We start from the raw sequence: 60,948 nt of genomic DNA on the forward strand, positions 1-60,948 counted from the left end.
ATGTAACCTAACGTTTATTGGCTGAGTAACGTAACTTTTATTTGCTGTGTAGTTAAATCAGTGAGGCTGTAAACTCACTGCTAGCGTTATAACCAAAGACATCTTATAAGGGCATGCAGCATCGAGCACTACTGCCTGTTGCCGCTGACGTGACGCGCGGCCGCCATCTTGGAGTGGTGATCCGCTCCACTCAGGGCAATTCATTTGGCAGGAGCAATTAACTGTCAGCACATTTAATTCATCTTACCTCACTGAATACCACTTATATTCACGCGCTTTTTTGTCATACGTGTAATTATGATAAAGGTCACATGTCTTGGCGTGTTCATAATTTGCTTAACAGTAATAGAATATTCTTATATGCTATAAGTGACCAGACGTCTGAGATCAAAACTGGGAATATAATCCCAGAGAAGGGGAAAAAAACAGTCAGCTATTTTGAAGTTGAAGAAACAATATGATTAGGTTATATATACATGCATATATCCTACATAAACAATGTATGAATACATTAGATATCTATATATCTTACGGACCTATAGACCAGTGGTTCTCAAATGGGGGTACTTCAGGGTATGCCAAAGGGTATATACATGATATTTTTTTTAAATATTCTAAAAATAGCAACAATTCAAAATCCTTTATAAATATATTTACTGAATAACACTTCAACAAAATATGAATGTAAGTTCATAAACTGTAAAAAGAAATGCAACAATGCAATATTCAGTGTTGACAGCTAGATTTTTTTGTAGACATGTTCCATAAATATTGATGTTAAAGATTTCTTTTTTGTGAAGAAATGTTTAGAATTAAGTTCATGAATCCAGATGGATCTCTATTACAATCCCCAAAGAGGGCACTTTAAGTTGATTACTTTTATGTGTAGAAATCTTTATTTAAAATTGAATCACTTGTTTATTTTTCAACAAGTTTTTAGTTATTTTTACATCTTTTTTTTTTCAAATAGTTCAAGAAAGACCACTACAATTGTGCAATATTTTGCACTGTTATACAATTTAATAAATCAGAAACTGATGACATAGTGCTGTATTTTACTCCTTTGTCTCTTTTTTTCAACCAAAAATGCTTTGCTCTGATCAATGGGTACTTGAATTAAAAAAATGTTCACAGGGGGTACATCACTGAAAAAAGGTTGACAACCACTGTTATAGACTTTATCTCTGTTGCTGCAACAGCAGAGAGTTTGTCCTGTCTTGACACTTTGTATTTATATTTTCTATTACATTCTTCCCTTAAATTATCATGTTTACAGTGATTGTTTTGTATGTATTTTTCATGTATGTTGCTTTGGATAAAAGTGTCTGCCAAATACTTAAACATATATAAACACCTGAAAGTCTTTATTTCAGCTAAAACCACCAATCTGTTGCACTGGATTCAGAATAAAACCAAATTCTGTCTTACCCAACAAAGTATATATATATATATATATATGCCCAAACTTTTCAACTCAGGGGCCGCATTGTGCTAAAAAAAATTTTGAAAGCACAAAAGCTAACATTATTATGTATGTATATATATATATTTCCATATGAGTTGGGAAATTGTGTTACCTTGGTGCAATGATTTGCAAATTCTTTTCAACCCAAATCCAATTGAATGCACTACAAAGACAAGATATTTGATGTTCAAACTCATAAACATTTTTTTTTTTTTTGCAAATAATAGTTAACTTAGAATTTCATGGCTGCAACACATGCCAAAGTAGTTGGGAAAGGGCATGTTCAACACTGTGTTACATCACCTTTTCTTTTAACAACACTCGATAAACGTTTAGGAACTGAGGAAACTAATTGTTGAAGCTTTGAAAGTGGAATTCTTTCCCATTCTGGTTTTATGTAGAGCTTCAGTCGTTCAACAGTCCGGGGTCTCCGCTGTCGTATTTTACGCTTCATAATACATCACACATTTTCGATGGGAGACAGGTCTGGACTGTAGGCGGGCCAGGAAAGCACCCGCACTCTTTTTTTACGAAGCCACGCTGTTGTAACACATGCTGAATGTGGCTTGGCATTGTTTTGCTGAAATTAGCAGGGGCGTCCATGAAAAAGATGGCGCTTAGATGGCAGCATTTGTTGTTCCAAAACCTGTATGTACCTTTCAGCATTAATGGTGCCTTCACAGATGTGTAAGTTACCCATGCCTTGGGCACTAATGCACCCCCATACCATCACAGATGCTGGCTTTTGAACTCTGCATCAGTAACAGTCTGGATGGTTGGCTTCCCTTTTGGTCCGGATGACACAATGTCAAATATTTCCAAAAACAATTGGAAATGTGGACTCATCAGACCAAAGAACACTTTTCCAATTTACATCAGTCCATCTTAGATGATCTTGGGGCCCAGAGAAGCCAGTGGAACTTCTGGATGTTGTTGGTAAATGGCTTTCGCTTTGCATAGTAGAGCTTTAACTTGCACTTACAGATGGAGTGACGAACTGTATTTAGTGACAGTGGTTTTCTGAAGTGTTTTTTGATACAGTGCCGTCTGAGGGATCGAAGGTCACGGTCATTCAATGTTGGTTTCCTGCCATGCCGCTTACGTGGAGTAATTTCTCCAAATTCCCTGAACCTTTTGATGATATTATGGACTGTAGATGTTAAAATCCCTAAATGTACTGCAATTGCACTTTTAGAACCGTTGTTCTTAAACTGTTTGACTATTTGCTCACGTAGTTGTGGACAAAGAGGTGTACCTCGCCCCATCCTTTCTAGTGAAAGACTGAGCATTTTTGGGGAAGCTGTTTTTATCCCCAATCATGGCACCCACCTGTTCCCAATTAGCCTGAACACCTGTGAGATGGTCCAATAAGTGTTTGATGAGCATTCCTCAACTTTATCAGTATTTATTGCTACCTTTCCCAACTTCTTTGTCACGTGTTGCTGGCTTCAAATTCTAAAGTTAATGATTGTTTGCAAAAAAAAAAAAAAAATGTTTATCAGTTTGAACATCAAATATGTTGTCTTTGTAACATATTCAACTGAATATGGGTTGAAAATGATTTGCAAATCATTGTATTCCGTTTATATTTACATTCAACACAATTTCTCAACTCATATGGAAACGGGCCTTGTAACTACATATACACACTATATATATATATTTATATAGTTGTGAAGTGTACTTATATAGATATTGATTATATGTGTAATGTATTTAAATAGGCATCTTCATACATTTGGGGTTTAACTCGGTGCACTAAGTTCAATTGTTTTTCTAATTATTATTTATATGATACTCCGGCTTCCTCCCACCTCCAAAGACATGCACCTGGGGCTAGGTTGATTGGCAACACTAAATTGGCCCTCGTGTGTCCAGGGTGTACGCCGCCTTCTGCCCGAATCCAGCTGAGATAGGCTCCAGCACCCCCCGCAATATCACCCAAACAGTATGTCCTCCATGGTTGGGGGTGCAGAAATTCTGGTGGCAAAGTTACGCACGATTATAGCTACTCAAACATGCAATTACACACCTACGCTTGATATATTGTTAGCATATAATTGAAGTTTATCATCATTTTGCGACTAAATGAAGTGCATTACTGAGTTTTGACTTCAAAAAGACTTTCAAGTAGTTCTAATTTCAAAACAGCACATCCTATACAAACTAATGCAATGTGAATTTACTTGTTTAAGGCTGAGATTAGTCTACAACATCATAAAACACGTATTACGTGCAGAGAAAGTGTAAAAAAATAAGTTAGTTGAATAACACAAAAATAAAGTAAAGCTACTCACTCTTTTGAAACACTTTAAACAAGATGGAGAAGGAACAGGAAGGTGTTTCCAGGGTGATGCTGAAATGTATTGTTTCACTTTCCAGGGTGATGCTGAAATGTATTGTTTTGGCTTTTGCGTATTTGCAGTGATAATTCATGTAGTTACAAACCCCGTTTCCATTTAAGCTGGGAAATTGTGTTAGATGTAATTATAGACGGAATACAATGATTTGCAAATCATTTTCAACCCATATTCAGTTGAATATGCTACAAAAAAAAAACATATTTGATGTTCAAACTGATAAACATTTTTTTTTTTTTGCAAATAATCATTAACTTTAGAATTTGATGCCAGCAACACGTGACAAAGAAGTTGGGAAAGGTGGCAATAAATACTGATAAAGTTGAGGAACATTCATCAAACACTTATTTGGAACATCCCACATGTGTGCAGGCTAATTGGGAACAGGTGGGTACCATGATTGGGGAAGAAAACAGCTTCCCAAAAAATGCTCAGTCTTTCACATTAAGGGATGGGGCGAGGTACACCCCTTTGTCCACAACTGCGTGAGCAAATTGTCAAACATTTTAAGAACAACTTTACTCAAATTTAGGGATTTCAACATCTACGGTCCATAATATCATCAAAAGGTTCAGAGAATTTGGAGAAATCACTCCACTTAAGCGGTATGGCCGGAAAACAACATTAAATGACCGTGACCTTCGATCCCTCACACGGCAATGTATCAAAAACCGACATCAATCTCTAAAGGATATCACCACGTGGGCTCAGAAACACTTCAGAAAACCACTGTCACTAAATACAGTGGGTCGCTACATCTGTAAGTGCAAGTTAAAGCTCTACTATGCGAAGCGAAAGCCATCCATCAACAACATCCAGAAACGCCGCCGGCTTCTCTGGGCCCGAGATCATCTAAGATGGACTGATGCAAAGTAGAAAAGTATTCTGTGGTCTGACGAGTCCACATTTCAAATTGTTTTTGGAAATATTCAACATCGTGTCATCCGGACCAAAGTGGAAGCGAACCATTCAGACTATTATCGACGCAAAGTTCAAAAGCCAGCATCTGTGATGGTATGGGGGTGCATTAGTGCCCAAGGCATGGGTAACTTACACATCTGTGAAGGCACCACTAATACTGAAAGGCACATACAGGTTTTGGAACAACATAGGCTGCCATATAAGCGCCGTCTTTTTCATGGACGCCCCTGCTTATTTCAGCAAAACAATGCCAAGCCACATTTAGCACGTGTTACAACAGCGTGGCTTCATAAAAAAAGAGTGCAGGTGCTTTCCTGGCCCGCCTGTAGTCCAGACCTGTCCTCTATCGAAAATGTGTGCCGCATTAAGAAGTGTAAAATACGACAGCGGAGACCCCGGACTGTTGAACGACTGAAGCTCTACATAAAACAAGAATGGGAAAGAATTCCACTTTCAAAGTTTCAACAATTAGTTTTCTCAGTTCCCAAATGTTTATTGAGTGTTGTTGAAGGAAAATGTGATGTAACACAGTGGTGACCATGCCCTTTTCCAACTACTTTGGCACGTGTTGCAGCCATGAAATTTAGGTTAATTATTATTTGCAAAAAATAAATAAAGTTTATGAGTTTGAACATCAAATATCTTGTCTTTGTAGTGCATTCAATTGAATATGGGTTGAAAGGGATTTGCAAATCATTGTATCCCGTTTATATTTACATCTAACACAATTTCCCAACTCATATGGAAACGGGGTTTGTATATTATGTAACTAATACCTTGCGGAGTGTATCGCTCATGGCTGATTAGCAACATACTTCCTTTCCTGTTCTATGGTTTACTGTTAATTTTGACAGCAGTTTTAAATTTAGTTTTGGTCACAGTCTTTTGACCAAAATGTGTTTTAGTTTTAATCATCTAAATTGATTCAGTTTTAGTAAAAAAAATAACATTTCAGTCAACTAAAATTGAAATATTAGTCGACTAAAATATAAACGATAATAGTTAAGGCCTCTTTAAAGCACCTTTATTTAGACTGCATGCAAAGCATTTGTTTAACACACAAGCAGCATCATCTTCTGATCAAGAATGATGAGGTTAATCAATTTTTGCCTACAGGTCTATGCATCCAGATATATATAAATATCTTTCAGGCACTTTTCCTTATTATTCTATGCTATGTCTCTGGCAAAGAAGGTATGCAGTGCAGGTGTGTTGGAAAACGGAGTTACGATGCTTTCTTTCATCATAATTTGTTTATGAGTGCTGGCGTCCCGGAAGCAGCAAATACACATACAGTAGGTGGCGATACAAATGTTATCAATCTCTTTTCTACCACTTGTCCCTCTTAGGGTGGCAGTGGGGCTGGAGCTTTTCTTTTGCAAAAGAATGTCCACCTAAAATAAATAAATAGATGAATAAATAGGAAAAGCGGCATCAATTTCCTCTAATTTTTGCGCACATTTGACGTAAGCATGTTGTATGACATTAAAAGTTGTCATGCCTTTAGATTTACTGTTAAATAAATGATTCCTTGAGGCAGACCAAATTACTTATTGTGAAGAAGTAATTATGGTAGAATTAGCCTACAGTTGTGTAGATGTCATGATGACTCGCCTGCTAAAGGCATCATGGCATCAAAAATGAAATGAGACCTCTTCATTTTCTCCCAGATGCACACATTTTACATTGTGGAATCCATACATTATTGTTTTGGGCGTGAGAAATCCAACTTCCTCATCTTGTCCAGAAACACAACTAATTGCCTCTACTTTGTCCCTCTTTCACATGTATGAAGAGCTGTGAGTGTATATATTCCTAACTTGTCCCACCCATCGACAAGACAAAATTAAATATGATTGGGTTTTGTTTCTGTCAATATTTTAGTCTCCTTTTTACTCAAGAAAATAATGTGAGCCAATAACCTGATTCAGAAATGGAAATTGAATAGTAAACTAAAATCCAACAGAAGGCAGGTTAAAATAATTAAATGCATGGAAGAATAGGGGTAAATAAAAAATATAAATATCGTAAAACTATCACAGAAATGTAATTAATATTGATTAAAAAAGGAGATATTAAATGTAAATAATTAAACATAGAATATTACACGAATATAATTGTATGATGTATATTATACAGGATTACATTTGATATTAATATTATATGTATAATAAAATATAAATACAACATGCTGGTGTAAAGAAAACAAATGCAGCAATAACTTACAAAATTACATCCTCCATCCATCCATCTTCTTCCGCTTATCCTAGCAGCAGACTAGATTAGATTAGATTATATTATATTAGATCGTACTTTATTGATTCCTTCAGGAAAATTAAAATTCCAGCAGCAGTGTACAGAGTTGAGATCAATTTAAATAAAAGTAAAAAGTAAATAATGGGGGTTTAAATGGAAACAAAATAGAGAAATATTACAATAAGAATAAAAACTAAAAAGCAACAATGGGAATAAAAATATAACAGTAAAATAAGAATATAAAAAGACAAAGTAGGCAGTAGTGACCATGTCATGAAAAAGTATTGCACTGTTATTGTTTTGCATCCCCTGTCATCCTAGTACCCCCCACCCCCCGCCCCAGAGAGGAGTTGTACAGTCTAATGGCATGTGGGACAAAGGAGTTTTTGAGTCTATTAGTCCTGCACTAGGGGTATCCCGAGGCATTCCTAGGCATTCCTAGGTCAGTTGGGAGACATGGTCCCCCCAACCTGTCCTGGGTCTTCCTCTTGGCCTCCTGCAAGTTGAACTTGCCCATAACACCTCCCCAGAGAAGCGTTAGGGGGGAATCTCGGCCAGATGCCCGAACTACCTAATCTGGCTCCTCTCGATTTGGAGGAGCAGTGGGTTTACTTTGAGCTTCTCCCTAATGACAGAGCTTCTCACCCTATCTTTAAGGGAAAGTCCGCCACCCGATGAAGGAAACTCATTTCGGCCACTTGTACCCATGATATTGTCGTTTCGGTCATAACCCAAAGCACATGACCACATATGAGGATAGGAACGTAGATCGACCGGTAAATCGAGAGCTTTGCCTTCCGGCTAAGCTCTTCTTCACCACAACGGATCGATTCAGGGTCCGCATTACTGCAGACGCTGCCTCGATTTGCCTGTCGACTTCACAATCCGCAATTCCCTCCGAGGTACCTTAATTCCTCCACTTGGGGCAAGATCTTCTCCCCAACCTGGAGATGGCACTACACCCTTTTCCGGGCGAGAAAAATGGACTCGAACATTTAGGTGCTGATTCTCATCCCAGTCGCTTTACACTCGGCTGCAAACTGATCCAGTGAGAGCTGAAGATCCTGGCCAATTGAAGCTAGCAGGACCATGTAATCTAAAAAAAAACATACACCTAATTCTGCAGCCACCATACCCGATCCCCTCAATGCTATGACTACGCCTAGAAATGTTTCTCCATGAAAGTTATGAACACAACCGGTGACAAAGGGCAGCCCTGGCGAAGTCCAACCTTCACTGGAAAAAGGGCCAACTTAATGGCGGCAATGCGGACCAAGCTCTGACGCAGATCATACAGGGAAACGGACCACCACAATCAGGCGATCAGATACCTCATACTCTCTGAGCACTCCCCCCAGGACGCCCAGAGGCACGGTCAAATGCCTTCTCCAAGTCCACAAATCACATGTAGACTGGTTGGGCAAACTCCTACGCACCCTTAAGGATCCTGTCGAGAGCATAGAGCTGGTTCACAGTTCCACAACCGAGACAAAACCCACACTGCTCCTCCTGAATCTGAGTTTCGACTATTTGGCATGACCTCCTCACCAGTATACCTGAATAGACCTTACCGGAAAAGCTGAGGAGTATGAGCCCACGATAGTTGGAACACACTCCCCCTTCTCCCCTTCTTGAAGAAAGGAACCACTACCTTGGTCTGACAATTAAGAGGCCCCCAATGTCCACGCAATGTTGCAGAGTCTTGTCAACCAAGAGAGCCCCACAGCATCCAGAGCCCTAATGAACTCTGGGCAGGTCTCATTGCCCCGCGGGGCCCTGCCACCGAGGAGCTTTTTAGCTACCTCGGCTACCTGATCCCCAGAAATAGGAGGGTCCACCACAGACACCCCAGGCACTGCTTCCTCAAAGGAAGACGTGTAAGTGGGATTGAGGAGGTCTTCAAAGTATTCTCCCCACCAATCCACAACATCCCGAGTCAAGGTCAGCAGCCTACACAATGTTTATCGTGCACTGCGTTCGGGCTTGCTAGGTCTGACCAGCATCTTCCCCCACCATCAAAGCCAGCTCACCAACTGGTGGTGATTGGTGCAAAGTTCTGCCCTTCTCTTCACCCGAGTGTCCAAAACATGAGACCACAAATCTGATGACACAATCACAAAGTCTACTGCGGCCTATACTGTATGTCCTGGTACAAAGTGCACATATAGACACCCGTATGCTTGACCATAATGGCCGTTATGGATAATCTGTGACGAGCGCAAAAGTCCAATAACAAAACACCACCCTGGGTTAGATCCGGGCGGCCATCCTCCCCAATCACACCTTTCAAGGTTTCACTTTTGTTGCCAATGTGAGCGTCGAAGTCCCCCAGCAAAACAAGGACATCACCTGTAGGAGCACTCTTCAGTACTCCCTCGAGTGAGTTCAAAAAGGACGGGTACTCAGAACTGCTGTTTGGTGCGTAAACAAAACTAGCAGTCAGTATCCATCCCCCTACCCGGAGGCAGAGGCAAGATAACTCTCTCACATATTGTTACCCCTGCCCATCGCCTTTCACTGCTTGCAATACCAATAGAGAAGAGCCCTCGCTGTGTGTCCAACCGGAACTTCATGCACCGGTTCAGCTCCTTCACCCCAGCGAGGTGACATTCCACGTTCCAAGAGTTAGTTTCTGTAGCCGAGGATCGGACTGCTAAGGGCTCAGTCTTTGGCTGCCACCAGGTCTTTAGAGGGGGGACCCCCGCTGCCTCTTCTTTGGGGACAGGCCTGTCTACCAGGCGGCGACCATCAGACCATTGGTGACCCGCGTCCGGGTGAGGGAAAGCTCAGTCCACGATAAAGTGGCAGCTCAATAACTTACAGTTGTTTTGTACTTGAGGGCTGGAAGGAGACAACACCACGAGAGACTTAAGGTTACCAGGTTTATTGTAACCTTTGATGATTGTTTGGGATGTGTATGCTACTCTAAGTGTTGGTTGCAGGATTAAGTGTAAAGTTAACCATGTGAATAATACAGGTGGGTGTTGCACATGTGTGATGGATGAAACCTTCGTCTGACCAAGGGGGTAGGCACAAGAGAGATCCGGGGACAGGCAGAAGGTCGAGGGCAAGCGGCAGGCAACAATGTCCGAGTCCAGGCGAGTGATCGAGGATCGAGGGAGGCAGTCCAATTTCCGGGTGGAGGTCGAGATCCAGCGCTCGAGCACACGAAACAGGGCGGGAACTGCAAGGAGGACAAGGAAAAAGTCAACGAAGCAAAAAAGGCACAAGACAAAAGAGGCAAGGACAACGAGAGGGAAGCCAGAGATGTAAATGCTTACTACAACAGTTAACGGCGTTCCGGCGCAGGATCCAAGGAGTGACTGGATATTATACTGTTCCTTTGATTGCTGCCAGGTGCTCTGATGACAGGCAGCCTGCAGCTGTGGCAAAGCATGGGTGTGGTGCGCTCAACGCGTGCGGGGGCGTGTACTAGCACGCTGCCAGAAGAAGTGTGGGAATCAGCTGCGGGAGAATCTTGGCTTGGAATTCGCGCCGTGACAACAGTATTGTTATAAAAACCAAAACAAGCCAAAGCTTGGTAATTGTGGTGTTTTCTTTTCAATGCTCACTGAAATTAAGTTTTACAAGATTGGCTGAGGTCTCATTTTATATTTTAAAGGTTTTTCTTTTATACTTCTAAATTGTTCCACTGTTACTTTATGGGTTTAAATGGCTTATGAGCAATTATGTAAGTAAGAATTTCTTATGGCACCAATAAACAATACAGTAGAATCTTAATCTGGGGCCAGGAAGAAAAAAACTTGATAGCCACAATAAGCACATACTACAAAGGTATATAGACACACAACTCACGGTTACAATTGGTTCTGTGACAGAGCGCTTAGGTAACTTAAAGCACTTGTAACACCTGCTCAGTGGCCTTGTGGTTAGAGTGTCCGCCCTAAGATCGGTAGGTCGTGAGTTCAATCCCCGGCCGAGTCATACCAAAGACTATAAAAATGTGACCCATTACCTCCCTGCTTGGCACTCAGCATCAAGGGTTGGAATTGGGGGTCGAATCATCAAAAATGATTCCCGGGCACGGCCACCGCTGCTGCCCACTGCTTTCCTCACCTCCCAGGGGTTGAACAAGGGGATGGGTCAAATGCAGAGGACAAATTTCACCACATTGAGTGTGTGTGTGACAATCACTTTTAATTTGAACTTGTAACTCAAAACAATGTCTCCGATTGAACTTATTAGTGTCTTTTAGGAATTATCTTAACATTTTTGGCTGACGTTAGACTCATTCTGCAGACTATTGTGCAGACTTGTAGTTATACCCTTTGTCTTGTTTTTTATGTATTGCTTTAATTCATTGAATATTATCTACTTCTTCCCAGCACTGTAGTTCACACTCGATTTATTTTTTTGTCACAGTTGGAAAACAAAGTTATGTCGATCTCCAGCAATAAGCTAATGCTCATGAATAAGACCAGATGTTTTGGGGGGATTTTATGTGGTTCACTGTGACATTTGCTATGCTAACTAATGGCGGGGATACCTGGAACTAAAATTTGTAGCAATAATTGGTAACACTTTAGTATGGGGAAAATATTCACCATTGCTTCTTAAAGTAACAAATACTTAATTTAGAGTTATTTGGACACTGGGGGAACATACAAGGGTAAGGGCTACAGTTAGGGTTACAAACAAACAATAATTCTGGCATTATTGAGCGAACACTCTTAGTTAATGGCTTACTGCTTGTATGATAAGGCCATGCAGAATTAGGCATTAATAACTACTTAATGATGACTAATTAGAAGCCAACACGTTACTAATTTATGGTGAATATGTTCCCCATACTAAAGTGTTACCCAACAATTATTTTTGCTGTGAGACAGCTCTAATTTTACAACGCTCTTTAAGTTGAAGTACCACAGAAGTAGAGATGTGACGTTTGCGAACGAGTTGAGTCTTCTGAACAGCTCTTTCAAGGAAATGATGAGAATCAATTCGTAGTTGTAATTTGATCTGTTTGAGAGCCGTTCTTTTATGCATATTTCCCACGTTTCCCTTTAAAATTCAGAATCAGATCTGCTTTATTGGCTTCACATATTGAAGGAGAAATGACATCACTGAGTTAGAGTCGTCTCAGAAAGCTCTATTCATGTGAAAGCGATAATGTGCAGGCCCTCATACAGGCAGTTAATTTAGGAGAAGAGTTTAATAAACACCTGAACCTACTCGAGCTTTTAAGCCGCTGTACTTGAAATTACAGAAATATATTAGCAACTGGAAAAGGAGACAAAAGGAACAAAAGGAAACATAGCACTTGGATGCCCTTCTGTGCAATCTGCGGTGGTGATGACATGCAAGGTCAAGCGGACATAGTGATGTCACTGTCAAAGAATGGGGAAATAGCACCATCTACTTGAATGTTTACAATCGAAATCCATCCATCCATTTCTACCGCTTGTCCCTATCGGTGTCGCGGGGGGTGCTCGAGCCTATCCCAGCTGCATTTGGGCGGAAGGCAGGGTACATCCTGGACAAGTCGCCACCTCATCGCAGGGCCAACACAGATAGACGGACAACATTCCCACTCAAATTCACACACTAGGGACCATTGACAATCAACCTATCCCCAGGTGCATGTCTTTGGAGGTGGGAGGAAGCCAGAGTACCCGGAGGGAACCCACGCAGTCACAGGGAGAACATGCAAACTCCACACAGAAAGACCCTGTAAAAGCCAAATTAGATTATTATCAATATCTTTTTTAAAAATCTCACATATAATGTCTATGTGACGGACTCCTGCCGTCGTCGTGCGGGTTCCACGGACCATCAAGGAAAGACATTGCTGAGCAGGTTTGACTCTTGTTTATTCTTTCAATAAAGCAAGCTTGTCTGCGGTCGTGTCGCTTTTCAGCTCCTTCTCTCCTGCTCCTCCTCGCTCGCCTCCAGTCGGCCGCATCTTCGTCGTCTGCGACTCGCTCTCTGTCGCTCTCGATCGTCGGGTACTGCTGCTGCTTCTCCTACTCTTTCTGCCACGATCTCTCCTCCTTCTCCCCTTTTATACAGCCAAAGGAGATAAGATGATTGTGTGCCGGTGTGCGAGCCACGCACCTGATCTCACTCTTAGCGTCGATCCAGGCACGCACCGCCTCTCCGCTCAGCCACATTCTCCGCCTCCTTGAGCAGAGCTCCAGCGTGCCCTGCCCCGCTGCTCTTTCGCCGGCTCCGCCTCTCTACAGTCTATTGGTGTAATGTCCATCCATTTTCTACTGCTTATTCCCTTTTTGGGGTCGCGGGGGGCGCTGGCGCCTATCACAGCTCCAATCGGGCGGAAGGCGGGGTACACCCTGGACAGGTCGCCACCTCATCGCAGGGCCAACACAGATAGACAGACATCATTTACACTCACATTCACACACTAGGGCCAATTTGGTGTTGCCAATCAACCTATCGGTGTAATGTAAACATTTTTAATTATAGACCAAACTTTAATCTTAATACTGGCATGAGTGATTGTTTTCTTGATGAAAAGAAGTTACTAAAAAATAATAATAATAAGAAGAACAACAACAACAAGCGAGTCTATTGAACAGCTCTTTTAACAGAATGCGGTTATGTATTGGGAGGAGTCGATGGCACAGACACAAGGGGCCGTAGTATTTAATTCAATGATTTATTATATATATATATATATATATATATATATATATATATGATATATCATATGTATCATATATATATATTGTGTCTGTGCCATCTACTTCAGTATATACAGTATATATATATATATATATATATATATATATATATATATATATATATATATATATATATATATATATATACATATATATATATATATTAACAAACAAAAATAATATAAACTAGAAAATGGTGTGTGACAAAAATCTAGGAGTGTGTATGTTGTGTGACTAAATATGGGGAATAATTGTTGTGTGTTACTGGGAGTGTTGAGTGAGAGGCGGAAGTCCCAGAGGGAAAAGGCAGGCTCGAATGTCTGTGAGACAAGCAAGAAGTCGGGGGGCTATAGTGGGGCGTAGGTGGTCCGTGTCCAGGCGAGAGGTCGAGATCAAAGGGGGCAGCCAGAGAACCAGAAAGGAATAATGGGGAAGACGAGCGCTCGTCACGTAGGAACGGGGATTTGCTGCAGGAACGACAAGACAGAGGACAACGCACAATGAAACACAGAGGGGAAAACATAGAGAGGGCAGGGTTGCTGTACAAGAACAGAAGATTACATTCTGGCGCGGGATAGCATGTTGAGCAGGCTTATAAAGGCATGTCTGATCATCAGCCCCAGGTGTGCTGATTGCTGATAGATTGCAGCCGGTGGCTGCCAGCGGAGTGACGTGTACAGGAGGTGAGCGGCCGTGGGCGTGTCCTGAGGTGCGGTCCGCGGGGTTTATAGATGAATGCGCATTGGCCGTGACTAATGCTTCCTTAAAATCTGGCTCCCCTCAAAGAGCCATAAACCCCATCTCTACACAGTACTATGATAGTTGTTTAGGGGATCAGTGACTACAAGTGTTGGACATGTACAATACAGGCGCAATAAAAGGAGATTCTTATAGAAAAGACGGGTGTCAGCAGCTGGTTGGCTAACAAAGTTGCCTCCACGGGAGGCTGCACTGTGCTGGACCTTTTCCAGCCTTCCTCCATCTCCATGCTTTACATCATATCACTGCAGGAAACGCTCACAATGAGGCAGTGGAGCAGATTTAATGAGGCACTAATGGGATTTTAACAACCAGACCTCTCCTTTAAAAAGCGAGATTCCAGGTGACAAATGTGTGCAAAAAGACTGAGGTGAGCAATGGAGTCAATAATAGCACAAAGATGCAGACAAAAGGGGGAAGTAAAATCATAATTTTCTGGCTTCCCTGCTGCCTCACCAGTCTGTGGGGACCGGGTGATTATGGAAATGTATAAATGGGTGAAAGAGGAAGAGGGAGGCGGGAGAGAGAGAGAGAGAGAGAGAGAGAGAGAGAGAGAAAGAGAGAGAGAGAGAGAGAGAGAGAGAGAGAGAGAGAGAGAGAGAGCAAATAAGAGACTGGGTGACGCTATTGGCTGACGCGTCCAATATCAAGCGTGATCAAAATATTCTCTTCCAGAGGGAGAGTAGAGTGAGGAAAGACCTGCTGCTGTGCCAGAGCCTGGACATAGACACAGGCATGTTGTAATTACTGCTTCCTTTACCAATTGAACCCTGAGAAAAAGATGCCAGGCGGACAGTTCTGCCATGTTGGCGACTCAAAATAAACCAAGACGGGGACAGAGCGGACTTTTTTGGGGCAGATGCAGGTATTCTCCATATTACTCATCCATCCTTGACTTATGTGTGATGCTGGCTCTGTATTCTTCAGACTTTTTCTAACCGGCGTGTGCTGGAGTGACTCGAGCAGACGCTTCGACGATGTCCTCGCCGGGAAGCAACAGTTGGACTGAAAGCCATAAGCACTAATAGTAATACACCATCTTTGACAATAATTCCGGTGCGGTGGCATGTGATTCCACTCCAAGACATTCATTCATGCACAAGTGCTTCCTGCGCACGAGTGCAGCCGTAGAAAGCTAGTACTTTCTATTATTGATTATAGCTGAGTGTTTGACTGGACCTGGATGACACAGAGTAACATCAAGGACGTCAACGTGCGGACGACAGACTAAAAGGAGGACAGTGAGGGAGTCCCAGCACCAGAGAGGTAAAGGGAGGAAGGGGTCTTCCCTTTCTCTCTCTCCACCCGTCTCGTCGCCAGGCTGGCAGGCCCCGCCATGGCATTCACCTTTGCGGCCTTCTGCTACATGCTCACCTTGGTGCTGTGCGCCGCCCTCATCTTCTTTGTCATCTGGCAGGTGAGTACAACACGTGTGTGATCATGTCATTGCCCATGCAATCAAGAGAGGTTCACAACGAGTGCACGAACATGTCGCTGCCTGGTGCTTAAAGACGTATCATGGGACACCACACTGTCTATTGGGAAGGGAAAGAGAAGACTGGAGTTTAAACTTGGGTGTGAGGGATCTCGCAGTCATTCAGCAGGAGTCTTATAAAAACACAATTTAGACATGGAATAAAAACGACATCTTTGTTATGATTTTAATATATTGTATAGCATCTATTCATAAATAATGAATTCATGCCAAATTTTGACTACGAATTAATATATTTCAGCTTCTACAAGTGGTAAAATTTTGACAAAATGTCCATGTCCTAGTACAGTGGTTCTCAACCTTTTTTCAGCGATGTACCCCCTGTGAATATTTTTTTAATTCAAGTACCCCCTAATCAGAGCAAAGCATTTTTGGTTGAAAAAAAGAAATAAAGGAGTAAAATACAGCACTATGTCATCAGTTACTGATTTATTAAATTGTATAACAGTGCAAAATATTGCTCATTTGTAGTGGTCTTTCTTGAACTATTTGGAAAAAAAAGATATAAAAATAACTAAAGACTTGTTGTAACATAAACAGGTGATTCAATTATAAATAAATATTTCTACACATAGAAGTAATCATCAACTTAAAGTGCCCTTTTTGGGGATTGTAATAGAGATCCATCTGGATTCATGAACTTAATTCTAAACATTTTTTCACAAAAAAAGAAATCTTTAACATCAATATTTATGGAACATTTCCACAAAAAAATCTAGCTGTCAACACTGAATATTGCATTGTTGCATTTCTTTTCACAGTTTATGAACTTAATTCATATTTTGTTGAAGTATAATTCAATAAATATATTTATAAATGATTTTTGAATTGTTGCTATTTTTCAATAAATATGTTTATAAAGGATTTTTGAATTGTTGCTATTTTTAGAATATTTAAAAAAAAATCTCACGTACCCCTTGGCATACCTTCAAGTACCCCCAGGGGTAGGCGTACCCCCATTTGAGAACCCCTGTCCTAGTACATGAATATATGTTACAATTGTATAGTCCGGTAAAATGCTGCACATTATGTCATTATGTCAAAAGCTACCAATATAATCTTTTATGTGAATAATACATTCAAAATGTAAAAACATGCAAAAAATATGTATCTTATGTAATAATAAACTTTATAGAATAAAATTAATAAACACCAAAAAAAGTAGTGTTGTAAAGAATATCGAGTTTAATGCTTGCTCAGATGGGAGGGCGGTCGTTCAGACACTTGAGGGTTCCTGGCACAAATTCACCTTCTGGCATCTGGTATTCACTGCCGTTGTGTCCTTGGGCAAGCCCTTTCACCCACCTTACTCTTAGTCCCACCCACCTGAATGTGTGTGGCAGGACTCCCGTGTCAAAGAGAGTCTTAATCCCAATGGGACATTCCCAGGTAAATAAAGGCAAAAAAAAATCCTCAGATTAATCATAAATATTAGCAGATTAATCGTACAATTTATTTTTGACCATACATGCTTCCTTACCAAAACTGCAGAGAGTTACCTGAGGGCCTAGTATATATATGTGTGTGTATATATGCATTACATATATATATATATATATATATATATATATATATGTGTATATATATTTATATACAAATATATATATATATATATATACACACACACATGTACATATGTGTATATGTATATAAACATACACACAAACATATGTACATGTATATACAGTATATACATACATACAGCATATGGAGAGATCACTGTTCTTCAACCTTTTTCAACACGCGCACACGTATACATTCATATTTACATATGCATACATATGTAGACATATATAAATCAACCAATCAATCAATGTTTATTTATATAGCCCTAAATCACAAGTGTCTCAAAGGGCTGCACAAACCACAACGACATCCTCGGTACAGAGCCCACATAAACATCAGTCGTTTACCAAGCAAAGGTAAGACGCAAGGACATTAACACATCCGACACGTACGTAGGATTAACCGAAGGAGCGTTTAAAACCAGATTAAATAATCACAAAGCCTCCTTTAGAAACCAGACTTTGCGGAATTCTACAGAACTCAGCAAACATATTTGGAACCTCAAAGACAATAATGTTGAATATGCAATAACATGGCAAATTCTTGCATCCAGCACACCTTACAGCAGTGGTAATAAAAGATGCAACCTATGCTATCATCCCTCAACAAGCGCAGTGAAATTATTTCAACATGCCGCCACAGACGGAAACACCTCCCAGGTAACACATGAGCCAATCACCTCACCCTACTCCTGCCTGTACCCACCCACTCTGTGCCCTATATAAACCATTGTATGTGAATGCTTCCATTAAATCTCCTGATGATTGAGGGAACCCCTCATGAAACAGTTCTGTAGAGATGAAGTAGTCTTGTGATTTTTCCCACACCTAGATATATATATATATATATATATATATATATATATATATATATATATATATATATATATATATATATATATATATATATAGATATATATATACATATATACATATGTATACATATACAAACCCCAAAACCACTGAAGTTGGCACGTTTTGTAAATCACAAATAAAAACAATACAATGATTTGGACTATAGGTTGGAAAGGATTTCAACCCATAGTCAATTGAATAGTCCCAAGTTAAAAAAAAAAAAGGCAAATCTTCAAAGACAACGGCCTACAGATCACGATTGAAGCCAACAAGTAAACCGTCAACTTAGTCGACGTCACTTTCAACCTGAGAAATAACAGCTACCAACCATTCACGAAACCCAACACAACACTCCAATACATGCACCATGACAGCAACCACCCACCCACCACCACGAAAAGAATACCTACCGGAATTAATAAAAGGCTATCGATGCTGTCATCTAGCAAAGCTGAATTCGACCAAGCAACCCCCCCGTACCAGAAAGCACTTGATGAAAGCGGATACAACTTCACCCTCACCTATGAACCCACGCCAGGAAACCAACCAAAAAAGAGCAGAAAACGAAACAACATCATCTGGTACAATCCACCATTCAGCAAGAACGTCTCAACCAATATCGGCCACAAGTTCCTCACTCTGATCGACAAACACTTCCCCAAAGGCAACACCCTAAGAAAAATATTCAACAAGAACAACATTAAATTGAGCTACAGCTGTATGAATAACATACAACAAATCATTTCAAACCACAACAAAGCAATTGCAAAAGGACTGCCTACCCCCAGACTAAACGACCAATAAGGAATGTAACTGTCGCAAGAAACCTGATTGCTCTCTCAACGGAGGGTGCTTACAAACATCAGTCGTTTACCAAGCAAAGGTAACACGCAAGGACATTAACACATCCGACACGTACGTAGGATTAACCGAAGGAGCGTTTAAAACCAGATGAAATAATCACAAAGCCTCCTTTAGAAACCAGACTTTGCGGAATTCTACAGAACTCAGCAAACATATTTGGAACCTCAAAGACAATAATGTTGAATATGCAATAACATGGCAAATTCTTGCATCCAGCACACCTTACAGCAGTGGTAATAAAAGATGCAACCTATGCTATCATCCCTCAACAAGCGCAGTGAAATTATTTCAACATGCCGCCACAGACGGAAACACCTCCCAGGTAACACATGAGCCAATCACCTCACCCTACGCCTGCCTGTACCCACCCACTCTGTTCCCTATATAAACCATTGTATGTGAATGCTTCCATTAAATCTCCTGATGATTGAGGGAACCCCTCATGAAACAGTTCTGTAGAGATGAAGTAATCTTGTGATTTTTCCCACACCTAGATATATGTATATATATATGTATATATATATATATATATATATATATATATATATATATATATATATATATATATATATACATATATATATATATATACATATATGTATATATACATACATATATATATACATATATATACATATATATGTATATATATATATATATATATATATATATAAATATATATATATATATATATATATATATTTTATTTATTTTATTTTTTTTGGGGGGGGATGTAACGGTACGTGTATTTGTATTGAACCGTTTCGTTTCGTTCCGTACAGGCGTTTCGGTTCGGCACGGGGGTGTACCGAACGAGTTTCTAATCTAAAGTCTTAAAAAGCTGCTTCGTTTCTTCTGCCTCTGTCTCAGCACCTAGCATTGTCCCACCCACACAACCATCTGATTGGTTACATATATGGCAGAAACAGCCAATCAGCAGTGCGTATTCAGAGCGGTAACAGCCAATCAGCAGTATGTATTCAGATCGCATGTAGTAAATGCTTCAGCGTCGAGCAGATAGGTGTTTAGCAGGTGAGCATAAGGCAGCGTACTCTCCCCAAATGATAATAAACACCTGCCAAGAAACTACTACTAACATCACTATGAGCCCGTAGACCGTCTAGAAACTTAAACTGCATCTCAGCTCGCGCGCAGTTCTGGCTTGAGGTGAAGGCTGATTAGCTTTTAGCGTAATGTTACCTCATTTTGCGGTGTGTGTGTGTGTGTGCGTCTGTGTGTGTGTCTGTGTGTGTGTGTGTGTGTGTGTGTGTGTGTGTGTGTGTGTGTGTGTGTGTGTGTGTGTTTGTGTGTGTGTGTGTGTTTGATTTTTACGGACAGAAAAGCTTTGAATGGCAGGGTCCCTGCTATCACATGTTGATTAAAATATAACATTTACATAATAACAATCAACTTCAGGCTTCCCAAATGCTGTGATGAATTAAGCATGATGAGTTGACTTGAAACAGTTTAATGTTGCAATTTTTAGTTGTAGAAGAAACGTTTTGTCATTTTATTTAATCTGAGCAACAATTTGAGGCAGTTTAATGTTGATTAACATGGGCAGAATTATTATAGTGTTCCCAATGTTAAAAGGATAAAGCCATTGTTTACAAACTTGGTAAATAAATAACCCAAAAATGTATATTTTGTTGGTTTTCTTACTGTACCGAAAATGAATCGAACCTTGACCTCTAAACCAAGGTACGTACTGAACCGACATTTTTATGTACCGTTACACCCTTAATATATATATATATATATATATATATATATATATATATATATATATATATATATATATATATATATATATATATATATATATATATATAGTGTTAAATGTAAATATAAACGCAATACTATGATTTGCAAATGATTTTCATTCCATATTTAGTTGAATATGCTACAAAGACAACATATTTGATGTTCAAACTGATAAAAAATTATTTTTTTTTTTTTTGCAAATAATCATTAACTATAGAATTGGATGCCAGCAACAGGTGACAAAGAACTTGGGAAAAGTGGCAATAAATACTGATAAAGTTGAGAAATGCTCATCAAACACTTATTTGGAACATCCCACAGGTGTGCAGGCTAATTGGGAACAGGTGGGTGCCAAGATTGGGTATAAAAGCAGCTTCAATGCAATGCTAAGTAATTCACAAACAAGGATGGGGCGAGGATCACCAATTCGTAAACAAATACAGTAGTCGAACAGTTTTAGAACAACATTTCTCAACGAGCTATTGCAAGGAATTTAGGGATTTTACCATCTACAGTCCGTAAAATCATCAAAAGTTTCAGAGAATCTGAAGAAATCACTGAACGTGAGCAATGATATTACGGACCTTTGATCCTTCAGGCGGTGCTGCATCAAAAACCGACATCGGTGTGTAAAAGATATCACCACATTGGCTCAGGAACATTTCATAAAGCCACTGTCAGTAACTACAGTTGGTTGCAAGTTAAACCTCTGCTATGCAAAGCAAAACCCATTTATCAACAACACCAAGGAACGCCACTGGCTTCGCTGGGCCCGAGCTCATCTAAGATGGACTGATGCAAAGTGGAAAAGTGTTCTGTGGTCTGACGAGTCCACATTTCAAATTATATTTGGAAACTGTGGACGTGGTGTCCTTCGGAATAAAGAGGAAAATAACCATCCAGATTGTTATAGGCGCAAAGTTGAAAAGCCAGCATCTGTGATGGTATGAGGGTGTATTAGTGCCCAAGGCATGGGTAACTTACACATCTGTAAAGGCACCATTAATGCTGAAAGGTCCATACAGGTTTTGGAGCAACTTATGTTGTCATCTAAGCAACGTTACCATGGACGCCCCTGCTTATTTCAGCAAGCCAATGGCAAGCCACGTGTTACAACAGCGTGGTTTCGTAGTAAAAGAGTGCGGGTACTTTCCTGGGCCGCCTGCAGTCCAGACCTGTCTCCCATCGAAAACGTGTGGCGCATTATGAAGCCTAAAATACGACAGCGGAGACCCCGGACCGTTGAACGACTAAAGCTCTGCATAAAACAAGAATGAGAAAGAATTCCACTTTCAAAGCTTCAACAATTACTTTCCTCAGTTCCCAAACATTTATTGAGTGTTGTTAAAAGAAAAGGTGATGTAACACAGTGGTGAATATGCCCTTTCCCAACTACTTTGGCACGTGTTGCAGCCATGAAATTCTAAGTTAAGTATTATTTGCAAAAAAAATAAAGTTTATGAGTTTGAACATCAAATATCTTGTCTTTGTAGTGCATTCAACTAAATATGGGTTGAAAAGGATTTGCAAATCATTGTATTCCGTTTATATTTACATTCAAAATAATTTCCCAACTCATATGGAAACAGGGTTTGTATATATATATATATATATATATATATATATATATATAAATATATATATATATATATATATATATATATCCATCCATTTGCTACCGCTTATTCCCTTTGGGGTCGCGGGGGGCTCTGGTGCCTATCTCAGCTACTATCGGGCGGAAGGCGGTGTACACCCTGGACAGGTCGCCACCTCATCGCAGTATATATATATATATATGTATATATATATATATATATACATATATATATATATATATATATATATATATATAGCCCGGACTCTGGACACATTTTTTTAACCCAATGCGGCCCCCGAGTCAAAAAGTTTGGGGACCCCTGCTGTTGACCCTAACACGAAAAGTATTGTTGAACAAATTGGAAAAATGTGTTTCCTTTGTTTCAGCACCAGAGAGAGAATGTTGACAATCACCCTGCTCATCAAACACAGTGCTCAGACCACACAAAACTGTACACAACTGAATGAGGCGGGCGGCTCAACTGCTGCGATTCTGCAGCATTTTTCTGTGAAATTTGCACACTATTCACCAGAGGCGCTTTTGCTGGAACTTGAAAAACAGTCTTCTCCTCGCCAGGACACAATAATATGAAAAACCCACAAATATTAGACTTGAAAGGGCTAACGTTACGACTGACTGAAGTTGGTGGGACCACATATGAGTCAGTCAGCGTGTCTGTGTGAGAAATGGTGGAGGACCGGGGGGGGTTGAGGATGTCTGGCTTGCCGTTCAACCATGTGATTGAACGGCTTATCAAACTATGATCCAGCCACAAAATCCCCCCGTCCCCTCCACTTCAATGTGCCTCCACCCACTGCTAGAGAGTCCCCATTCTCCTCGGTTGTCAGCCAATAAGATCCCTTGTTCACTGCTCTAGTAACCATGGTGCCCAGTGAGGGGTTTGCCATGTTGCTATGGGAACTGTATCTGTTTACAAGTGTGAAAAACGACGAGGAGAGTCATGTGGACTCGCAGGAAATAACCCCCGAGCGCGGTTAGAAGCGTCCACTTCACGTGTTGTGGCTCACCAGCGTATACTGTACCCACTCATCTCCACAAACCACCGTTTTTAATGATTTCCCGTGAGTCACAAAAGACAAACGTCAGCGCTTGAAAGCTGATGAAAAGCACGGCAGGAGACATTTGCTATAAAGATTGGTTCAGCAGAGTAATAGTTTGGAACAAAAGCTGTCACTCAAATAAAGAATCATGAGTGTTAATATTTTTCTTCTTAAAAAATACTGTAAAGAATTGTAATGAATTGATTAAAGGTAACTTCAAACCTCAATTAATTTATTTGGCATTATGTTTTTCAAAATTGATACAGTAACATCACACTGTCACTTATGATGAACAGAAATAACCTAATAAGTCAATCATTATTCATAAACACGTTTGCATATTCTCAGCCAGAAAATACTCCACATAGGGCATACCAGGCTTGTGCAAAATTCTCAATTTGGTATTTGATTCATCTGTAATTCAATTCATCTGAAGAATTTATTTTGAAGTGGGTCCACCCCGGAGGATGTTGGATTGAAATTAGAATTACGTTTATTGCATTACAAATATGTTCCATAAAACACGTTCCAAACAGTGTGCAAAGTAAAAATTGCATGTACTCTAAGTGTGCGTGTTGAATGTAATCTACTAAGACTGTCATTACCCGTCATGCAGGGTCCGACCATATTCTTGTGTTTCCTTAGTTTATTGTTGTTTCTTACATTCTGTTCCACCTTCTGCTAACTGTGGCAGTTTGGGCACAGATTTCAGACGTATTAAATAAAAACACAAAACAGTTTCAGCAGTGACGAATCACTTTGTGCGTGCTGAGTGATTATTTTTGCCTTTTTGCCTCCCAATATTTTGGGCATTTTGATGATCAGCATATATTTTGCATATTCATGAAGACAGACATGCTAAATGGACTTAGGTCCTTATTTTGCTCACTTAAGAGACGCAGTCCTCTGCTCATAAGCTTTGTAGATCAGGTTTCCGGTTGCTATCAAGTTTGCACATGTTTTAAGATACGCAAACCTTTAGAACACACATGGGCAAATTACAACCCACAGGTGTCTCCAAATTATTTTGTGTGCGTGTGTACTGTGTATACAAATATATGTGTATATACATGTATTTGTGTAAATGTACAGTATGTGTGTGTATTCTGTGTAAATATATATATACATATATAATTTTTTGTGTACTGTGTATACAAATATATGTGTATATACATGTATTTGTGTAAATGTACAGTATGTGTGTGTATTCTGTGTAAATATATATATACATATATAATTTTTTGTGTACTGTGTATACATACATACATGTATATATGTATAAACAGTATATACATATAGAAACACATGTACTGTATATACACACATATGTGTGTGTACATGCTGTGTACATATATATACATATATATATATATATATATATATATATATATATATATATATATATATATATATATATATATATATATATATATATATATAAATGTACCCCACCTTCCGCCCGAATGCAACTTAGATAGGCTAAAAGGGAGGACAAGCGGTTGAAAATGTATAGATGTGTGAACATATATATATATATATATATATATATACAGTATATATATATATATTTTTACAAGTGTATGTAATCCTTTGTCCGCGACCATATGTCGATCAGGCCTTTACAGTATGTCCCTTCATTTTTAATAAACGGATAAATTAAAGAATTCTATGAAGTATTTTTCCTCAGTATTTTCCAAAGTTTGAAAATCATCATACATAAAACTAAAAAAAAACATTTTCAGTAGAAATTGCTCACATTGCAATGGTTAACGTGTTAACAAATTAACGGCAAGTAACAATATCCCTTTTTATACCTACTGGCCAAAATGCTAACTAACTGTAGGCATCCTGTATGATTGTCAATGAAAAACCTTTACTGTTGTTAAAATAAAGTATAATGTGTACATTGGATTGTAACAAGAAACATAAAAAACAATTAAAAACAACAATTGTTAAACTTCAGACAGTGTTGCCTTTTAGAATTAAAATTATTGAAAAACTGTGATTGATTTATGCACTTTGATGACACACTGACCAACTAGTGCTAACTCACTTGTCGGCTTAAATGCTAACATGAATAGAAAATACATTAACGTCTTTCCCATTTGAAAAAACAACATACCGCAATCTAAATTTATATAAACATACTGCTGCATGAGCAATTCATTTGTGCAGATTGTTGTAGGTGTAGAGCAGGGGTCACCAACGTGGTGCCCGCGGGTAGCCTGTAATGACCAGATGAGTCGCCCGCTGGCCTGTTCTAAAAATAGCTCAAATAGCAGCACTTACCAGTGAGCTGCCTCTATTTCTTAAATTTTATTTATTTACTAGCAAGCTGGTCTCTCTTTACTCGACATTTTTAATTCTAAGAGAGACAAAACTCGAATAGAATTTGAAAATCCAAGAAAATATTTTAAAGACTTGGTCTTCACTCGTTTAAATAAATAAATTTATTTTTTTTACTTTGCTTCTTATAACTTTCAGAAAGACAATTTTAGAGAAAAAATACAACCTTAAAAATGATTTCAGGATTTTTAAACACCTTTTTACCTTTTAAATTCCTTCCTCTTCTTTCTTGACAATTTAAATCAATGTTCAAGTAAATTAATTTTTTTTATTGTAAAGAATAATAAATACATTTTAATTTAATTCTTCATTTTAGCTTCTGTTTTTTCAAAGAAGAATATTTGTGAAATATTTCTTCAAACTTATTATGATTAAAATTCCCAAAAAATATTCTGGTAAATCTAGAAAATCTTTAGAATCAAATTTAAATCTTATTTCAAAGTCTTTTGAATTTCTTTTTAAATTTTTGTTCTGGAAAATCTAGAAGAAATAAGGATTTGTCTTTGTTAGAAATCTAGTTTTGTCCAATTTGTTATATATTATTACAAAGTGCAGATTAGATTTTAATCTATTCAAAATATGTCATCAAAATTCTAAAAGTAATCTTAATCAGGAAAAATTACTAATGATGCTCCATAAATTCTTATTTAAATGTTTTCAAAAAGATTCGAATTACCTAGTTTTTCTCTTCTCTTTCGGTTGAATTTTGAATTTTAAACAGTCAAAGTTGAAGATAAACTATGTGTCAAAATTAAATTTTCATTTTTTTCCTGTTTTCTCCTCTTCTGTTCAATTAACTGTTTTTTCTATCATTTATTCTCTACAAAAAACCTTCCGTAAAAGAAAAAAAATGTACGACGGAATGACAGACAGAAATACCCATTTTTTTATATGTACAGATTTATTCATTAAAGGTTAATTGAGCAAATTGGCTATTTCTGGCAATTTATTTAAGTGTGTATCAAACTGGTAGCCCTTCGCATTAATCAATACCCAAGAAGTAGCTCTTGGTTTCAAAAAGGTTGGTGAGCCCTGGTGTAGAGTGATTGTTTTATACTCAGAATAATATATAACACAAACCACAAAGACTTTATATTTTAAAATGGAAGAAGATAGACATATTGCCTCAATTAAAAATATTGGGTTCCTAAAAAGTCAGAAAAATGTTTAATGTTTATTTTTCCAAAACATTATATTTTGTGTAATTTCTTTTTTTTATACACAATTGGGTTAACATATTTCAGTGCATGTATAAGTACTTTTTGAGCACATTCGACAACAATGCGATGATAATAATAATAACTGTGATAATTTAATAATAATGATTATAATGGATCGGATTTACGTATATAGCATTTTTTAGACACTCAAAGCGCTTTACACTGAGAACTGAGAAGCTAACTTTCCTTCACTCCATATTCAGACATTGATGTTGATGAGCGAACCTGTAAAGGACAAGCGGTAGAAAACGGATGGAGCTACATTTGTAGCCTAAGTTAACTAGTAGTAGACTGATAGACACATGTCTGCAACCGACCACCACGAAAAATGTATTCAAATTCATACACCAGCGTGAGCGGAACTGGGAGCAAGGTGGGTGAAGTCTCTTGCCCAAGGGCACAAAGGCACTGACTAGGATGGCGGAGGCTGGGTTTGTACCTCTAGTTTCTGGATGGTCGGTTTACCATCTGAGTCACAGTGCCCGTTTTTGGTCACAATAAACGTGATATGAATTGTTTACATCCTTACACCCCTGGGTGTACATATGGTTTATAGCAGTGATTCTCAATCTGGGGTACGCCAAAGAATCAAATATTCAAACAGTAAAAATATACTTGTTAAATATTACTTCTGTGTTGTTTTTAAAAAATGTTAGGGCCTACCATGCTACTGTATTTTAATGTTGGTCATAATGGTGGTACTTGCAGAGCCAAGTGTTTTGAGGTGATATTTGTTGAAAACATTTTGAGAACCGCTGGTTTATTGTAACAATGTGTTTAAGAAATATGTAAAACTAAGGAATATACTGTACACTAACGCAGTGTTTTTCTGAGCCAGGGCACATTCTTTTCATTGGAAAAATCCTGAGGCACACCACCAGCAGAAAAACATTTAAAACATTTAATTCAGCGGCTGTTATTGACAGTAAAAAGTTGTTCTCGCAATTGTTGGATATGAATTTAAACCATAACCAACCATGCACGACTGTAGCTCTTGTCTCAAAGTAGGTGTACTGTCACGACCTGTCAAATCATGCCCTGACTTATTTTGAGTTTTTTGCTGTCTTCCTGTGTGTTGTGTTTTAGTTCTTGTCTTGCGCTCCTATTTTGTTGTTAATTCTCATGTCATGTATGGATGTACTTTGTGGACGCCGTCTGTTCAACACACTGTAAGTCTTTGCTGTCTTCAAGCATTCTGTTTTTGTTTACTTTGTTGCCAGTTTAGTTTTAGTTTCGTTTTGCATAGCCATCCCTAAGCTTCAATGCCTTTTCTTAGCGGCACTCGCCTTTTGTTTATTTTTGGTTTAAGCATTAGATACCTTTTTACCTGCACACTGCTTCCCGCTGTTGTCTGCATATTGGGATCACGACAAAATATTGTTGTTCCAAACATCTACAAAGTAATTAGCTACCTGCTGCCACCTACTGATATGGAAGAGTATTACATGGTTACTCTGCCGATATCTAGACAGTACAGACACTCGACAACGGCACATTATTAGCGGATTATAATTACTGGTTTGCGTATAATATTTATAACCCAATTAGGTGAAATTACATCATCTCCCACGGCACACTAGACTGTATCTCACCGCACACAGTGGTTGAAAAACACTGCCCTAAAGCACTATTCTGGAATACATCAACATTATTCATTTGAATTGCAATTTTACTTCCTGATTACAACTGCAATTCAAATTCATGGAATTCAGTTTGGGAGACATTCTCAACTCAATTCAGACTTCTTTATGAACACAAACTGAATCACAGCAAATGTGATCAGTGATCACATTTCTGTCACGCCAGGGCATGGAATAGTTTTCAATCAATCAATCAATCAATGTTTATTTATATAGCCCTAAATCACAAATGTCTCAAAGGACTGTACAAACCATTACGACTACGACATCCTCGGAAGAACCCATAAAAGGGCAAGGAAAACTCACACCCAGTGGGCAGGGAGAATTCACATCCAGTGGGACGCCAGTGACAACGCTGACTATGAGAAACCTTGGAGAGGACCTCAGATGTGGTCAACCCCCCCCTCTAGGGGACCGAAAGCAATGGATGTCGAGCGGGTCTAACATGATACTGTGAACGTTCAATCCATAGTGGCTCCAACACAGCCGCGAGAGTTCAGTTCAAAGCGGATCCAAGACCGCAGCGAGAGTCCCGTCCACAGGAAACCATCCCAAGCGGAGGCGGAGCAGCAGCGTAGAGATGTCCCCAACCGATACACAGGCGAGCGACCATCCTGGGTCCCGACGAGCGGTCCATCCTGGGTCTCGACTCTGGACAGCCAGTATTTCATCCATGGTCATCGGACCGGACCCCCTCCACAAGGGAGGGGGGGACATAGGAGAAAAAAGAAAAGAAGCGGCAGATCAACGGGTCTAAAAAGGAGGTCTATTTAAAGGCTAGAGTATACAGATGAGTTTTAAGGTGAGACTTAAATGCTTCTACTGAGGTAGCATCTCAAACTGTTACAGGGAGGGCCTTCCAGAGTCCTGGAGCCCGAACGGAAAACGCTTTATAGCCCGCAGACTTTTTTGGGGCTTTAGGAATCACTAATAAGCCGGAGTCTTTTGAACGCAGATTTCTTGCCGGGACATATGGTACAATACAATCGACAAGATAGGATGGAGCTAGACCGTGTAGTATTTTATACGTAAGTAGTAAAACCTTAAAGTCACATCTTAAGTGCACAGGAAGCCAGTGCAGGTGAGCCAGTACAGGCGTAATATGATCAAACTTTCTTGTTCTTGTCAAAAGTCTAGCAGCCGTATTTTGTACCAACTGTAATCTTTTAATGCTAGACATGGGGAGACCCGAAAATAATACGTTACAGTAATCGAGGCGAGACGTAACAAACGGATGGATAATGATCTCGGCGTCTTTAGTGGACAAAATGGAGCGAATTTTAGCGATATTACGGAGATGAAAGAAGGCCGTTTTAGTAACGCTTTTAATGTGTGACTCAAAGGAGAGAGTTGGGTCGAAGATAATACCCAGATTTTTTACCGAGTCACCTTGTTTTATTATTTGGTTGTCAAATGTTAAAGTTGCATTATTAAATAGAGGTTGGTGTCTAGCAGGACCGATAATCAGCATTTCCGTTTTTTTTGGCGTTAAGTTGCAAAAAATTAGCGGACATCCATTGTTTAATTTCATTAAGACACGCCTCCAGCTGACTACAATCCGGCTTGTTGGTCAGCTTTAGGGGCATGTAGAGTTGGGTGTCATCAGCATAACAGTGAAAGCTAATACCGTATTTGCGTATGATGTCACCCAGCGGCAGCATGTAGATGCTGAAGAGTGCAGGGCCAAGGACCGAACCCTGGGGAACTCCACACGTTACCTTAACATAGTCCGAGGTCATACTGTTATGGGAGACGCACTGCACCCTGTCAGTAAGATAAGAGTTAAACCAAGACAGGGTTTAGTCTGACATACCAATTCGTGTTTTGATACGCTCTAATAAAATATTATGATCGACGGTATCGAAAGCAGCGCTAAGATCGAGGAGCAGCAACATAGATGACGCATCAGAATCCATCGTTAGCAATAGATCATTAGTCAATTTTGCGAGGGCTGTCTCAGTAGAGTGATTTGCCGTGAAACCGGATTGAAAGGTTTCACATAGATTGTTAAACGCTAAGTGCTCATTTAGCTGCTCTGCAACAATTTTTTCGAGGAATTTCAAAATAAAGGGAAGGTGAGACACCGGTCGGTAGTTTACCATGAGGTCAGGATCGAGGTTAGGTCTTTTAAGGAGAGGATGAATAACCGCTTTTTTTTAATGCTAGGGGAACAGTGCCCGAGGAAAGTGATAGGTTTATAATATTTAGCACTGATGGAACTAATAATACAAAAAGCTCCTTGATAAGTTTCCCAGGAAGTGGGTCAAGTAAACATGTTGTTAGTTTTATTCCATTTACACGTAACAATTCTTCTAATGTTATTTCATCAAAACGAAAGAAAATATTTTGGATATTTGCAGTATCCGCCGTATATACAGTCGTATCTGTGTTAATATAACCCAGTTGTAGCTGGGACGCATTGTCTTTAATCTCCTTTCTAATAAGTTCAATTTTCTTATTAAAGAACTTCATAAAGGCATCTGCTTCTTCGATGCAGATAGGATTTGGAACGAGTCAGGCGTGGATGTGAGTAGATGATTAAATTTATTTACACACTAAATAAAAAAACGCCAAACAAAAGGGCGCTCACAAGGAGGTATAATACTAGACTACAAAATACAAACAGGAAACAAAAACACTTGCTCAATGGCATGAATTAACTATAAACAAAAACAGCACGATGGCATGGCTATAAACAACTGAAACAAAACACTTACTGTGACCAAAAACAAGTGGCGTGAAAAGCAAGGGGCGTGGCAGGTGATCGAGGGCATGGAACATGAGCAGCATAAGTCGGTCGGCAAGTAGAGCAGAATGCAGGCTAAATGCAAAGTTCCCAGACCGATGGACAGAAAGTAAATGACTTAAATAGTAGCTGTGGTAATGAGAAACAGGTGAGGGACTGAGGGCAGGGACGTGACAAGGTGGGAACTAATGAGTAGCCATGGTGACAAAGAAAACAAAGAAGTGCAAACGCAAGAGCTGAATGTCCAAAAAACTAGACATAACATGATCTAACATAAGACCTGCTTCACAGGCATGACAATTTTCTGTGATTCATTGTGTCCTTCATACCGACAGCCATCAGACTGTATAACGCATATGTTCCTTCTTAGATGTAGAATATATGTAGAATATATTTATATTAATTATATATTATATATATAATATATGAGATAAATTGTATTATTTATTATCATTATTATTATTATTGTGAGCGAACTATGGTGCTGAATTTCCCCCAGGAATCAATAAAGTACTTTCTATTCTATTCTGTTCTATTCTATCAGAGGTATATTTTACAAGTCTGTGTGAATAAATACAATCTCTCTCACGTGTGATTTTTGCAGATTATTGCGTTTGATGAGCTGCGCACGGACTTCAAAAACCCCATCGATCAGAGCAATCCCACCAGAGCGGTAAGCGATGAGACACTTCCTGTGTTGCATGTCTACTTTTAAGAACATTTAGAGGTTACACAAACAAAACATACATAAACACACAGGAAAAATTGAGGCTTTAATGCTTGTGATTTTAAGCAAATTGTTGTTGTGCTAATCCAGGTTTCCAGGTGATTGCACCTGCAGCACAAACATTTGCCTTGATTGCTCATTTGTATGCGACTAATCATCCATCCATCCATTTACTAACGCTTATTCCCTTTCGGGGTCGCGGGGGCGCTGGCGCCTATCTCAGCTACAATCGGACTAATCAACCTTTGGGAAAATGCCGGCTTGTTGGCTGGCTGAACTAAAGACACTGATGCAAATGAAACTGCTGTTTGCACAATTTCATGACAACACTTTCATCCAAGTATAAAAGGAACATTTGAGGATTTCACCCAACTGAGTGAAGACACTCTAAGACGAAAAATAAGGCAACATGTTGATGCATACAATATGCGTACATTTCTCCTGACAAGGCACAAAACAGATGACTACAATTATGCATTTAGCAAGTTGACACCAGCTGTGAGGCTTCAGCCAATGTTCCAGCAAGCGTGTGAAGCTGCAAAGCGAGTGGTGAGGAGTGGGAGAGGAAACTGTGAAATCAGACAGTAGGACTGTGGAGGTGTGCCAGCCATATACACACACTTCCGCACACACACACACTCACACACACACACTTGAAACCCATATATAGTAGAAATGTCCCGTAAAAATGGTCACGGGTTACAATTTACATTTTATTTTAGACACGTTTACAAGTTGCATTAAGAGAGATCACATGGTTGTATTTGTACAACCCAATATGTTCGAAAAGGAGTCAGAAGAAGCGGTTTATTTAATTCAGGACCGACAATAACATAATCCACCATAATCTTCACATGTTTAATCATGCAGAGTTCTGTTTGCTAAAATTTTGTCAGTTCAATTGTGCTCATATCCTGTGAGAAAGGTGTTGGGAAAAATAAAACAAACATGAAAAAATAGGAGTTTAAAAAATAGTTAATATGTGTTGATAAATTAAATATGATACAAATAAACACAATAATTAAACTACACCTAAAAACTAATAAAATATTTAATTGCGATTCATTAAATTTTGTCCGTAGTTAACTCATAATCTATCGCGATAATCGCAAAGTGAATTTTTTTTATCTTTAAAAGCGGAGACAGATAATTTTTTTCATTTTTAACATCATCAACATGAAACTGTACAATTTGCTTGCTTTATGAAAAACACAAAATTTACAGACACACACATACAAACAACTCGTATATTTGTATTATGTTTACTCTGACAACCTCACATAGAACATTAAATTAAACATGTCATTGGTATTATCATGGTTGCTTTTGTATTTGTTTTTTTTATTCATTATTATGTTAATTATGTAATTTAAAAAAAATGTACCTGGCGTTACCCATTTCTTCATGTTGTTCTCTTCCAGGAACATAAAGCACAGTAAGTGAGCACACATTGGTTGGCAGTAAATCCTGAGATATGAAGAAGGGTTCAGCTTAAATCTCTTAAATCTCTGTTTCTTCCAACTCCTATTCCAACATGTTCATTTTGTGCAAGTGTAAACATGTGAAGGTCCTCAGTGTAACTTGATAAGCATGTTTGAAACAAATGAACAGTAACTCTAAGGGCCTGATTTACTGAAGGTTTGCATGAACTAAAACACGTTTAAAGTCAATAGCACATTCAAAGCTAATCCACTGAACGTGTTTGAAGTAGATTACGTCTATTAAGTGAGCAGAAAAAGTCATGGAATCATTTTGTGTCTCCATCGATATTTACACTGTACATGCAAAATATATTGCGATCATCAAAACACCCTGGGAGGAGAAGATGCAAATATAATTATTTAGCACACGCAATGTGATTTATCAAAACTAGGGATGTATACCAAGAACTCGTATTTTTATCGGTCCTCCTGGACCATGAAGATTCTGGACTAAAGGTACCACAATATGTATTTTTTTTAATCCATTTGACCGTGGTAAATATGACACGCTGTCACATTCAGTTCAGCTGCTGCTGCACACACATAACAAATCATCTTTTAATGATTACAATTAGAAAGCAACACCACACAAAAATGTGTAACACCACAATTCAACCACAATTCATGCTGAAAAAGAGTGACACAGTGTTAAGTGATTGTTTTACTTTACTCACGACCGCCACTGCCGTGCTTCATCAACTGTCGTCATAGCGATCCATTAATCCAAAGACTAATAATAATACACTCAAATAAGTATAAACAATTGAAGTACAAACCCCGTTTCCACATGACTTGGGAAATTGTGTTTGATGTAGGTATAAACCGAATACAATGATTTGCAATCATTTCCAACCCATATTCAATTGAATATTCGACAAAGTCAACATATTTGATGTTCAAACAGATAAACATTTAGTTTTTTTTGCAAATAATCATCAACTTTAGAATTTGATGCCAGCAACACGTGACGAAGAAGTTGGGTAAGGTGGCAATAAATACTGATAAAGTTGAGGAATGCTCATCAAACACTTATATGGAACATCCCACAGGTGTGTAGGCTAATTGGGAACAGTTGGGTGCCATGATTGGGTATAAAAGCAGCTTCCATGAAATGCTAAGTAATTCACAAACAAGGATGGGGTGAGGGTCACCACTTTGTAAACAAATTGTTGAACAGTTTTAGAACAACATTTCTCAACGAGCTATTGCAAGGAATTTTACCACCTACGGTCCGTAAAATCATCAAAAAGTTCAGAGCATCTGGAGAAATAACTGCACATAAGCGATGATATTACGGACTTTTAATCCCTAAGGCGGTACTGCATCAAAAACAGACATCAGTGTGTAAAGGATATCACCACACGGGCTCAGGAACACTTCATAAAACCACTGTCAGTAACTGCAGTTGGTCGCTACATCTGTAAGTGCAAGTTAAAACTCTACTATGCAAAGCCAAACCCATTTATCAACAATATCCTGCAACGCCGCCGGCTTGGCTGGGCCTGAGCTCTTCTCTGAAATGGACTGATGCAAAGTGGAAAGGTGTTCTGTGGTCTGACAAGTCCACATTTCATATGTATTTATATATATATATATATATATATATATATATATATATATATATATACACACACATATATATATATAAATCAAATCAAATCAAACAAAATCAAATTTATTTATAGAGCACTTTTAAAATTCACCACAGGGGTAGTCAAAGTGCTGTACAATGGGCAGGTTAAAAGTTAATACGAGAACCGAGCAAACACAACACAAACAGAACACAATAAAAAATAAATAAATAAAACATAAAAACAGGGGCCCCATTGCAGGATGGATATTACTCAGTGTTAAAAGCCATGGAATAAAAGTATGTTTTTAAGAGAGATTTAAAAACAGAAAGAGAGGAGGCATGTCTAACACTCAGAGGTAGGTCGTTCCAGAGCTTGGGAGCAGTAGCGGCGAAAGCTCTGTCACTTCTAAGCTTCAGCCTTGTGTCAGGGACCGTCAGTAGCAACTGATCGGCTGATCTTAGGGATCGAGTGGGGCAGTAAGGTTGAAGGAGGTCGGAGATATACGTTGGCGCGTGGTTGTTTAGACATTTAAAAACAAATAGAAGGAGTTTAAAGTTGATTCGGTAACGCACAGGGAGCCAGTGAAAGGACGCTAATATAGGGGTGATGTGCTCACGTCTGCGGGTCTGTGTTAGCAGACGAGCAGCAGAGTTCTGCACGAGCTGCAGGCGGGCGAAGGAGGCCGGGCTAATGCCTACATACAGGGCATTGCAGTAGTCTAAACGATTCGAGACAAAGTCGTAAATTAATTTCTCAAGATCATGTCCTGATAGAAGCGGTTTTACTTTCGCTATTTGGCTCAATTGATACAAGCTTTTTTGAACAACGCGGCTGATTTGTTTTTCTAATTTAAAATCCGGGTCGAACTTTACCCCCAGGTTTGTGACACAGTCGCTGAGATACGGGGTCAGAGTGCCAAGGTCAACGTTGGGGGAGGGAGAGCGACTTGGACCGAACAACATAACTTCTGTTTTGTCTTCATTTAAGCTCAGTAAGTTAGCTAAAAGCCAGGCTTTGATGTCGTGCAGGCAGTCAATGAGACGTTAAACCGTGTTATTTTGTGCCATGGGAAAATACATCTGGCAATCATCGGCATAAAAATGAAATGCAGTACCGTACTTCCTAAAAATAGAACCAAGGGGGAGAAGGTAAAGCGCAAATAAGAATGGGGCAAGGATTGAGCCCTGGGGGACCCCATGTGGTGAAGGAGCTGTGGAAGACATAAAACTGTCTATTTTTACACAAAAACTCCTGTCGGTTAGTTACGACCGGAACCAGTTGAGGGCGGCGCCCTTAATACCCACACAGTTTTCAAGACAAGTGATTAAGGTGGCGTGGTCGACGGTGTCGAACGCAGCAGACAGATTTAAAAGCACCAGGACAACATATTTACCAGAATCAGTTGACAGGAGGATATCGTTAAAAACTTTTAAAAGCGCTGACTCTGTGCTGTGGAGGGCTTTAAAACCGGACTGGAACACCACAGTGATACAATTATCCTCTAAGAAGGGCAACAACTGACTGTAGACAACCTGTAATATTTTGGAAATGTATGGAAGATTAGGGTTAGGTCTAAGGTTAGAGTGGAGAGAGGTCGAGGCTTGGTTTATTAAGTAAAGGTCGTACCACTGCATGTTTAAACTCTACTGGAACTATTCCAGAAGAGAGGCTACTATTGATAATGTTAAGGACACTTGATGCAATAGTAGCAAATACCTCCTTAAACAGGCGAGGCGGGAGGGCATCTGCAGGAGAACAAGAGGGCTTCATATGACTAACTGTGTAATTTAAAAAAGAAAAGGACACCGGCTCAAACTGATGGAAAACAGAAGAGAAATGCAGAACAACAGAAGGGTCATATGAAGACTGGAATAAACTGGCTCTAGTTGACACAATTTTGTCAGTGAAAAAATGGAGACAATTTTCACAGAATTCAAAAGAAGCATTAAAACCAACAGATTTGGGAGCATCAATGACAGTGTTAATAGTTTTGAACAGAACCCTGGGGTTGTTACAGGTAGAAGATATAATCTAAGATACGTAGATATAATATTCATCTCTGCTTTTACAGTCATCTGAAAGGAAAGCAAGCTTTCTTTAAAAATGGCAAAGGACACATGCAGCCTGTCCTTTTTTCTATGTTCTCTCTGCTCTCCTACATTCGCGCCTGGCTGCACGAGTGATGTCATTCAACCAGGGCTGAGGCTTGGCTTTTGAGCGGCGGTACTTTAAAGGAGCGATCGTCTCCACTGTTTGTAAACAAAGAGAGTTGAACCCAGAAACCAACTCTTCAGTATTCAGACATACAGAGGCTGCAGAATTATCATCACAAATAGTCGAAAAAATTTAGGAGAACAGAGCAGGAGACGAAGAATGCGAGAGCGTTGAGGCAGAGCGCACAATTTACCCGGACACTGAGTGGGAATATCAAACAGGATCGACATATGATCAGAGAACACAGCATCGCAAATGTCCAAATTAAAAACACACAAACCATACGAGAGCACTAAATCGAGTGTATGCCCGCGTTCATGGGTAGAACCACACACAGACTGTACAAAGTTAAAAGAGTCAATGACATTCAGGAAGCTCCTGAAAAGCGACTCATCTGGACAGCAGGTGTGAATATTAAAATCACCCATAATAAGGACACGATCATATTTGGGCAAGATTTTAGCCAGAGATTCAGAAAAGTCAGTTATAAAGTCTTTGTGGTACTTGGGTGGTCGATAGACGGCGGCACACAGGACAACATCAGAAAGACCCAGTTCAAACATGCATAGTTAGAAGCTTGAAAAGGAGGATTGCAGGCGGATCTGACGGCATTTAAAGTCATTTTTAAAAACGACTGCTAATCCTCTTCCTTTTCGACCGGACGACGGAGAGTTAAAGTAGGAACACTCCGGAGGCAGAAGTTCATTAAGAGGGGCGGACTCACCGGCTCTCAGCCATGTTTCCGTCACACAGAGGAAGTCAAGTCCGCGGGAAGTGAAGAAATCCTTCAGGATAGACGTTTTGTTTGTCAAAGATCTTGCGTTCACAAGACCGAACCTGGCGGGGGCCAGCACGTCCAAGGCACACATATACATATATATACACAGTATATATATACCGTATTTCCTTGAATTGCCACAGGGCATATAGTATGCACCTGCCTTGAATTACTGCCGGGTCAAACTCGCTTCCCAAAATAATTAGCGCATGCTTAGTATTACCGCCTGGTCAAACTCTTGACGTCACGAATGACACTTCCCCTGTGTCATCATTTTCAAAATGGAGGAGGCTGATTCCAATACCGGTAATTTGAAATTGCATAAAGGGAAAAAGATTAAGAGCTATTCAGTCGGATTTAAGGTCCAAGCTTACATCACACTCAAATTTTTAATCCATAATTACCGCATGCTTACTTTTACTGCATGCCTTTGGTAAGCGCAGGAGTGAGAAGAGGTTTTAAATTAATCAGCGCCCCGGAGGCAATTCAAGGATATATGGTATATATATACATATACATATACATATATATATATATATATATATATATATATATATATATATATATATATATATATATATATATATATATATATATATATACACACACACATATATATATATATATTAGGGCTGGGCAACGATTAAAAATTTTAATCGAAGTTAATTGCACTATTTCTCCGATTAATCACGATTAACTGCATTGTATACGCAAAGCCCAATAATGAATTCAAAAGTAGTGTGTAATGCACCTTTATTGGAATATTCCCCCACATGAACAAAAGCGCCAAAAGATTTGTTGTACAAACACAATTTAAATCAGTCCTTGTTAAACAGTAGCAGTTAAATAGCATATTTTAGGAAAATCAACTCAAAAAATGTAAATACAAACATTTAAGCTTATTGCCACTGCCAGGGTATTTAAGTTATCCTGTTTGTTATGGAAAATAAATATAATCTACAAACAAATCTCTGAGCCACAATCATAACATCTGAACAGGCAATTTCTGAGGCAACAGCAGAAACATTTTTTTTTATCAGGGTCTTATGTTTAAAAAACCTATATTATAGGTAGTGGGCTGTTTTAGGGAATTTTTGATCAAATTATCCGTAGTAGCAATATTAATAATGTTGTGTTTATTCTGCGTAGTGCACTTCAAATAATTATGACCATATCAAGGAATTGATATGATGGGAATTTTCCGATTGTTTGCTTGGTGCTTTGATAAACTGAACGCATATACATGGTACTATTTGTGATGTTATGAGCCAGGGAAAAAAAAGAACTACCCTACCCAGCATGCAACAGGAGTGACGAGCATGCGCGGTAGCCCGGTATAGGTTGTGTCTATGTTGTGATATGCACGCTCTGAAAGCAAACGTTAAGAACTCAGCTAACACGCCTCGTCTGCATTATTCATAAATAGACAGACAACACATATACTCCGTTGCTTCACAAGCCGCTGGATGTAGCCGGCAAAGTATTCCCATGCTAGCTAGCCGGTCTAGCAAGCACGCGTCATTCAGTCCAAAACGGCCCGATCTATCCACATTCAGAATTATCTGGCGGTCGTAAGTGATCCCGGAGTGACCACGCTGTAAGCCAGCCATGACATTTGCAGAATTGTCCGGTATTTTTGCCAAATGTTCCATCTTTACCAAGAGCCCCTCGACGCTGAAGTACATCCGGGAGATGCCATCTTGTTAAGAAAAGGCGTTAACAAAATAAAAGCATGTAAACAACATACGCAAATGTGCGATAAAATAATTGTCGGCGTTAATAGATTGATGAGTTAACGCGTAATTAACGCATTAATTTGCCTACCCCTAATATATGTATATATATATATATGTATATATATATATATATATATATATATATATATATATATACAGTATATATATATATATATATACATACACAAACTCATATATACCTTATATATATAAATATACACGTATATACATACATATATATATGTATATATATATACATACACAAACTTATATATACCTTATATATACATGTATATATACACATATATATGTAAGTATACCGTATGTATATATATATATACACATACATATATACATATACACATGTATATATCTATGTATATATATGAATATATATATATATATACATATATGTATATATATATATATATATATATATATATATATATATATATATTTATAAACATACATCTATGTGTGTATATATATACATATACATCTCTGTGTATGTATACATATATATTTATATGTACATATATCTATATACATATACACATATAATCTACATATATACACATACATATATACATATCTAAATATATACATATATATACATTATATACATTAATATGTATATATATGTACATTGTAAACATTTGTATTTATATATACATATACATACAGACACATTATAAACATATACATATATAAATACACACACATACTGTATATATACACACACATATACATATATACTTATACATACACAGTATGTGTATATATATATGTATATATGTACATATACTGTATATGTATATTTATATATACACACACACAAACACATATATATCTTATATATATATATATATATATATATATATATATACACACAAACACACACAAAAAATATATATATACACACAGTATATGTATACATACATACATATATATATATATATATATATATATATATATATATATATATATATATATATATATATATATATATATATATATATATACTGTATGTGCAGTCGGCTTTCCGTCCCTGGGAAAACTTTTTAGCCCAATGCGGCCCCCCAATCAAAAAGTTTAGACACCACTGTCCTAGAATAACTTTGACGAGCCGAGACGTGATGCACCAGTAGTAGCAAACAAGACATCGGCGTTTTAATGCTGCCGTGCTGCATAAGCTTCTTCTTCTTTTATACAGTTTTACGGCAGTTTGCATCACTTTATGTTGCATTACTGCCATATTCAGATTAATTTTATAACTACATCAAAGTATCTCCTTGAGTCCAATGAAGTATAAACTTTAGTTAGCTCTCGGTTATCAATGCAAAAAAAACATTTGTTTGCGTAAGCGCCCATTATAATAACATTACTAATATTCGGTTAATATTCAGGTCACGAGATGTAAATACAATATTGTTTGCAGGTTTTGGATGATTATTTACAGAGTTTTGTAGGCAAACTAAATAGACCCCATTAGGGCTGGGAGCAATGGCAAAAATAAATGGTCACGATTAATATCACAATTTTTTTATTTTTAAAAATTAAAGTGTTTAGGCCCGGTAGGATTGTATTGGGTACCGCGTCCTTACTGTTTACTACTGCGTTAACGTGTAACAAACATTACCACCATGTTCGGTGGAGGTAATTTATGCTAACAGCTGACAACTGTCATTTTGTTCATGTATATAATTGTGTTTAGTAGAGGTGTAACAGAACAGGTAACCCACGCTACAGTCCGTACCTGGTTTTAGATCCACGGTTTTGCGTCTTTTTCAGTACGTTTTGTGGAGATAAAGAAAAAAACTTTGTTTCCCCTCAAAGTTATTTTGTGTTTATGCTTGTTTCTAACCCTAACCCAAACATTCTGCAGAAAAAAAAATTATAATTGGTGTAGTAAATACTATAATACTTTTATTTCAAGTTAACATTTACTAATCAACACATTCAAATGGTAAATTATTATTTGTATTATTTAATCACTTGTATACATCAGTGCTTCTCACCAGTGGTGTTATGTTTATACTGGGGAAGGAGACGGCACAGCAACGGAATGTCAAGTTCAACAGGTTTATTGAAGACTTGATGATTACATGGAGTGTGTATGCTACTGTGTGTCTGCATGCACAACTATGTGTGGAATTACCATATGTAAATACCGTGAGGTTTGTTGAGGTGCTTGTTGGATGTCCAGCGTCCAAATCCGAAGGGGGGAAGAAGCCAGGGGAAGTCCAAGGTCCAAGCAGGGGTCAAAGGCAGAAGAGAGTCCAAAAGTCCAAAACAAGGTCAAGGATTGGGAAGGCAAACCAGGTCCAGGAGGGAAATAGCAGTAGTGACACGAGCGCTTTGGGAAGAGCGGGAGATACAGGGATCACGGGAACAAAAGGCACAAGGAAACAGGCAACGAGCGAGATCAGGAGGTTGTCGGAGACGTGCAGCTTACGGGTAGTAGATATTACGTTCCGACGACGATGAGTCGGCGTCGATCGTCTTTATACTGCCGTCCTTCATCAATGCCAGGTGTGTCAGGTGTCGATTGCCGCCGGCTGCGGCGGAGAGTGGCCGCGGTCTGCCTGATGAGCGCGGGGGCGTGTCTGGTGTTCACAGTGGAGTTTCTTCGTCCTCCCGCAGCAGAGGGAAGCACGGAGTGTGTGTGTGTCACAACAAGTGGTTTGGCAAACAAGTGATGACCCACATTGTTATATCGAATAAAAATACATTGAAGAACAGTTTGAATTGGAAGTACTGTAAAATAATGTGTACCAACACATAAAACAAGGTTAACGATTATTTCAGAAATAAAATGTTGTTGTTTTTATCTACATACAAAAAGAACACAAACTGTCTGTCTGCAGATCTTTTTCTTAGTATATTTTATAGCTGAGTTGAATCTTTGCAGACACATAAACAAAAAGTCTGATTTAAAATATTTGTATACTAAAATGCCTTTTCTGATTAAATTAGTGGGTGTGTCGATTCTCCCAGTCGGAACCAATAAGTCACATAGACTTTCTGAGTGCTTGCAAGTCAGTGTTACTGGTGAGCTGCAACAGATAGTGAAAGTAAAGTGTGTCACTAAAGCCGCTGCTTCCTTTTAAATGTTGTTTGTACTTCTATGCTAGTGTAAGTCATATTTCTTTATCTTGTTTTTCTGGGCTACACTTCCGGGAGTGTGTAAGAGGGAAGAGGCACAATGCTGATTGAACGTCAATTACGTCGTGACGAGCCTGACTTTCGCGACGGTGGAACGAGATAGTCATGCAAACACAGAGACAAACATTTTCACAAAAACACACGGAAACCTACACAAATACACACACATTCACCAACACACACAGGATCACGGTCAATAAAAGTGGATTGTTTTGTGCAGAATTTTACCGATTGATTGATTGATTGATTGAAACTTTTATTAGTAGATTGCACAGTTCAGTACATATTCCGTCCAATTGACCACTAAATGGTAACAACCGAATAAGTTTTTCAACTTGTTTAAGTCGGGGTCCACGTAAATCAATTCATTGTACCGTGCATCGTTGCTTCCCCTACTGTTTACTACTGCGGTAACTTCTAACAGACTTTTGTGCCATGTTTAATCAAGGAAATATGCTAACAGCTGATCACAGTGATCGAACTCAAATTAATCGCGATCAACGATCACAATCATATAGCCCCATTGACTCCATGATTGTTAGCAGACTTTTTATGTAGTTACTTATTTACAAGTTAGAATAAGAAAGAAACAACAACATATGTGTACATGTCTTATATAGGGATTGTACATGATAGAGAGTACAACTCTTTCTACATGCCATGTCTAATTTGTACGTGATTCCAGAATGAGTGATCTGATAACACGGTCAGAGTACAGAAGCGTTTCTCCAGTGACGTCAATCTCCGGAAATTCGGAGAGGAATATTCAAAATGTCTGACTGAATTTGTGATGCCATTTTGTGACGTTTATAAATGGTATTTTCACATACTTTGCGAATTGTAAATACAATTGGATATGGTTCAATGGATAGAAATAAACACAATTAAGCATATCCAGTCAACTTGTTTTTCTTCTGGTACTTCAAACACCCCAGCCATGATAAGTTACATCAATTCATAAGAATATATGTTTATTTTGACACCACTGAGAACTGCAACCACAATAATGAACAAACCCTGTTTCCATTTGAGTTGGGAAATTGTGTTAGATGTAAATATAAACGGAATTCAATGTTTTGCAAATCCTTTTCAACCCATATCCAATTGAATGCACTACAAAGACAAGATATTTGATGTTCAAACTCATAAACTTTTTTTTTTTTTTTTGCAAATAATAAATAACTTAGAATTTCATGGCTGCAACACGTGCCAAAGTAGTTAGGAAAGGGCATGTTCACCACTGTATTACATCACCTTTTCTTTTAACAACACTCAATAAACGTTTGGGAACTGAGGAAACTAACTGTTGAAGCTTTGAAAGTGGAATTCTTTCCCATTCTTGTTTTATGTAGAGCTTCAGTCGTTCAACAGTACGGGATCTCCGCTGTCGTATTTTACGCTTCATAATGCGCCACACATTTTCCATGGGAGACAGGTCTGGACTGCAGGCGGGCCAGGAAAGTACCCGCACTCTTTTACTACGAAGCCATGCTGTTGTAACACGTGGCTTGGCATTGTCTTGCTGAAATAAGCAGGGGCGTCCATGATAACGTTGCTTGGATGACAACATATGTTGCTCCAAAACCTGTATGGACCTTTCAGCATTAATGGTGCCTTCAAAGATGTGTAAGTTACTCATGCCTTGGGCACTAATACACCACCATACCATCACAGATGCTGGCTGTTGAACTTTGCGCCCTTAACAATCCAAATGGTTATTTTCCTCTTTGTTCTGGAGGACACCACGTCCTCTGTTTCCAAATATAATTTGAAATGTGGACTCGTCAAACTACAAAACACTTTTCCACTTTGCATCAGTCCATTTTAGATGAGCTCGGGGCCAGCGAAGCCGGCGGCGTTTCAGGGTGTTGTTAGTAAATGGGTTTGGCTTTGCATAGTAGAGTTTTAACTTGCACTTACAGATTTAGCGAGCAACTGTAGTTACTGGCAGTGGTTTTATGAAGTGTTCCTGAGCTCATGTGGTGATATCCTTTACACACTGATGTCGGTTTTTGATGCAGTACCGTCTGAGGGATTAAAGGTCCGTAATGTCATCGCTTACGTGCAGTGATTTCTCCGGATTCTCTGAACCTTTTGATGATTTTACGGACGGTAGATGGTGAAATCCCTAAATTCCTTGCAATAGCTTGTTGAGAAATGTTGCTCTAAAACTGTTCGACAATTTGCTTACAAAGTGGCGACCCTCGCCCCATCCTTGTTTGTGAATTACTTAGCATTTCATGTAAGCTGCTTTTATACCCAATCATGGCACCCACCTGTTCCCAATTAGCCTGCACACCTGTGGGATGTTGCATATAAGTGTTTGATAAGCATTTCTCAACTTTATCAGTATTTATTGCCACCTTTCCCAACTTCTTTGTCACATGTTGCTGGCATCAAATTCTAAAGTTAATGATTATATGCGAAAAAAAAATATATATATATATCAAATATGTTGTCTTTTTAGCATATTCAATTGAATATGGGTTGAAAATGATTTGCAAATCATTTTATTCCGTTTATATTTTCATCTAACACAATTTCCCAACTCATATGGAAACGGGGTTTGTACATAAGGCCTGATGTACTAAAGGTTGTGTGTCCTAAACCATGTGCAAACTTGATAGCACACACAAAGCTGATGTACTAAACTTGTGCAGAAAGGAATGTGTCTCTTAAGTGAGTAAAATAACGATTGCAATCCAGTTAGCGTGTCTAAAGGGTTTGTATGTTCTCTATATCCAACATTATGTATTATTCTAAATGATCTTTTTTACACTGTTAGTGAATGAAGCGCACATTTGTAGTTATTTCCCCACATTTCTACACAATAACCCAGCTATGGTAACACTAGTGAGCAGTAGAGAATATGAAGTGAATTTTGATCTAGAACATGTTTTGCTTTATTCATTATTTACATGTTTCTTTCTACTTTATGTTATATATTTTTTTAACATGAGATTTCCAGTTCATTTTATCATCTATTATTACACCCTCACATTGGAAATTTTGTGAATACCTTCCCAATACAATGTAACACAATTCAAAAAGTCTACCAATACAAATATAAAGCTACATTATATTGAGAAGACGTTATAATATTTGCATCTATATGCGTTGGAATGTTTCCAACCCTAAGAAGAGCCATAACGTTATGTTGTAAAGGAATCTAAAAAAAGTCTGTCTTTGTGTCCCATCTGCAGAGGGAAAGGATTCTCAATATCGAGCGAATCTGCAACCTTCTCCGCAGAGTGAGTAATGTCTGTTTTTCCCCTGCAGCTGCTCGATGCCGACACCAGGGGGGCTTCATTTGTCTCTACCTCCATTGGGAGAGCCATGTCGCACACTCCACTTCACTCAGAGACATCACCACAGGCCACTTTCACCGCATGCAGCCCCCGCATGCTAAATTACAACTTGGACATGCTCATATTGTGATCCTATAAAATATGTCTAACATGTCTCCCGCAAAGAGGAGGTTACTTTGAGTCTTTGGCAAGGAAAGTGTATTTAAAAGTCATTTTTCCAACAAGCACAATATGTTCGACATGTATATAGTTTACATGTTTACATTAACAAGTAAATTAGGGACAGTTGTTTGAAATATACTACATACAGTATTAAAATAATACTAAAAAAATCAATGAAAAGATACAGTCAATCATTTGTTGAATGTTGAATTTGCAACATTTGCAACACACTATATAACGTGACCCCAGGATGCAGAGACAAGAGAGGGCAGGTAACAAAGTAGCGTAGCCATAAAACAATGATCCAGCCCACAGGCAAAGAAGCAATCTGATTACAATCACGGTCAGGTAAGATAGCCAGGAAAGGAAAACACACAGGAAGTAAAAACAAGAAAATAAGAGCGCTTGAACGGAAATAACTTGAAGCACAAGTCCAAAACTGTCATGGAGATCAGGACATTGCTCATTGTTTTATTAAAGTAATAATTACATTTGCTGACTTCGGTATTTGCAACTTTTGGAATAAGAGAGAAATAAAATCAGAAATAAACCAACAGATCCACTTAGTGTAGAACTATTAACTATTGTGTTGGCATGTTCAACAGCGGCAGCTGTTTAGAGCAAAAAAAATGGTCTATAAAAAGCTGACAGAACACCACCTGGCCAACGCAGACGAACAAAAGAAAATGTCAGCATCCAGACAAAACACTTAATTTGTGCCAAACCTGAACAAAGTGTGTATTAAATCACTTCATGTAAAGTCAACTGATCAGTGTTGAAAGAAAAGTGGTTTATGCACCAAATATCAACTATTTTAAACCTTATCTAATAAATGACATAACAGACGGACTCAAAATAGCACATAATGCAGTATAAATACAGTAAGTACAGTACTCTGTGTACTCCAAACACAAAAGGCGATACCATCCATGCAGGCTAGCAATATTGTGCCTCACTCCTACTCTTTTCCAATGTTTACATAGTTTAATTGTATTATGAATGGCACAAGAGCAAGCAACAATCCATGAAGTGTTTTACACGTTGATCAGAATGCAACAACACAATTGGTGTCTCGCCATGACAATGTTATTGTTTATATTCTCTGTACCATCAATTAAAAAAAACTTAAGTTGTGATTTAAAGGCTTAAAGATCTTGAATGCATGTCTGTGTGTTGTGTTTAGTTGGTGGTGCCAGAGTATTCAATCCATGGGCTCTTTTGCCTCATGTTCATGTGTGCTGGAGAGTGGGTCACACTTGGCCTAAATATCCCGCTTCTCTTCTACCATCTGTGGAGGTACGGTTCAACACGCTCCCCAAACAGACGTCTTAAAAAGTTATTTTCAAGGCTATTTTATTTCTGTCTCTTTAGGTTTTTCCATCGACCGGCTGATGGGTCAGAGGTCATGTATGATCCTGTAAGTGTGATGAACGCCGACATCCTCAACTACTGCCAGAAGGAGTCCTGGTGTAAGCTGGGCTTTTATCTGCTGTCTTTCTTCTATTATCTCTACAGGTATGTTTAATTGTACAATCTTGGTGGCTGCATTTACACTGCAGGTCTTATGACCGGTTCCAAATAGTGTTTATACCCCATTACATAAGCTTTCAGGACCTACAGTGGTGGTCCAAAGTTTACATACACTTGTAAAGAACATAATGTCATGGCTGTCTTGAGTTTCCAATAATTTCTACAACTCTTATTTTTTTGTTATGGAGTGATTGGAGCACATACTTGTTTGTCACAAAAAACATTCATGAAGTTTGGTTCTTTTATGAATTTATTATCGGTCTACTGAAAATGTGACCAAATCTGCTGGGTCAAAAGTATACATACAGCAATGTTAATATTTGGTTACATGTCCCTTGGCAAGTTTCACTGCAATAAGGAGCTTTTGGTGGTGCATCCACAATTTTCTGGCAAGCTTCTGCTGGCATTTTTGACCACTGCTTTTGACAAAATTGGTGCAGTTCAGCTAAATTTGTTGGCTTTCTGACATGGACTTGTTTCTTCAGCATTGTCCACACCTTTAAGTCAGGACTTTGGGGCAGCCATTCTAAAACATTAATTCCAGCACGATTTAGCCATTCTTTTACCACTTTTGACGTGTGTTTGGGGTCATTGTCCTGTTGGAACACCCAACTGCACCCAAGACCCAACCTCCGGGCTGATGATTTTAGGTTGTACTGAAGAATTTAGAGGTAATCCTCCTTTTTCATTCTCCAATTTACTTTCTGTAAAGCACCAGTCCCATTGGCAGCAAAACAGACAGAGCATAATACTACCACCACCATGCTTGACAGTATGTGTGGTGTTTCTGGGATTAAAGGCCTCACCTTTTCTCCTCCAAACATATTGCTGGGTATTGTTGCCAAACAGCTCGATTTTTGTTTCATCTGACATCACATGGACAAAATAAGACCTTCTGGAGGAAAGTTCTGTGGTCAGATGAAATAAAAATTGAGCTGTTCAGCCACAATACCCATCGCTTTTAATAGCCATGCACAAGCTTGCCAGAAGCTTGTGGATAGCTACTAAAATAACCTTATTACAGTGAAACTTGCAAAGGGACATGTAACCAAATATTAACATTGTTTTATGTATACTTTTGACCCAGCAGATTTGATCACATTCTCAGTAGACCCATTAGAAATTCATAAAAGAACCAAACTTCATGAATGTTTCTTGTGACCAACAAGTATGTGCTCCAATCACTTCATCACAAAAAATAAGAGTTGTAGAAACTATCAGAAACTCAAGACAGCCATGACATTATGTTCTTTACAGGTGTATGTAATTTTTTGACCACAACTGTATACTGTATTTTACTAAACTTGTATTTACTAAACAGAACAGATATAGTGTTTAATTCAATAAAATACTAACGTTACTTCAAAACCTTGATGTGATACGACAAAAAACAAAAACAAATGAAATTAGTTTAATAGAGTTGTTGTCCAAAGTAACAGTCTATTACAAGCAGTCCCAGAGACACCGAGATATGATAGATTCCAATTTCTAAATTCATGCAGTGTGTGGAGATATGAACCTAGTATACATTGTTGAAAAAAAGATCTGGTGCTAAGAATACTTTGTATTGTTTTTATTTTATTTATGTATTTTAAAATTTTTCTTTGTCATGAAAAAGGGACGTTTTTGTCATGAAAAAGGGAGGTTTTTGTGGTTGGTGCACTAATTGTAAGTGTATATTGTGTTTTTTATGTTGATTTAATAAAAAATAAAATAAAAAATAAAACATTTTATTTATTTTTTTTTAAATAAAAATTAAAAATAAAAAATCTTCTGCGGCCCATTACCAATCGGGCCACGGCCCGGTACCGGGCCGCGGCCTCGTGGTTGGGGACCACTGCCTTAAGTCATCCAGCAGCTATACAATTATAAAATTATATGGCTGAATAGACTATATATCTAATATTTTGACATTCCACATATGTGGACAAGCATACGCAGGACGCAGCTGCAGCGCCATAAGCACTTTCTCACAGATGCAAAACAGTGGACGTGAAACAGTTTTGCTTTGAGAAATCACACTGCTTGTGCAAAATAATTATTCTTGTATTTTCTCCACCCAGTATTGTGGGCTTTCTGATGATCAGTATCTATTTTACATATTCATGAAGACAAACAAGTTAAATTTATAGCGCTCTCTATTCTTGCTCACTTAAAAGATGTGATCCTCAGCTATTAAGCTTAGTAGATCAGCTTTGCCTGTGCTATCAAGTCTACATGTGTTTTAATACACACACACTTTTATTACATCAGAGCCCAAGTTGTATGAATAAAATGACATTTTATCTGTCCGTAGCATTGCAAGTTTTCGCAAAATAAAAGCGATATTTCAAAAATTTCGACAAAGTTGTAGGTGTTTCCATTAAAGGTGCCATATGTAGTAATGTGACCAGAAATGGTACTGCAATCACGATCAAAATTATGTAGTCCCCTCCCACTCTCCATGACTGAGGCTGCCAGATACGCAGCCGAATCTGAATCCTACTCCAAGGAACTTCAAATGGCAATCGACGAGTCCTACGCTGTAGTTTTTTCTTTTTATGCTTCTTGCAAGATGTTTTTATTAAGTAATTATGCCACATTTGACTGATGTCCATTAGCCAAATGTATTTGTAAAGTTACGCAGCAATATTTTATTCGGGAGTTGGGACAGATTGTTGGCATTACCCTGCTAAAATGTCTAGTTTGACCGCACGGACCACCAACAAAATATATTATATACAATAATATATATTATATATCGTATAGGCCTACTTTGATGGCAAGCTAAGGCATATCGACTTACAGGCTAACGGGCATATATTTCCTCCTATATGTCGATGTGTCACTGACCGGGCTAGCATGCTAAGCATTCGTTGCACAAACATACTAGCTTTGTTAGACAAGGTCATAGACTGTATTGGATAATATAGTTTACACACTAAATGTCCAATAACATTTATAACAAGTAATAAGAATTAGTAAATGCCTTACTCACTTATCTAGGAGAAAATTGGCAAGTTTGGCATCAGATGAAAAAATATTCTCCGCCTTCAATTGTCTCCATCTTTCAAAGGCATCCCCGAGACAAATCCTCGTTTTATTCCTGGCTTTGTCTTGAATAAGTTGAGAATGGTAACGAGGCCTTTTACATTTACGAAAGTCTGACATGTTTAGTAACTTTACCAGTGGCAGTAGTCAGACGAAGAGAGCGGTGCGTAACTGGCAAACTGGATGTGACACATTCGCAGACTTTGTAATTGGTCAAACGGTGGAGGGCGGGGCATCGAAATAAAAACAACAAGATTTCGGGACCGTAAATCTAATTTGAGCACTAATTCTCGTAATATCTCATCCCTCAAGACTACACTTTGAGAAAGAAATTGCAGCCACCGCTGTTGCCGTGATGTCAATTAAAGACTAAAGCAACGGGTGATTGAGAAGCTGGACGATCAAAAAAATCAAATAATAATAATAATTATAATTCAAAAAATAAATAAAGCTTTGTGCAACAGGTAATGCAGTTTATTATCTAATAATATATCACAGTTATAATCAAGACAGTAGTCATTTTCTTCTTGACAGACATTATTAGAGATCACACTGTCCAAAAGCTAAAAAAGGACTGGTGGAAGTGGACTGTAACAGGTCAAATAGTTGACTAAATAAACGCAAGCAAAGCCACCAGAGAGATATCTGTATTGAGTGTCTTGGACCAAGCAGTGTAAATGCAGCCTTGATCCATTTTCATTTATGTGGTAAAGTAAATTAACCATCTATTTGTGTCCATTCTTCTTTTGCTAATACAGCATGGTCTATTCCCTGGTGAGCTTCTAACAAGCTCATGCTGAGACCGAGGTACAACATCCAAAAGGAAAGAACCTTCCCACCAGTGGCTTGGGTTTTTCAAGGTCGTTTTTTTGGAATACGAAACAAAAACAACAAAAAACCCAGTCTGAGTGCCATTGTGAATGTAAAAGGTGTTTATATTGCTTCATGTCAAACACTGCTGTGACACAAATGGACAAAAGGTATGAATGAAGGATGTGAAAGGTGTGTGCTGCCTTTGACGCCTGATTACAAAACTCACTGAAGGGCTGGAGTAATGCCATGCTGCTCTTAGTGATCCAGTCGCCCAACTCACTGTGATTCTCCAAACACTTAACATGGGCTGGAACACAAAACTATAAGTCTGTAACGTTTGACTTTGAAATAGCTATTTGCTATTATCGTGTATATTTTACAAAAAATAGACACCTCTAATATTCAACCACTGTTTTTCTGTAGAGTTTCAGGTACATGAGTGTAAAGAGGATGGGACGTTAAAACCCCCCACTAAAAACGCGGACAGGAATATAACAGATCGGTGCGTGCACAGACACTTTCAACCAAGATGGGGGAAAAAACTTTGACCATCAGGTTCATCACAATCATATTCACATTGTAATAATGATAATAATAATAATAATAATAATGATAATAATAATAATAATAATAATAATAATAATAATAATAATGTCGAAGTCTCCATGCGGATATCCTTAAGTGTGTTTTTAGCCGTAAGGACATTTTGTGTGCTAATTATAGCTAGAAGAGAGTGATTTGCTCATAGATTCAATGCCAAATGTTTGTACCTGAAAAGTGAAAACAATAAAAATGAGCTTTGAAAAAAGCCAGCAGGCTGTGTATAGGTTTTCACTTTCTTCAAGACGATATCTATCATTGGTGCAATGGTTTTCTTAAAGGAAAACAAGGAGATAGAAGAACAAAATTAACTATGGTCTGTATTTTTTGTGTGCAGAAAAAGCCTTATTTTCGGTGTTGTTTAATCATTAGCATCGATGCTAGCCATTTTAGCACAGCGACATTGCTCAGATCCGTAATAAGGCATAGAGCTCTTATGTATGAGAAGCAATTTAAAACGCCACTCTTGCAATGTAGAAAGTTTGATAATGTGTCTGTGTAAAAACAGTTAGGTAGGTTGGTTTACATCAACAAGCCATCTATGTCAACCAAATCAAGTCCGGGTCCACCGTGTTATTTTTATGACTAAAAAGTGCCCACTTATGTCGACATTGGCTGCTTTTGTCGACGTAAAATGTGAGACCCAAAGGGTCATTTCTATGAAAATCAAGTCTGTTTGTGTCGACTTGTAGTACAGTATTGTTAGAGCGGACCAATGATACATTTAATCTATTTTGACTTATAGATGTTCTCACATTGTTGGATACTCATGTTAAACAGAGCTAAAGTTGGCGTGAGCTTGCACGCAGTTTTGGATGCCTCTGTTAGCGAGGGTTTTCAGTCTGGCAAAGTGGACATGTTTATTTGGAGATAAAGTCAAGCTCTCAGTACCTAACGTTGTGACCGGGTGAATCTGTAAGGTTGATTTTTGACTATATCTGTAAAACAAAAGTAGTGAAGACTTCTTGATGTACGTCGAACAGTGTACATTTTAAAAAGATCAATGATGATACTCGCAGAGAAGGTGGGGCGTGGTTTCATTTGCAATAGACAATGTGTATTGAATATGCTTTGGTGTGAATTTTGCGTACATTTTGCCCCACTGTCATTTTTGTAACCCTTTATCTAAGTCTCTCTTAAATAAATCTTCATTTGTGTAAGCGTTCCATCCATCCATCCATCTTCTTCCGCTTATCGGAGGTCTGGTCGCGGGGGCAACAGCCTAAGAAGTGGCTGGGGAGAGGGAAGTCTGGGTTTCCCTGCTTAGGCTGATGCCCCCGTGACCCGACCTCGGATAAGCGGAAGAAGACGGATGGATGGATGGATGGAACGGTTCCACAAATGAAGATTTATTTAAGAGAGACTTTAAATAAAGGGTTACAAAAATGACAGTGGAGCAAAATGTACGCAAAATTCATACCAAAGCATATTCAATACACATGGTCTAGACCAGTGGTTCTCAACCTTTTTCAGTGACCCTGTGAAACATTTTTTAATTCAAGTACCCCCTAATCAGAGCAAAGCATATTTAGTTGAAAAAAAGAGATAAATAAGTAAAATACAGCACTATGTCATCAGTTTCTGATTTCCTAAATTGTATAACAGTGCAAAATAATGCTCATCTGTAGTGGTCTTTCTTGAACTATTTGGGAAAAAAAGATATAAAAATAACCAATAACGTGTTGAAAAATAAACAAGTGATTCAAATATAAATAAAGATTTCTACACATAGAAGTATTCATCAACTTAAAGTGCCCTCTTTGGGGAGTGTTATAGAGATCCATCTGGATTCATGAACTTAATTCTAAACATTTCTTAACAAAAAAAAGAACTCTTGAACATAAATATTTATGGAACATGTCCACAAAAAATCTAGCAGTCAACAATGAATTGTTGACAGAATTGTTGCATTTCTTTTCACAGTTTATGAACTTACATTCATATTTTGTTGAAGTATTATTCAATAAATGTATTTATAAAGGATTTTTGAATTGTTGCTATTTTTAGGATATTTAAAAAAAAAAATCTCACGTACCCCTTGGCATACCTTCAAGTACCCCCAGGGGTACGCGTACCCCCATTTGAGAACCACTGGTCTAGACCACAAGGAAGTGTTATAAATTGTAGATTAAAATCATCATAGGTCCACTTTAACTTCCTCAGTGCGAAACGACAACAGCAACATAACTACTGGAAATACATCAAATGTGCACATCGCGCAAAGTAAACTTCAAAATTACAGGATTTTGTGAGGTTGCGCGGCTCCAAATTTAATTCTGCGCATCGTGCACCTACTTCCTCACTTCTTGGTTTCCATTGACGGAGAGGTGTATTTGTCACGTCTCTCATTGTTTTAGTTGTATCCACTCGTGAGCAGTATAGGGTGGAAACAGGCACTCAGCAAAAATACATTTGACTATTTTTTCCATGCTCGTTATATATGTAAAGAGTAATTTCACAAGTCTGGATAATGCGATCAGACATGCATTAGTTGTTGCTTAAAAGACCAATCCTTTGCTCATTTGCTCTTGTTTATTAGTTGGAAATATTCGTAGACATACTGCTCCTGCTGCGTTATTGTGACTTGAATAGCAGTAGAAATACAGAGATTCAGGGGCCTGACTACAATGTGGTTCAGACAAAAGTGTTCGACAGCTCGGACAGGAAAAACCGTCAGACGTAGTCGGTCAAGATAGTTCATGTTACAATTTACCGCTCCTAGACATTCACACTATAATATGACTCAAATATTTATTGTAAAATAAAGTGTACGAAAGTCATGTTTTTAATAGACAGTAATACAAGGAATAAGGACTGGAACCAGAAAAAATGCAAATCAACAATGGCTATGTTTACATGAACAATAATCATCTTTTTCTAAATGAAAGCACTGTTGGAATTGTGGTGTCCGCATGAAATGTTTACGTGATACAGCAGATGTGTGTCCAAGTCCTTTTCTGACAATTCCTTCCTTTTGTTGAATATTGGAATACAGAGGTACCTCAACTTAAAGGGGATCTGCACTATTTTCTGTATTTTGCCTATACTTCACAATCATTATGAAAGCAATGACGACGGATGGATTTTTTTTTTAATGCATTCAAAAAATCTAAATAAAGGTAAATAAATGTCTACTCATTGCGCAGCCAATCGGAGCTCCACTATTCCACCCATAAAATCAAATAAATAATTCTGACAATCCATTTACATTTCTTGACTTCAGCATTGACCAAGTATTTGTGATATTGTTATAACAAGCGCTAACGCAGACAAACTATTTGTAGCAACGAGGTCCTTTAGGACCTGAAACTAGCGAGAACGACACAAAAAGCGCTTGTTTCCCCATTTCTCTGCGAAGATTATGAGTCATTCTTTATCTAAACGGGAATACATGAACATCCCAGAAGTTGACATCCTAATGACAGCAGACATTGTACAGTTAGTGATGTTTTGTTCGCTCTCATAAAGTCTGCAGTGAGTAGAAATATTAAATGTTATTAGTAATGTGCCCGTAACTACATTATATATACACTTACATCATGTATATAAAACACTAATGCAGTGGTTCTCAGCCATTTTTCAGTGATGTACCCCCTGTGAACATTTTTTTAATTCAAGTACCCCTTAATCATAGCAAAGCATTTTTGGTTGAAAAAAAAGAGATAAAGAAGTAAAATACAGCACTATGTCATCAGTTTCTGATTTATTAAATTGTATAACAGTGCAAAATATTGCTCATTTGTAGTGGTCCTTCTTGAACTATTTGGAAAATAAGATGTAAAAATAACAAAACATTTGTTGAAAACATTTTAAAACAAGTAATTCAAACATAAATAAAGATTTCTACACATAGAAGTATTCATCGACTTAAAATGCCCTCTTTGGGGATTGTAATAGAGATCCATCTGGATTCATTAACTTAATTCTAAACATTTTTTTCACAAAAAAAGAAATCTTTAACATCAATATTTATCAATCAATCAATCAATGTTTACTTATATAGCCCTAAATCACTAGTGTCTCAAAGGGCTGCACAAACCACCACGACATCCTCGGTAGGCCCACATAAGGGCAAGGAAAACTCACACCCAGTGGGACATCGGTGACAATAATGATCCAGTGGGACGTCTGTGACAATAATGATTATGAGAACCTTAGAGAGGAGGAAAGCAATGGATGTCGAGCGGGTCTAACATGATACTGTGAAAGTTCAATCCACAATGGATCCAACACAGTCGCGAGAGTCCAGTCCAAAGCGGGTCCAACTCAGCAGCGAGAGTCCCGTTCACAGCGGAGCCAGCAGGAAACCATCCCAAGCGGAGGCGGATCAGCAGCGCAGAGATGTCGAGGCGGATCAGCAGCGCAGAGATGTCCCCAGCCGATACACAGGCAAGCAGTACATGGCCACCGGATCGGACCGGACCCCCTCCACATCTCCACAAAAAAATCTAGCTGTCAACACTGAATATTGCATTGTTGCATTTCTTTTCACAGTTTATGAACTTACATTCATAATTTGTTGAAGTATTATTCAATAAATATACTTATAAATTATTTTTGAATTGTTGCTATTTTTGAACATTTTTTTAAATTCTCACGTACCCCTTGGCATACCTTCAAGTACCCCCATTTGAGAGCCACTGCACTAATGGATGTGTTTGGATGTTTTTTAAGGGGCTTTATAGGCAGAATCGAACGTCTGCCATAGGCTCCATTGTAAGTGGACTTTTGATGGAATGTATTTAATATTTAGAACGCATTAAAAAAAATCAATCCGTCGTCATGTCTTTCATAATGATTGTGAACAATAGGCAAAATTAAAAAATAAAATTGCTGTTCCCCTTTAAGAGTGCCCCAACACAAGTGTTTTGAAATTATAGATGTTTCTCTGTGAATTGTTATGCTTCAAGTTACAGGCAAAAATTGGTGTAGTAAAAGTTACAGTAAATCTCACAAGAGCTGCCAAAAACATCTGGTCTTACTAGCTAGCAATAGCTTACTGGTAGTTGTCTCAAAAAAACTTTGTTTTACAACCATGGGAAAGAAGAACATGAGTGCTGAGAGGAAGTTTAAAAATTAAAAAAAAATAAAAATAAAAATCAAAAACATGACAAGAGTGTTGTGCCAATTTGGTGAAGCAATTCGAGCGTATCACTGCTGGTTTGCACTAAAGCAGTATGAGTGTTATACTAGATCAGGGGTCGGCAACCCAAAATGTTGAAAGAGCCATATTGGACTAAATACACAAAAACAAATCTGTCTCAAGCCGCAAAAAATTAGAAGCCATATTACATACAGATAGTGTGTCATTAGATATACATTGAATTATGAGGTTTTAAAGGAAACTATATGAGCTCAAATAAACCTACAAATGAGGCATAATGATGCAATATGTACATATAGCTAGCCCAAATAGCATGTTAGCATCCATTAGCTTGCAGTCATGCAGTGACCAAATATGTTTGATTAGCACTCCACACAAGTCAATAACATCAGAAAAAATTCACCTTTGTGCATTCATGCACAACGTTAAAGGTTTGGTGGACAAAATGAGACGGAAAAAGAAGTGGCATAAAACACGTCTTAGAAAGTCGGAGAAAGTTATACATGTAAACAAACTACGGTGAGTTCAAGGACCGCTAAAATTAGTAGGACAAAACCATGCTCGCCAAATAGTCAAATCAGTGAAGCATGTTTAGTATAAACAGTGTGCTCTATAACAATTAGGGAGGTTTGTGTCATGTTTTTCCTCCTACAGAAAACCATATTAAAACAAAAAATGATTTTTTTTCCCCTCATCAGTTTCCATTTTTCATATATTTTTGAAAAAGCTCCAGAGAGCCACTAGGGCGGCGCAAAAGATTGTTGCCAAACCCCGTACTAGCCAATAATGTTAAAGTAGAATTGTACTTTTTTGGAATTTTGCCTATCATTCACAATCATTATGAAATACTTGACACACTGATTTTTTTTAAGCATTCTAAATATTAAATAAACGTAAATAAAAGTCCACATACAACAGAGTCAATGTCAAGTCTATGCTGCCCATAAAATCCAATAAAAATTATCATTCAACAATACTCAATTTACATTTGGTGACATGAACAATAACCAAGTATTAGTGATATTGTAATTATAAGCGCTAACGCTGACAAACTATTTTTAGCGCCGCTAGAAATAGTTGTGTACAATTTCGACATGATTAATTAGGTAGGTGTTTCCTCACTTATTTGCTCCCTGGGAGTTTATTGTAGATCATAAATCATGCCTCTCACCTAGAAAGTAAATGGCTGAGGACGTACTCCGACAAGTTGGTACACTAGCGAGAACCACAAGAAAAGACACTAGGTCCCCCCGCTTCCTTGCGAGAATTATGAGACATTCTTCATCTAATTGGGAATATATGAACATCTTAGCAGTCAGCATCCTAATGACAGCAGACATTGTACAGTAAGTTATGTTTTCTTATGTTTGTGGGCTCTCATAAAGTCTGCAATGAGTAATAATCAGTGATGAAGAAAAAAAGGCAAACGTAATGCTTTTTTGAAATTAGTGCGCCGCGTATGCTTAAAATCATCTAAATACGTAAATATTAAATGTTATTATAAATGTGCTCGTTACGACATTACATATATACTTACATTATGTACTGTATATACAACCTCAATGGAGGTGTTCAGATGTTTCTTTTAAGGGCTTTAAAGCTCAGTTGGTAGAGCGGCCGTGCCAGCAACTTGAGGGTTGCAGGTTCAATCCCCGCTTCTGCCATCCTAATCACTGCCGTTGTGTCCTTGGGCAAGACACTTTACCCACCTGCTCCCAGTGCCACCGACACTGGTTTGAATGTAACTTAGATATTGGGTTTCACTATGTGAAGCGCTTTGAGTCACTGGAGAAAAAGCGCTATATAAATATAATTCACTTCACTTTATAGGCAGAATAGTGCAGCTACCATAGACTCCATGAGTTGTCTTTTGTCTATTGAGAATGCATGAAAATAAAAAAATAAAAAATAAATTATGTCTCTTATAATAACTATGAACAAAAGGCAAAATTCCAAAAAAATGTGCAGTTCCCCATTAATATCTAAACAATTTCCCATGACAATATGGAAAAGCTGTCGGTGTGTTTGATGGAGAAGCAGTTAGGACGTACCGAAGAAGTCCACTCTATAAGGTAAATTATTTACATTAATATTACATTACTTCATAAATGTAATTATTTACACTACATTTTATGTTTATTGGTTTTATACACCGTTTCTCATCTAAAAAAAATATTTTTAAAGGGCATGTTACATGTTAAAACTGTGCCGTTTTGGATGTGGAGCAAGCACAATTGATTTTAATTAATTTCAAAGTGCGATGCTGATTTGAGATACAAGCGTTTTTAGTTAAGAGCGCCGTCACAGAAGCAATTAAGCCCGTAAGTGGAGGTACTAATGTATTGACGTTCATGCAAATGTGGCCATTGTGTGCACAACAAAAACAATATGTCCATTTTTGTAATTGTATATCTTTGTTTTGCATGACTTCACCTCAATTCCCCTGATTTTCATAAGAGCACATCAAAATATATTACTGTCCTCATCTAAAAAAACAAACCGATGAAGCAACTACACACATGTTTTGGAGACAATATTAGACACGTTTGAGATCCAAAACAAGAGCCATTACAAGGATATTTATTTTCTTGTGCAAGAGTGGACATACCAATTCAGTCCTAAAAATGCTGAGTCAGGACAATCACCACTAAGCACACAAAGACCGCCATATTTCGGTTCAATGTGTGTACTATTTAATCAAACATTTGGGAAAGTGGAAATTTCAAGCATATCTATTTGTAATTGTCTTTTTTACATTTCTCATGATTGTACGCTTTAGACAGTTTAGTAGACAACTCTAGATATCAGGTTACACTAATGACATACAGTTCATATACAGCAATTATGTATTCTAATAAAAAACTTCCAAAAAAGACCATGTTTTTTTTTTTATTGCATGTCTTTGTCCACGTGTGCTGCCTTTTTAAAAGTTGACACTGGGCCAAAAGCAAAGATGCACGCACCAGTAGATGGCAATAGAACTTATTTGGAATCGGAAGACATGAGACCACTTTGGAAGATGTTAATATTTAGAGGCATCAGTAGGTTTTTAGAACATTGAGTTGGCAACACTAAATTTGCCTTTGTGTGTGATATGTGAGTGTGAATGTTGTCTATCTGTGTTGGCCCTGTGATGTGGAGACGACTTGT

At 38.2% G+C, this 60,948-nt stretch overlaps 1 protein-coding gene across 1 annotated transcript; it reads left to right on the top strand.

Moving 5' to 3' along the window:
- The first annotated feature begins 15,079 nt into the window (after window positions 1–15,079).
- On the top strand, window positions 15,080–60,672 carry cnih2 (cornichon family AMPA receptor auxiliary protein 2). Its single transcript, XM_061897896.1, has 7 exons — window positions 15,080–15,288; window positions 15,351–15,840; window positions 32,181–32,249; window positions 46,455–46,502; window positions 47,905–48,017; window positions 48,093–48,236; window positions 52,040–60,672. The coding sequence occupies exons 2-7, from the start codon at window positions 15,760–15,762 to the stop codon at window positions 52,065–52,067; spliced, it is 483 nt and encodes a 160-aa protein (XP_061753880.1). The 5' UTR covers window positions 15,080–15,288; window positions 15,351–15,759; the 3' UTR covers window positions 52,068–60,672.
- The last annotated feature ends 276 nt before the right edge of the window (window positions 60,673–60,948 follow it).

This window comes from Nerophis ophidion, linkage group LG04 (assembly GCF_033978795.1).
Source record: "Nerophis ophidion isolate RoL-2023_Sa linkage group LG04, RoL_Noph_v1.0, whole genome shotgun sequence".
NCBI lineage: Eukaryota > Metazoa > Chordata > Actinopteri > Syngnathiformes > Syngnathidae > Nerophis > Nerophis ophidion.

What these genes read in the sequence shown, in the direction of transcription:
- cnih2 (XM_061897896.1), top strand. Translation starts at nt 15,760, where the DNA reads ATGGCATTCACCTTTGCGGCCTTCTGCTACATGCTCACCTTGGTGCTG. An exon ending in TCTTCTTTGTCATCTGGCAG is followed by an intron (nt 15,841 to 32,180) that starts GTGAGTACAACA and finishes TGATTTTTGCAG; the next exon opens with ATTATTGCGTTTGATGAGCT. An exon ending in CTCTTCTACCATCTGTGGAG is followed by an intron (nt 48,018 to 48,092) that starts GTACGGTTCAAC and finishes CTGTCTCTTTAG; the next exon opens with GTTTTTCCATCGACCGGCTG.